Source organism: Choloepus didactylus, chromosome 4, assembly GCF_015220235.1.
Source record: "Choloepus didactylus isolate mChoDid1 chromosome 4, mChoDid1.pri, whole genome shotgun sequence".
In the NCBI taxonomy this organism is placed as follows: domain Eukaryota; kingdom Metazoa; phylum Chordata; class Mammalia; order Pilosa; family Megalonychidae; genus Choloepus; species Choloepus didactylus.
The window spans coordinates 45181819-45253907 of record NC_051310.1 but is presented as its reverse complement, the minus strand read 5'-3'; the positions used below and the strand labels follow the sequence as shown (position 1 = coordinate 45253907).

Here is a 72089-nt window from a genome sequence, read left to right as displayed (position 1 = left end):
TAGGCCAGCATACCACAGCCAGATCCTCAGGACATTCAAATGGAGGCAGATCCATCCGGCCAGCCTTCCCTGACATCAGTGTCATTAACTGGTCCAAAGTGATCAATATGGATTCTTGGGCTGATTTCTCAGAAATATAGATTCAAGTAGCCTGGGAATATGTGTTTTTAACAGCTCCCTAGACTACTGTAATTTGCAAATCTTTTTAGGAAATCACTGCATACAGACTCTCAAATCATTTCTACACTGTAGACGTAGCTCTTTTTATAAGCTGGAACAGAATTTGCATTGCACATACAATAAGGCATGTCTTATTACATATTCCTATACCATCTCCCTATTCCATTTAAATGGCATACTAAAGGTGAAAACAAACAAACAAACACCCTCTGTAACCATTAGGATTTCCCTGAGAAGTTAGTTGTCTTTTCTGACAGCATTACCTTGGTCTGTATATGCAGGTTCATAGAATTGTAGAACAGCCAACTCCTCTCTTGGTAAGCAGCCAGCCCACTGCTGTTCTCGTGAGGTCATTGAGTCCTACACCAGGGTCACACTGACAGAGGGGGACAGAGTGAGGTCTCAGTAAATTTTATAACCCATAATAACAGTCCAAGTGATGCAACTGAGATAAAAGGGCTAATCAAATTTCATGCTTCAAGGCATGAGCTGATTACTGCTGGGCCAAGAGGGGATTTATTCCCCATGGCTCTGACAGGCCCAGGGGCCAGGTACATCTGTGAGGCTTCACACACGATCAGCTACTTCAAAGGAGGAGGTATCCACAAGTCAGGAGGCCTGACACCCACTGGCTCAGCTGCCATGGGTTCTCAGATCAAGGGCAGAGGGATGCTGTAAAAGAAGCTACACAGGCAAAGGATTTGCTGAGAAACAAAAGGACAGGAACTGTGTGCAATGCACCTGGGGAGCCCTGGTGCCAGGTTCTGGTCCAACTTAGAGAGGAAGGAGAATCCTGAAGACCTCTGGTCCTTTCTATGTGGTTTTTAGAATTAGTTTCAACTTCTGTGAAATCTGATCAATCATAATACCTACTTCTTGAGGTGGTTGTGAAGATGAAGGCAGTCAAGATCAGATATGGGATAGGGCTACCAGAAACTATTCAGCTGACAACCTGGAAGACATCAGAGTACAAAAGCTCTTTGTAAGTAAGATTTTTGGCTCTAGCTCAGACACAAAGAGAAGACTACAAGCCCAAAGAGTTTTTAAGGGAACTTTAAGTCCAAAGAAACTAACAAAATACTGCAACCTGGGTAGCTTAAAACTACAAAAATTTAATCTCTCACTGTCCTGGAGGCTCTAAGTCTGAAACCAAGGTATTGCCAGGGCCATACTCCCTCTGAAGTCTCTAGGGGAAGATCCTTCCTTGCCTCTTCCAATTTCTGGTGGCCCTAGACATTCCTTGGCTTGTGGCAGGGTAACTCTAATCGCTGCTTCTGTCTTCACATGGTTGTCTTTTCTCTGTGTCTGTATGTTTACATCCCAGTGCCTAAATTTCCTTTTTCTTCTAAGGAATCATACTGGATTAAGGTCCACCTTAATCTAGTACAACCTTATTTTAATTAATTACTTCTGCAAAGACCCTATTTCCAAATAAGGTCAACATTCACAGGTACCAGGAGTAAGGACTTGAACATATCTTTTCAGGGGACACAATATAACCCACAACATCAAGTAATTGTTCATCCCTAGGGCAACTATTGGGCCAATGAACTTGCACCCACAGGAAGTGGGCTGCTAACACTGGAACACTATTTGACATCCAGAAAATTTGCTCTCCCAATGCCCAACTAGAGTATGGCAATGAAGGACAACAGACTAGCAAGATCCTTCAGGAGCAGAACTGGTCATTGAGAAGTAAGCCAACCATGGGACTAAAATTTATAACTTTGTCCTATCCAGAACCTCTCCAGCCCCGAGGAGACTCTCATTTGGAAATGGGACAGAAATAAACTATACTCCAAGTGTACCAAACAAGTAGCAAGTAGTCTAGTCCCTCTTTCTACTTCCTTATCAAATCCTACACATTCTTTGGATCTTAGATCAAATCAGTCCACTTCTAAAATGTCTTCCCTAACCACTCCAGGCCATAGAACACTTTCCTTCTTCTGAATTCCTTGTAACTCTTAAAAAAGAAAAAAGAAAACACCAAAAAACTAAGCATATGTATTAGATACCACAACCTAACCAAAGTGACACATGAAATTAACCATCACAGCACCTATATTCTTTTTTTTTTTTTTGCTTTTTAATAACAGCTTTATTGAGTTATAATTCATATACCATAAAATCCACCCTTTTTAAAATGAACAATTCAGTGGCTTTTGATACATTCACCGTTATGCAGTCTTCACCACTGTCTAATTTTAGAACATTTTCAACACCTCCAAAAGAAATCCCAGGTGCATTAGTTTTAACTCCTCATTCCCTCTTCCCCCCAGCCCCTGGAACTACTAATATGCTTCCTGTCTTTATAGATTTGTCTATTCCGGACCTTTGATATAAACAGGATCATAAAATATTGTGGCTTTTGGCTTCTTTCACTTAGTGTAATGTTTTCGAAGTTCATCCATGTACCAGAACCTCATTCCTTGTTATGGCCAATTAACACTGCATTGTATGGATATTCTACATTTTGTTTATCCATTCAGCAGTTGATGGGTATTTGGGTTGTTTCCACCTTTTGACTTTTATGAATAGTACTGCTGTGAACATTTGCACACAAATTTTTGTGTGGACATATTATTTCATTTTTATTGGGTATACATCTAGGAGTGGGTCATATGGTAACTCTATGTTTAGCTTTTTGAGGAACTACCAAAGTATTTTCCAAAAAATCCTCATCATTTTTTACATTCCCACCAACATTGGATGAAGGTTCTAAGTTTTCCAATCCTTACCAACATTTGTCATTGTCTTTTTTACTACAGCCATCCTAGTAGTTGTGATGCCTAGTGGTATCTCTTTGTGTTTTTGATTTGCATTTCCTTGAGAGCTAATGATACTGAACATGTTTTCATGTGCTTATTGTCCATTTGCATATCTTCTTGGGAGAAATGTCTATTCAAATCTTTTGCCCATTTTTAAATTGGCTTCTTGTTGTTTTGTAAGGGTTTTTATTTATTCTCGGATACAAGTCCCTTCTTGGATACATGGTTTGTAAATATTTTCTCCCATTCTTGGATTGTCTTTTCACTTTCTTGACGGTGCTCTTCGAAGCACCAAAGATTTAAACTTTGATGAAGTCTAATTTATCTATCGTTTTTTCTGTTGTCATTTGTGCTTTTGCTATTGTAGCTCAGGAACCATTGCCTAATCCAAAGTCATGAAGATTTATTCTTATGTTTTTTTCCCAGTATTTTTATAGCTTTAGCTCTCACAATCAGGTAAATGATTCATTTTGAATTAACTTTTGTATATGGGATGAGGCAGGGGTCCAACTTCATTGTTTTGCTTGTGGATATCCAGTTATCCCAGCACCATGTTGAAAAGACTATTCTTTTCCCATTGAGTCATCTTGGCACCCTTGTCAAAAATCTATTGATCTTAAGTGTAAGGGCTCTAATTCCTGGACTCTCAAGTTTATCCCATTGCTCTATATGCCTTTCCTTATGTTAATACCACACCCTCTTGATTACTGTAGGTTGGTACAAAGTTTTGAAATTAGGAAATGTGAGTCTTGCAACTTTGTTATCCTTTTTAAGATTGTTTTGCCTATCTGGGTCCTTCAAATTTCCTTATAAATTTTAGGGTCAGCTCGTCAATCCCTGCAAAAGGCAGCTGAGATTTTTTTTTTCTTTAACACTGGTTTGTTCTATTTAACATTTATTTATTTAACATTTATATGATACGTGCTTTTGACACTCCCAAATTAAAATGCAATGTAAATGTGCCATTATGAGGTTGTTGGATTTATTCAAAGTCAATTAATAAAACCACAATGAGACACCACCACACACCCACTAGAATGGCTAAAATAAAACATGAAAACAAAACCGGTCGTAACCAAGTGCTTGGGCACACGAGGAGCAACCGGAACCTTCATTCATTCCGGAGGGAATGCAAAATGGTACAACTGCTCTGGAAAAAAGCCCGTCCGTTTCTTATAAAGTTAAACATAAACCCACAGTAAAGCCCAGAAATCTCACCCAAGAGAAATGAAAATTTATGTTCATGCAAAACCTGTATATGAATGTCTATACTGGCTTTATTTGTAATCGCCAAAAACTGGAAAACCCCAAATGTCCTTCAACTGGTAAATGGACGAACAAACTGCTGTATTTTAAAGAAGTTAAAGAAGCCAGGCTCAAAAAGCTACATACAGTATGACTTAATTGATGTGACATTGTAAAAGGATAGAAAATAGAGCATGTTTCCCTGGAGACTGGTATGGTGGGAGGAATTGACCATAAAGGGACACGAGGGAAATTTTTTGGGTGGTGACTGTCCTATGTCTTGATGGTGGCCAAGTTCCATGTGTTACACATGTTTATTAAAACACATAAAACTACACCTTTTGGGTGAATTTACTGTATATAAATCTGACTAAAAAGAAACATGGAGCAACTATGGCAAAATGTCTTTATCTGAATAACTGTGGTGCCGCATGTGGTAAGAGACCATCTGCCTTTCCCTATGACCCACAAATAAGCCCTTGCTTAGGACAGGGTGAAAAGTGTGTGCTGACTCCCTTCTTGGGAGTGTCGTAAGGTAAACACATCCCCTAGCAGTTAGTGGCCTGTGGGGACATTCCTTCCCCCTTTTGCCCTCAGTGTATGTAAACACTCACTGGGGACAGCGAGGCTGAAGTATGTAAATTGTATGGCACTTGGCCTACCCTTGCTATATCTGTTCCCAGGGTGGTGGGAGTGGGGTCCTTCCACCACGGCACAAGAGGGGTGCACACAGACGATCTGCCTGCATTGACCGCAGATAGAGACCCCCTGACTATGGGGCACGGATGCCCACTGGTGAAGCTGACCTTGCTTTGTCTCATCTCTATGTGAGTTAACAGTGTTCCATCTGGTGCCTGGGGGAGTTGTGCTTTTGGGCAGCTGAGATTTTGATAGAGAGTGAGTTAAGTCCATTTGGGGAAGATTGTCATCATCTGGATTTGTTTTTTTTTTTTTTTTTTTATATTCACATACCACGCAGTCATACAAAACAAATTGTACTTTCGATTGTTTACAGTACCATTACATAGTTGTACATTCATCACCTAAATCAATCCCTGACACCTTCATTAGCACACACACAAAAATAACAAGAATAATAATTAGAGTGAAAAAGAGCAATTGAAGTAAAAAAGAACACTGGGTACCTTTGTCTGTTTGTTTCCTTTCCCTACTTTTCTACACATCCATCCATAAACTAGACAAAGTGGAGTTTGGTCCTTATGGCTTTCCCAATCCCATTGTCACCCCTCATAAGCTACATTTTTAGCACCTATATTCTGAATGGCAATAATCTCTAGCTTTGTTAGAATGAAAAAATATAAAGGTAATATATTTCAGAAGAAAGAGCTTAGATTTTGAGGATAAGACCTGGCTCCACCACTTTCTAGCTGATTGAAATGTGGAAATTTCTTTATCCTCTAAGACTTAGGTTTCCCATTTATTAAATGTGGATAATCATACTTTGTAGGATAATTTTGAAGATTAAAATAATGTATGTAAATCACCTGGCACACAGTAGGTATTTAATACATTGAAGCCATGAAAACTTGTAACATTTAATTTTTCAGTTTTTCATTTGCTCATGTTTTGTATATCTAACCAAAGTTTAAGCTTTTTGAGGAAAGATGGCTTGATACATTTTCATATTCCTCATAGGTTAATGCCCACAAAAAATGCTCATGAAATATCACTAACTAAAGACTAAAATAACACTTAGGGTGAGCCCATTTTCTTCTCTTTGGTGTTCCCAAATACTAGAGTAGAGAGAGTAAGCCTAAGTTTGGGTCCAAAGCACATGCAGAGTCCTTTTTCTGACAGTTCTGGAAGCAAACGATTGGCATCAGGGGAGTATAGATTCCATTTGAGGATATTAGACTCAGAGATCCAGGGATTGAGAATCCAGGTGTGAAGTCAGTGTGGAAAGAATAAAAATACGGCAAAAATATAAATATGGAACGGAAATCTTTATCTTCCCGCTTTCTGACGGAAATCGGAAGAGAGTGGATGAAAGACCTCCAAAAGGAGTGTGGGCAATAGGTTCATGTACCAGGTAAGGAGGATTTTATAACAAAATCAGGTTTTCTGACTTCAGCTCCAGGTTTTTATGGGGTGCCTATAGAATCAGCCATCAATTCTGGTTTGACTACCCTAAGTTAAGTAGGAACCTGGAACTACCTGATGGAAGTTTATTCCCAAAGCTTCCTCCAGGCAGATTCAAACACACATTCTCTCTTTAAAAATAAACAAGCAAAAAAAATAATAATAATAAATCCTTCAAGGCATTCGACCTGATTTATTCTTGGACCTCTCCAAGAGCAAGCATGTTGTTTTTCTGTGTTCCCATATTCCCTAAAAAGGCAGAGAAAAGTATTGAGCTTCTAAAAAATAAACATGGAGGGAAGGGGCTGCTGTTGCTAGGTAGCGTTTACAAACTCAGTCAACTTGATCATTCTGCATTTGTATCTCATAAAAAAAAAATGCAGTCACCTTCTGTTCATCCACCAGCCTCTAAGTGATCCTTGGGGCCATTTTCTTCTTGCTCTCATTGGTTTAATGACCTCTGTTGAAAGACTTTTGTGCACAGCGGGAAAAAAATGTTTGCTCAAAACATGAGCAAGTGAAAATCTGACCAAGCCCAGATCCCCCAAGTCTGGTGTGGTCTCCCTGACTCACCACTGGAACCTCTCACATTTCCCACATCAGCTTCCTCTTCTGCCACCAGGCATTGCACCACCATCAGCCTTGGAATAGCCTAATAACTCAAGATGATAATATTGAGACCATTATGCCCACATATTTCAGCCAAACTGCCTCACTGCTGTCTGCACTCCAGGTGATAAAAATTTCTCAGAGCTCATACAGTCTCCTTGAGTGCTGGTCATGATGGGTTTCCCACACAAGGCCACTTTCAAGACCAAAACCATTTTTCACTCAAGCACTCTGTCTTCTGTGGCCTCAAACTGTATAATAATAGTGGTGGTAATAGCTCCAGGGTGTTACCTGGGCATGGCCCATTGCTCAGATCTGATCTAGACTGGCACTCCTCAAAACATATACTCATTTGTACATGTACACTGAAACAGGTATATAAATCCCCTTTACTCATGACAGGGGAAAATCCACAGCCTAATGTGCAAGAATCGACTCATATTTATGAACTGGTCAAGATTGTGTAAAATTAAAACCCCCAAGTCAAGTCTAATAATCCTCAAGTTCCCATTTCTGCAGCCTGGTGGGGAGGACATTTTCTTGGAATGCACAAAATCTGGGCTCTTCTGAAACTATCAATTTTTGGTGGTCGTTGGCCTACAGGCTGCCTCCTGAGACACCTCATCTTCTATACCTCTTTTCAGTTCCAGCTCCCAACTTTCACCTCTTGGAAAACTACCATAAATTGATGGATGATATTGTCAAACAGACAGCAATGATTTAAAAGCAAGTGATAAAGATATCAAAATTCACAAATGTGCATGACATTTGCCAAGGAATCTGGGCATTTCTGCCCCATCGTAGCCAAGAGCTACAAGATGGTGCCATCTCAGTCTCTTGTTCCTCTTTAAGTGCTTGTAGATGTAATCTTAATTGTGAACCATTGGGAGGCCTCCACAAAGTAAGCTTTTAGGATCCTAATTTAATAAGCAACAGCATTTATTTTTGATTAGGGTTCCCCATTATCCTACAAGATCTCTGCCAGCAACTTTCATGGTAGTAACCAGCTATATCAGCACTGTCCCACACAAGTTCTTGAAATGATGGAAATGTTCTGTCCTTTAAGGTAGGCACTAGCCACAAACAAAGAAAACAATAAGTTGAACAGTGGTTCCATGATTCTTGGACTCCCTCAGATAAAGGCTATAAAAAGGAGCCCAAGTATGGTAAGGGCAGAAGATATGATGAAGAAATTCTTTCAAGAGTGTCTGCTGCTGCTGCTACTTTGGAATCTGCTTGCATTCTTCCAGAGCTATTAGGACAGAAGACGATATGGATTTCCTGTAGGATCAGGAGAGAGGGCTAGTTAAATCCCTTCCAAGAAGGATGCCTGGGAAAGCAAGGGAATTCCAGTATCATGAGCCTGAAGGTACAAAAGAAAGTGGTGTGCTGGTGTTTAAGAACAAACTCTCTAGAAGCAAACAAAGAACAAGCTCTGGTTTGTTATGTTTGCCTATTTCCTATGCACAAATGCTCCCACAAAGACCAGTTTCAAGCTACCAACCTGAAGTCCCTGAAGGTGGGGTAAGGAATGGATATGCACCATCAACTCTTGTGAGCCAGTATGAGCCAACTCCACCACACCACTGGATGGACTAGTAAGTCAGGGGCTATACTGGATGCAGCATACCTAGGAAATGGAAGACATCCCTACTGTGCAAGACTCGCATGTGAGAAGCCCCAATGACAGATGCAGAACCCAGGAGAGAAAATATGAGTTTTATTCACTTGTCCAACCCAGGGAGCTAAAGCCACCCATCCAAGTCAGAGATTTCCCTTCCTCTTGCCTCTCTTCCCTGTCCTTTTCCACCCCCATCCCCACCCCCCAGTCCTTGAAGAATCTAAAATAACTCTATGGAAGTCTGTGAGAAGGTGAGTAGGAGAAAAAGCAGAAGCCAACCACAACCCCTTCCTTAAAAGCAGGCAGCTGCAAACTACAGGCCTTACTCCGGGGAAGAGAGGGCATCTCTCCATGAAGACGGAGGTATTTATTAATATCATGGATTGGATTTGTTCTAGTTACTGAATTGAGATTGTGTGTTGGGATTTAAAGTGACCATAGACCATCTATTGCCAATTCTTTTCCAGGACAAGGAACAATTTTAGAGGGATGGTGAAAGCCAAAAACTAATAATGATAAGGTTGAACTTTTGTTACATCATGAATTTTACACATTCAACATAATTTTGACAAAAAATTTTCTCCTTGTTGAAAACATATTTAAAAATAGGTAGGTAAGACTTAAAATGTACAGACTTTTTATTTAGGATGGAAAAGTTTTGGTAACAAATGGTGGTGATGGTAGCACACAATATTGTGTAATTAACAGCACTGAATTATATATTTGAATGTGTTTAAAGGGGGAAATGTTAGGTTGTATGTATGTATGGTACTCGAATAAAAATTTCTTTAAAAAATCCATGGAACTGCATACCACAAACAGTGTACCTTAAGTTAAATCATGGACTAAAGTTAATAGAACAATTATAGAAACGTGCTGTCATCAATTGGTAGCACATGTCCTACACCAATGCAAGGTGTTAATAATAGGGTGGTATACGAGAACCCTGTATTTTATACATAATCATTGTGTAAACTCACAACAATTTAAAAAAATTTAAAATTTTAAAAAATGAGTTTCCATGAGGGACAGAATATCTCTAGGTATGGTAGAGACCAATTTTAAGTTTGAGGATATATATCTGAATTAGCTCAGTCAATTGAAAATTAATATGATGTTCATGAGAATAGCTATACCGAGCATAATAGGCACTCAGTGTTCCTTGAAATGATGGTGATGACATTCTTTCTGCTATGAAGAATTGCTTGACTGGGTTTTGTTTGTTGACATTTCAGAAGGGAAGCAAATTTTTATTGAATATCTGCTATGTGCCAAGCATCTTCAGAAGTATCATCATATATTATCTCAATTAATCCTCAAAATACTCAAAAAGATAGATATATCCTCATTTTACTAATAAAGAAACTGAAGCCCAAAAGTAAACAGAAGTATTGTTACTGATTTTGTAAATTTACTCAGAGAATCTCTAAAGTTTTAGAGCCAGGAGAGAACTAACAACTTATTTATATCTATGGGTTCATTTCACCATTGAGTAAAGTGAGAGGTTAAGTGACTTGACAATCCCATTGCTAGACAGCTGGAATAAAACAAACATGCCTAATTTAAAACATGTATGAAGTGTAAAAACTCAGTCTGGAAACTTTAAATTGTTAGACTGACTATTGATTCATTAATAAATAACCAGCACTGTTTGCAGTTGAGGCAAATAAATTCTTTAGGTACATTTTTTTAATGCAATTTTATTGAGATATATTCACACACCATATAATCCATCCAAAGTAGACAACAATGGCTCACGGTGTCATTTTAGTTGTGAATTCATCACTATAATCAATTTTAGAACATTTTCATTACTCCCCCCCAAAATTATAAAAAAAATAAAAATAGAAATAAAAAAGAACACCCAAAATGTCCCATACCCTTTATCTCCCCTATTATTTATATATTTTTTGTCTTTATTTAATTACTCATCTGCCCATATACTGGATAAAGGGAGTGTCAGTCACAAGGTTTTCACAATCACACATCATACAATCGTCACTGCAAATCAAGGCTACTGCATTATAGCTGTATAGTTTCAGGTATTTCCTTTTAGCTATTCTAATACACTAGAAACTAAAAATGAATATCTATGCAATGCATAAAAATAACCTCCAAAATGACCTCTTGACACCATTTGAAATCTCTTAGTCACTGAAACTTGATTTTGTTACATTTCTTTTCCCCCTCTTAGTCAAGAAGGCTTTCTCAATCCCACAATGTCAGAGCCAGGCTCATCCCTGGGAGTCATTTCCCAGGTTGCCAGGGAGAATTACACCCCTGGGAGTCATCTTCCACATAGCAGGGGAAGTAGTGAGTTAATTTGCAGAGTTGGCTTAGAGATCCAGGCCACATCTGAGCAATAAAAGAGGTTTTCTGGGGGTGACTTAGGCATAGTCTAAGTAAGCTTAGCTTTGCCCTTGGGCAAATAAGTTTCTTAAGGGCAAGACTTTAGATCGAGGGCATGGCTTATTAAAACGGGAGCCTCTATTGCTTAAGAGAATATCAGAAATTCCCCAGGTGGGGAAGTTTAATAGATCAACATTTTTCTCTGGTCACTCAAGGGCACTTTGCAAATACTTTTTTATTTTTTGCCCAAAATATTCTGGGATGTGTTGGTGTATCACATTAGCCTGTGCAGAATAACAAGAACTCATTGTCTATTCTAGGTTCCATGTAATTAGGATGTTTAAATAAACTGACCAGACAGGTTAAATTAGATAATGTGCTATAGAAAATATAAATTTTGTACCAAATAAATCTCTTTTCCTTTGGTCTCACACAGAACTTGGAGTTTTAAAATACATCAATATCATCCTTTACCCTGTATTCTAATTTACCTTATACTAATCAAGTCCATTTCACTTGTTTCTCTAACTGTAGTCTGATTTCTTTTTCAGCTTCTTTAACAGTTGCTGTATGGAGTAATACTAATTTACAGAACTGCTGAACTCTAACTCTGAGTCTCAGGTGTCACAGAGATACTCAAATTTTCAGAGAACTACCAGGTTATACACAAAGAGCACAGCATCTCAGAATTTAGAAATAACAGTTATGACTTACTAATAGATGTGACTGCTGCAAGAGCTTACAGTCTAGGAACTTTAGGTAGATTCTTAAATGTTTATCTCAAATCTCCTAAAATAAGAAAAATGTTTAGATAACACACTCCCTCATTAACATAGGCCAGTATAAGACACAGCATATGTACTTTACTTTGCTGTATCAAAAATTAGGGCAAGGTATAGTCACATAACTAACATTTTTTATATATATAAGTCATCATAATGCCTCTCATATTTGTAGATTCAGAAAAATCTAGAATCCCTCCTGTTTAATTAAATTAAAGACTTTTTCATTTGGAGTACAAATCATCAGTTTGTGTAGTTTCTCCAAACTACAGAAACATATAAATCATTCCAATACAGAAACACCATTACAATAAATAAATAAATAAAACTAGCAGATTAGTGGTTACAAATGGAATTTGTAAACTATCTAATAAAGCTGGAGGAAGAAAGGGAGTTTGACTAAAAAAGGGAGTGGTGGTGTATGTTTGGTAGATGTGGTGTCTATAAATAAAATAAAAATTAATAATAAACAAATAAAAACAGGTTTGAGTGTCCATTCATCTTCCCATATCTTTATCTTCACAGCATACACATTGTTCTTAACATTTTAAGCAATCCACAACACCAGGCATAACTGGAATTATGTTCTTTATTGAAAGGCAAGGTGTATTGGTTTCCTAGGGCTGCCATAACAAATTACCACAAACTTCGTGGTGTAAAACAATGGAAATTAATTCTCTCACAGTTCTGATGGTTAGAAATATAAAATCACAATGAAAATGAAAAGAGGAGAGGACCATGTTCTCTCTGATGGCTCTAGGGAAGCATCCCTCTTTGACTCTTCCTTGACTTTGGTGGTTGTGGTGGTCCTTGGTGTTCCGTGGCTCATAGCTGCATACTCTGTCTACACACGGTTGCTTCCCCATGTCTCCATCAGTGTGTCTCTTTTCTTCTTGTGAGGATGCCAGTCATTCTGGATTAAGGGACCCACCCTATTCCAGTGTGATCTCATCTTGACAATCTATTTCCAAATAAGGTCACAGTCAGAGATATTGGGGATTAGGACTCCAACATATGTTTTGGGGGAAAACAATTTAACCTATAACACTACATATGATATTCTGAGCAGGACAGCAGGAAACAGTCTCAGGATATAAAGTCCCTCCTCTAACTAATGTGTGCACTGGGCTGTATGGGTATGTGTGTTGGGGGGTGGTGCTGGTTTGGATGTATTATGTCCCCCAAAACACCATTATCATTGATGCAGTCTTGTGTGGGCAGGACATGTATTGGTGTTGACTGGGTTGGAGACTTTTGATTGGACGTTTCCATGGAGATGTGATCACTCAACTGTGGCTGAGACCTTTCATTGGATAATTTCCATGGAGGCGTGGCCCTGCCCATTCAGTGTGGGCCTCAATTAGTTTACTAGAGTACTATATAAGCTCACACAGAAGAAGCAAGCTTCCTACAGCCAAGAGGGACACTCTGAAGAATGCACAAGAGCCGAGAGAGGAGCTGCAGTTTACAGAGATGTTTTGGAGATGGCCTTTGAAAGCAGAATTTTGCTCTGGAGAAGCTAAGAGAGGACAAATGCCCCAAGAGCAACTGAGAGTAACATTTTGAAGAGGAGCTGTGGCCTAGAGAGAAGCATTCTGGGAGAAAGCCATTTTGAAACACAACCTGGGAGCAAGCAGACACCAGCCACATGCTTTCCCAGCTAAGAGAGGTTTTCCAGATGCCATTGGCCATCCTCCAGTAAAGGTACCCAATTGTCGATGCATTACCTTGGACATTTTATGGCCTTAAGACTGTAACTGTGTAACCAAATAAATCCCCTTTTATAAAAGCCAATCCATCTCTGGTGTTTTGCAATCTGGCAGCATTAGCAAACTAGAATGGGGGTTGGTATTTAAGTAAAACCAACAAGATGGGAATCAACGTGATCCCCTGGTGTTTAGGACATTCAGCCCTGTGAAATCTCCCATCATCCACATCTGATAGTTAAATTTTTCTTTGTAAAAAATTACTTTAGAAAAAGTTTTAGTAGAAAAGAAAATAGCTATTTCAAGGAGTATTCCAAAGCTGTCAAAATCAAATGAGTGGGGAGAGGGAGAAGATAGCAACATAGAGAGGAGTGGAAGGTAGTTAGTCCCCCCAGAGCAACTAATAAAAAAACCAGGAACAACAAGTAAAAGATCTGGAATAACTGCTGGGAGACGACCATTACTGCCCACATGTCATGCAAAAATCTGGAATGGGAGAAATGCCTGAGGTCACAGCATAAAATCTGTTAAGTAAAAACTGTGGACATGAGCCAAGAGTCCCCTCCCTCACAGCAGCCTGAACTGCAAAGCCTCATGGTGCCAGAGAGCAGTACTCTCTGAACAAGCAAATATACCTCAGCCCAGCTCCAACTGGGGTTTTAATATTAACTGCTCAGTACAAACTATGAATCCCCAACAGGCAGACAGAGGCTTTTGGTGATGACTGACCTTCGAGAGTCAGGGGACATATCTGTCTCGAGATGGGGATCCCAAAGTTTCAGGTGCTATCTCTGGCTGATGGGTGAATCTGGGGGCCATAGACTGACCCTGAAAGGGGGTTTTCTGTCCCTTTCTCTCTCTCTCAACCTGGGTGGCTCAGTGGAGAAAGCCTCAACCATTTTCAGCTTGTAGTGCTCTGCAGTAGAGAAAGCCTCAGCCATTTTAAACTTGCAGCAACAAGGGTGGAGATAGCAGAGTCAGAGAAACAAAGAATATATTTATATGTAAATGACCTCTATCTAGGGGGCATAGCTTCCCAAGAGGAAAGAGGTGGGGCCAAGCTTTACAACCCACCCTCCATTCAGAACCAGACCCCAGAGCCTGAGGGAAAACAGCCATGGGCCACACCTCCTTACACCAGTCTGGAGTGACAGGCTGACAGGCACCACCTGCTGGGCAGAAAAGCACAGGGTGTGTCAATCCTCTAAAACACACCATCAGGGAAACCAGATACTGAATATTTCTTTCTTCTGGAACCTGAGACTGTTCTCCCCTGGGAAAACCTGATTAGGGTGGCCAAGGAGGTCAGATGCCTAGACAACAAAAAACTACAACCTACACTAAGAAAAACGAAGTTATGGCCCAGTCAAAGGAACAAACTCACACTTCAACTGAGATACAGGAATTTAAACAACTAATGCTAAATCACTTCAAAAAAATTTTAGAGAAGATATGGCAAAAGAGATAAAGGCTATAAAGAAAACACTGGGTGTGCATAAGGCAGAAATTGAAAGTTTGAAAAAACATCTGGCAGAATCTATGGAAATGAAAGGCACAACACAAGAGATGAAAGACACAATGGAAACATACAACAGCAGATCTCAAGAGGCAGAAGAAAACACTGCAGAACTAGAGAACAAGACACCTGAAAGCCTACACGCAAAAGAACAGATAGAGAAAAGAATGGAAAAATCTGAGCAATGTTTCCAGGAAGTTAAGGACAAAATGAAATACAGGAATGTATGTATCAGTTGTCTCCCAGAAGGAGAAGAGAAGGGAAAGGGGAAGAAGCAATAATAGAGGAAATAATCAATGAAATTTCCCATCTCTTATGAAAGACATAAAATTACAGATCCAAGAAGCACAGCAGACTCCAAACAGAATAGATTTCAATAGGCCTACACCAAGACAATGAATAAACAAATTATCAAACATCAGAGACAAAGAGAGAATCCTGAAAGAAGCAAGAGAAAAGCAATCCATCACATACAAAGGAAGCTTAATAAGACTACGTGCAGATTTCTCAGCAGAAACCATGGAGGCAAGAAGGAAGTGGTGTGATATATTTAAGATACTGAAAGAAAAACCACGAACCAAGAACCCTGTATCTGGCAAAACTGTCTCAAATATGAGGGAGAGTTCAAAATATTCTCTGACAAACAGACAATGAGAGAATTTGTGAACAAGATACCTACTCTACAGGGAATACTAAAGGGAGCACTACAGACTGACAGGAAAAGACAGGAGTGAGAGGTTTGGAACACAATTTTGGGTGATGGTAGCACAGCAATGTAAGTACACTGAACAAAGATAACCATGAGTATGGTTGAAAGAGGAAGGTTAGGAGCATGTGGGACACCAGAAGAAAATAGGAAAGATAAAGACTGGGACTGTATAACTCAGTGAAGCCTCGAGTGTTCAACAATTGTGATAAAATGTACAAATATGTTTTTTCATGAGGGAGAACAAATGAATGTTAACCTTGCAAAGTGTTAAACATAGGAAGGTACTGGGGCAAAAATACAATCAATGTAAACTAGAGATTATAATTAACAGAATCATTGTATTATCCTTTCTTTAATGTAAAAAAGGCAATATACCAAGGTAAATGCAGATAAGAGGGAGGCATAGTGGAGGGGTGTGTGATTCTTGGCATGGGTGGTGTTGCCTGACTTTATTTTCCTTTGATCTAAGGTTATCTTTCCTTTTGCTGCCTCCTAGCGGTCATGTTGTGTTTTTTTTTTTTTTTCCTTTTTCTTTTTTCTTTTTCTTTTGCCTCTCTACCATCTTTGACTCTTCCTCCTGCTTTGTGGAAGAAATGTAGAAGTCCTTGTATAGATAGTGGTGAAGGTGGTGAACACATAAATATGTGACTACAGGGAACCATCAATTGTTTACTTAGGATGGAATGTATGACGTGTACAAAACCATCTTAAAAAAAAATGGGTTGAAGATGAAAACTTGAGGGCAATATACTGAGTGAAATAAGCCAGACACAGAAGGACAAATGTTGCAGGGTCTCACTGATAGGAACTAATTATAATATGTAAACTCATAGACATGAAATATAAGTTACAAAGATATAGAACGAAGCTAAAGAATAGGGAGCAGTTGCTTAGTATGAGCAGAATGTTCAACTTGGTTGAATTTAAATGTTTGGAAATGAACAGACGTGACAGTAGCATATTGTGAGACTAACTAACAGTGCTGAATAGTGTATGAAGGTGGTGGAAAGGGGAAGCTCAGAGTCATGTATGTCACCAGAAGGAAAGTTGGAGGTCAAAAGATGGGAATGTATAAGCGTGAACGTTGTGATGGGCAATGTCTGAGATTAACTGCACAAATATTAGAAATATCTTTCATGAACCAGAACAAATACATCACACTACAATTAGAAGTTAATAATAAAGGGACATACAGGAAAAAATATATACCTGTTGCAAACTATATACTACAGTTAGTAGTATTACAATGTTCTTTCATAAACAGTAACAAATATACTATACCAATACTACGAGTCAACAATGGAGGGGGTGGTGGTTAGGGATAGGGGAGGATTTGAGTTTCCTTTTTTTTTTTCTTCTTTATTTCTTTTATGGAGTAATGAAAATATTCTAAAAATTGAACAAAAATTAATTGTGGTGATGGATGCACAGCTGTATGATGTACCAGGAGCAATTGATTGTACACTTTGGATCTTTGGATAATTGTATGGTATGTGAACAATCATGATTAAAAAAAAATTAAATGAGTGTTTGCTCACTTTCAATCTTGAGGTAAGCACCCACTTCCCAACAATTCAGCAGGCAAGGTGGGTAGTTGCCTCAAATAGCAGTGGTAGAAGGTGGCATGGCATGAAGGTTGAACATCCTTGGCCCCAGGCAGACTGCCATGTTAACAAACCCAAAGGATTCGAAGACAACACCCAACAGATGAAACTGTCACATGTCAAGGACTTTAGAGTTAGACTAGACCTAAAGGAGCTTACTCTGTAAAGGCCTATTTCCTATTTAAGGCTTTTAAAACCGAATGCTATCTGTTGGCCCTACAATGACTGCTTCATCTTCATCAAAACCCACACATTCACTGGCAAAGTCTGAACACTCTAGTTTTTCCTGATGACCCAGAGAGAATTTCATGACCCTCCCATCAAAGACCGCAGCTCTTCATCTTGAAAGTCCCTTCCTAAAATTCCATGTCCTACAAGTAGCCTTTCCTCCTAGATCTCCTGTGGTAAAACAACTATAGGAAAGAAGAATCTAGACATCTCCCACTATAGCATGAGATAAACATGAGCACGTATGCATTCTTTTCCTCCAGACTGGGAGGCTTACTCTGTATATCCTTTGTTTTCCTCCCTAGGCACCTTTAGGTTATGGATGTTACCTGGTCTAAATCCCATGCAGAAGCCAAGCATTAAGTTGATGGCTCAGGAAGAACAAAGGCTTGTAAATATTTGGTGAGCATCCAGAGGTGCCAAGCTACAGAGGATGCCACAGCTTTGGAGGAAAAACAGCCATCTTCTCCCTTCCTGAGAGGCAGGGGCAATGCAAGGTGTCACACAGAATGCTGGTGTTTCCTCTGCAGTGTTCCCAGATCTGCCACCCTGAGCCCTCCATGGGCTACTGTTAGCTTCCTGACTTTAAGTAGAATCTCAAGTGATTCTTAATCTTTTCTGGGTCTTGGGACTATTTGAGAATTGTCAAAAGAGCATAGACACAGGACTCGGGCAAGATGGCGGCATAGAGAGAAGTGGAAGCTAAGTAGTCCCCCTGGAATAACTACAAAAAACCAGAAACAACTAGTAAATAATCCAGAATAACTGCGGGGGGACAAACGAGACCATCCACTCATCATACACCAACCTGAATTGGGAGGAATGCCCGAGAACACAGCATAAAATCTGTAAGTAAAACCTGTGGAACCAAGCCATGAGACCGCCTCCCCCATAGCCCGAGCTGCAAAGCCTCGTGGTGCCAGAGAGAAGCTCTCTCCCAGCAAGTGAATACAGCTCAGCTGAGCTCCAACTGGGGTTTTAAGTAGCAAGTGTGAACTGCTCACTACAGGTACGCATCCCCAAAAAACAGACAGAGGCTTTGGGTGACGACTGACCTGGGAGAGCCGGAGGGTCGCCTTGGACTAGGTCTGAAGGGAACTATCTGTTTGTTTTTTGGCTCAGTGGAGAAAGCCCCAGTCATTTTCAGTTTCCAGGGCTGTGACTCTGGGAAGGGTGGAGACAGCACAAGCAGAGAGAGAGACCATTGAAATTCTAATGACCTCCACCTGAGGGGTCTGTCTTCTCTAGGAGGAAAGGGGTGGGGCCCTTTCCATTCAGAACCAGACCCCAGAGCCTGGGGGAACACGGCCATACCGCCTCACACCAGTCAAGAATTATAGGCTAACAGGCGTCACTTGCTGGGCAGAAAAGCACAGTGACCCGAGGCATCAAAGGGTGGAGCAATTTTCTAAGACACACCCTCAGGGAAACCAGATACTGAATATTTCTTCCCTCTGGGACCTGAGCCTGTTCTGGTCTGGGAAAACCTGATTTGGATAACCAAGGAAACCATGCCTAGACAACAGAAAATTACAACCTACACTAAGAAAAACAAAGTTATGGCCCAGTCAAAGGAACAAACGTACACTTCAACTGAGATACAGGAATTTAAACAATGCCAAATCAATTCAAAAAGTTTAGAGAAGATATTGCAAAAGAGATAGAGGCTGTAAAGGAAACACTGGGCATGTATACGGCAGAAATCAAAAGTTCAAAAAAACAACTAGTAGAATCTATGGAAATGAAAGGCACAACACAAGAGATGAAAGACACAATGGAAACATACAACAGCAGATCTCAAGAGACAGAAGAAAACATTCAGGAACTGGAGAACAAAACACCTGAAAGCCTACATGCAAAGGAGCAGATGGAGAAAAGAATGAAAAAATATGAGCAACGTCTCCAGGAACTCAAGGATGAAACTAAGTACAATAATGTACGTATCATTGGTGTCCCAGAAGGAGAAGAGAAGGGAAAGGGGGCAGAAGCAATAACAGAGGAAATAATTAATGAAAATTTCCCATCTCTTATGAAAGACATAAAATTACAGATCCAAGAAGCACAGCGTATTCCAAACAGAAGAGATATGAATAGGCCTACGCCAAGACACTTAATAATCAGATTATCAAATGTCAAAGACAAAGAGAGAATCCTGAAAGCAGCAAGAGAAAAGCGATCCATTACATACAAAGGAAGCTTAATAAGACTATGTGCGGATCTCTCAGCAGAAACCATGGAGGCAAGAAGGAAGTGGTGTGATATGTTTAAGATACTGAAAGAGAAAAACCGCCAACCAAGAATCCTGTATCCAGCAAAGCTGTCCTTCAAATATGAGGGAGAGCTCAAAATATTTTCTGACAAACAGACAATGAGAGACTTTGTGAACAAGACACCTGCCCTACAGGAAATACTAAAGGGAGCACTACAGGGTGATAGAAGACAGGAGTGTGTGGTTTGGAACACAATTTTGGAAGATGGTAGCACAACAATGTAAGTACACTGAACAAAGGTAACTATGAATACGGTTGAGAGAGGAAGGTGGGGAGCATGTGAGACACCACAAGAAAGGAGGAAAGATAAAGACTGGGACTGTGTAACTTGGTGAAATCTAGAGTATTCAACAATTGTGATAAAATGTACAAATATGTTCTTTTATGAGGGAGAACAAGCAAATATCAACCTTGCAAGGTGTTAAAAATGGGGAGGCATTGGGGGAGGGATGCAATCAGCATAAACTAGAGACTGTAACTAATAGAATCATTGTATTATGCTTCCTTTAATGTAACAAAGGTGGTATACCAAGGTGAATGCAGATAAGAGGGGGGGATAGGGGAGGCGTGTTAGACACTTGACATTGGTGGTATTGTCTGATTCTTTATTCTACTTTGATTTAAGGTTATTTTTCCTTTTGCTGCTTCCTAGCTGTCATTTTTTTTTCCTCTTTCTTTTGCCTCTCTACCTTCTTTGACTCTCCCTCCTGCCTTGTGGAAGAAATGTAGATGCTCTTATATAGATAGTGGTGAAGGTGATGAACACATAAATATATGACCATGCAGAAAACCATCAATTATTTACTTGGGATGGAATGTATGGTGAGTGAACAAAACCATATTAAAAAAAATGGGTTGATGACAAAACCTCGAGGGCAATATACTGAGTGAAATAAGCCAGACACATTAGCACAATTATTGCAGGGTCTCACTGATAGGAACTAATTATAATATGTAAACTCATAGACATGAAATATAAGGTACCAAGATATAGGACGAGGCTTAAGAATGGCGAGTGGTTGCTTAGTATGAGCAGAATGTTCAATTAGGATGAACTTAAGTGTTTGAAAATGAACAGGGGTTTTGGTAGCAAGATATGAGAATAACTAACAGCGCCGAATGGTGTGTGAATGGGGTGGAAAGGGGAAGCTCAGAGTCATATGTCACCAGAAGGAAAGTTGGAAGTCAAAAGATGGGAATGTATAAAACTGAATCCTATGGTGGGCAATGTCCATGATCAACTGTACAAATACTAGAAATCACTTCCATGAACCAGAACAAATGTATGACAATACAATTAGAAGTTAATAATAGAGGGACATATAGAGAAGAACTATATACCTATTACAAAATATATACTACAGTTAGTAGTATTTCAACATTTTTTCATAAACAGTAACAAATGTACTATAGCAATACTAGGAATCAACAATTGAGGGGGGTTGGTTAGGGATAGGGGAGGATTAGAGTTTCCTTTTCTTTTTTTCTTTTTTCATCTTTCACTTTATTTCTTGTCTGGAGTAATGAAGTTTTAAAAATTGAACAAAAATTAAGTGTGATGGATGCACGGATGTATGAGGGTACCCAGGGGCAAGTGATTGTACATTTTGGATCTTTGGATAATTGTATGGTATCTGAACAATCTCAATAAAAATGAAAAAAAAAAAAAAAAAAAAAAAAGCACATAGACACAAACTCCAGCAATCCCCAAACCCTGCATACAAATTTTAAGAAGGTTCCCAGATAACACTCACCCCCAATTAGAGTCTGCGGACCCAGATTCTGTGGCTCTGAAGTTCAGAAGCTCTGTTTCAAAGCAGGTCCCACAGAGCTAATGCCCTTTGAGAGAGTCACTCCTGGAGCATTATTGCCATTTCCTTCCTTCCCACCTCTCAAGTCAGCCAGGTTTCAGCACTAGATTACGTGAGGGTTGAATTGGCACCACGGACCGCTCACTAGCTGTTTCCTGGGTATAGAGTAGACAGCCAAACTCCCTTAAACAAATCATGTCTTAGTTATTGATTTTCTCCACTTGAAGGTTTTGAGAGTCCCTGATTAAATCATAACCACTGTGTCAGCCATCTGCTGCTTCACTCTCTTGAACAAAATCTCAATTTCCTTAGGGAATTTCAACTCAAGTGTAGCAAGTTCTGGATCTATATGCCTCATTCTTTCACTCATTTAAGCACTAATATTTATTCAGCATCTATTAAAATGTCAGGCACTATTCTAGGCATCTGGGGGATATAGTAATGAACAACAAAAAACCCTCATAAATTTTATTCTCTTACAAATGGTAATTCTAACTATTGCTGCTTTAAAAACTATGATGATTATTGTAATAATTGCATAAGTTGAGTGCTTAATATATTATAGGCTATGTTCTAAATACTTTATATGCATTCTCTCATTATTTCTCAGAAAATTCAATGAGATAGGTATAATTAATATTCCCATTTTACAAATGTGAAAGCTGTGCAAAAAATTCAAATAACTTGCCCAAGCTAGAGAAGGACCGTGATGGTAAGGTTCATGAAAAGCTGCAGGTTTTGAGCGGTGACTGGAACAGGAGGAGACTCTGCGATAGGTCCAGGCTGCTGTGCAAGCTGATCTGTCACTTGGACCATATGATCCAGCTGCTCCAATGGTTCTGGGAAGTGTCAGTGGCAAATAGAGATGCTGTCCGGAGACTTTGTCGGGTTCTTATAGGAGAATCACGACGCAGGCACTTAGGATTTGGGAATAAAGCCTTGCCATCCTCTGCAGATAACTACTCTCCTTTTGAGAAACAGCTTTTGGCCTGTTGCTGAGCCTTAGTAGAGACTGAATGCTTAACCATGAGCCACCAAGTCACCATGAAACCTGAGTTACCTTTCATGAGCTGGGTGTTGTCTGACCCACCACACCATAAAGTTGGGTGTGCACAGCAGTACTCCATCATAAAATGAAAACGATATATACAAGATAGGGCTTGAGCAGGTCCTGAAGGCACAGGTAAGTTATATAAGGAAAGCCCCCACTCCTCCTGCATTACCTTCTCTTTCCCAGCCCAAAGCTATGGCCTCTTAGGGAGTTCCTTACAGTCAGTTGACAGGAAGAGAAAACTCAGGCCAGGTTTAGAGATGGTTCTGCATGATATGCAGGCACCACCTGAAAGTGGACAGCTGCTACACTGCAGCCCCTTTCTGGGAAGTCCCTGAAGAACAGTGGTGAAGGGAAATCCTCCCAGTGGGCAGAACTTCAAGCAGTGCACCTGGCTATTCATTTTGTTTGGAAGGAGAACTGGCTAGAGGTGCATTTGTATAGTGATTCATGGGGTGTTGCTAATGGTTTGACTGTATGGTTAGGGACTTGGAAAGAACATGATTGGAAAATTGGTGACAAAGACGTCTGGGGAAGAGGTATGTGGATAGACCTTTCTGTAGGCAAAAAACATGAGGATATTTGTGTCCCATGCGAATGCTCACCAGAGGGTAATTCAGCAGAGGAAGATCTTAATAATCAAGTGGATAAGATGACCTGTTCTGGGGATACCAGTATTCTCTTTCCCCAGTCACTTCTGTCATTGCCCATTGGGGATGGTGGTAGAGATGGAGGTTATGCATGGGCCTAGCAATATGGGCTTCCACTCACCAAGGCCAACCTGGCTATTGCCACTGCTGAGTGTCCAATCTGCCAGCAGCAGACACCACACTCAGTCCCAGATATGGCACCATTCCCCAGGGTAATCAGCCTGCTACCTGGCGGCAGGTTGGTTACATTGGACTTCTTCCATCATGGAAGAGGCAGCAATTTGTTCTAATTGGAATAGACACATACTCTAGATATGAGTTTGCCTTCTCTGCACACAATGCTTCTGCCAAAACTATCATCTATTGACTTATGGGATGCCTTATCCACCGTCATGGCATTCCATACAGCATTGCTTCTGCCCAAAGAACCCACTTAACAGAAAATGAAGTGCAGGAATGGGCACATGCTCATGGAATTCTCTGGTCTTACTCAGTTCCCATCATCCAGAGGCAATTGGGTTAATAGCACGGTGGAATGGCCTTTTGAAGACTCAATTATGGTACCAACTAGGTGGCAGCACCTTGCAGGCCTGGGTCAGTGTTCTCCAGGAGGCTATGTATGCTCTGAATCAGTGTCCACTCTATGGTGCTGTTTCTCCCATAGACAGGATTCATGGGTTTAGGAATCAAGGGTTGGGAACAGGAGTGGCCCACTCAGTATTACCCCTAGTGATCCACCAGAAAAATTTTTGCTTCCTGTCCCTGCAACCTTAAGCTCTGCTGGTCTACAGGTCTAAGTTCCAAAAGGAGGAGAGCTCTCACCAGGAGAAACAACAAAGATTCCACTGAACTGGAAGTTAAGACTGCCACCTGGCCATTTTGGGCTTCTCATACCTCTGAATCAATGAACTGTACTGACTAGGGTGATTGATCCTGACTAACAAGGGGAAATAGGACTGCAACTACACAATGGAGATAAAGAAGAGTTTGCCTGGAATAAGGAGATCCCCTAGGACATCTCTTAGTACTACAATGCCCTGTGAGTAAAGTCAATGGAAAACCGCAACAACCCAATCCAGGCAGGGGCTACCAATAGCCCAGAAACTTTAGGAATGAAGGTTTGAGTCACCCCACCAGGCAAAGAACCATGGCCAGCTGAGATGCTTGCTGAGGGAAAAGGGAACTAGGAATGGGTAGTGGAAGAAGGTAGGGATAAATATGAACTACAACCACATGACCAGTTACAGAAATGAGGACTGTAATGGTATGAATATTTCTTCCTTGTTTTGTTATGAGTATGTTTGTACATAAGGCAAATATCTTTGTTTTCTTCTCTATCTTATCCCCTTATCATATGATGTAAGTTGTACTGTTCGTGCTATATTATTTAAGTTATAGTATATTAAGTTTAAGAGTGAATATTACCCAAGGATTTGCACCCCATTCTGCAAAGGTTTAGTGCTTTTCCAGTTGTACACAGGACAGTTGAGTATTGTTAGGTGAAAAATATTTCTATTATTGTTTCTTATTTGAAATTAAGCATGGTCTAAGGTGATGTGTATAGCTGCCAAGTTGACAAGGGGTGGACTGTGGTGGTTCGGTTCATGTGTCAGCTTGACCACTTGAAGGTGCCCAGCTGTCTGGTCAAGCAAGCACTGGTCTATCTGTTGCTGCAAGGACATTTCATGGACTTAAATCATCAGTGCATTGATTGCATCTGTGGCTAATAACATCTGCATTTGGTCAAGGGGAGTGTCTTTCACAGTGAGAGAGATTTAATCTAATCAGTGGAAGGCTTTTAAGGGGGAGGTGATAGCTTCAGAGGACAGAAGAGAGAACTTCTGTCTCTACTTCCACCAGCCAGCCTCTCCTGGGGAATTGATCAAAGACCTTCATTGGCATTGCCAGCTTGCAGCCTGTCCTATGGAATTTGCACCCATGCATCCTCACAGTTGCCTGAGACACTTTTATAAAATCTCATACTATGACAGATATCTCCTGTTGGGTCTCCCTAAGAACACTGACTAATACAGGTGCAGAGTCTTGGAAGAGGCCCTGAAGCTTAAGCTACATTAGCTTCACAGCAAATCCCTCTCTGTCCCAAGTGGATACCAGCTTCAGAGAGGAGGTTGCTAAGAAATTCATACCTTAATAGTGTTAGGACTGCAGTAGAAGAGATAAGACTGAAAGCTCTATTTGGAGAAATTTGTGATCCACAGAACAAATATTTGAAGGCACTTTGATAAGAGGCTGCAAGAAAATAGTGGAGGAAGATTGAAGAAGGGTGACTCCTGGCAATCCAAACTACTGAAAAAGACACCCAATGCAAGTTAGAATAACATACCAAGTTTTGCCTATCAATTTTTCAATTTTTCAAAATTTAACTGGTAAGGCAGCCTCCTGCTAACACAAACACTATGATTTAGAAAGGCATCTGGCTAGGCAGACAAGGTGAAAGAAAAGTCCTTTCTGGGCTGGTTGAGCCCTTACAATTAGGTGGAGCTTGGGGAAAAGTGAAAAGGATTCTTTTCTCTGCATGTGGTATCCTACTTGCAGGCTGCAAGGTTGGGAAGGGAAATGCAGGCTGGATTTCAGCCCCAATTCATCTTCTCAGGTAGGCATACTTGTGCAGTGTTCAAACCACACAACTGGATATGGTGGTCTTGTATCTAAAAGTGTAGTGATTTTTTAACCTTTTTATTTTAATAGAGGAGTTGTGGGTTTACAGAAAAAACATGCATAAAATACAGGGATCCCACATATCACCCTACTATTAACACCTTCCATTAGTGTGGTACATTTGTTACAATTAATGAAAGCATGTTTTTATAATTGTACCACTAACTATAGCTCATGGTTTAATTTACAGTTCACTGTGTTGTACAGTTCCACAGACTTTTTAAATATTTTTATTCTAGTACCATATATACAACCTAAAATATTCCCTTTTAACTATATTCAATTATATAATTCATTGCTGTTAGTTACATCCACAATGTTGTGCTACCATCACCACCATCCATTACCAAAACTTTTCCATCTTCCCAAATAGGAAACTCTGTCTGTTTTAAGCTTTAACACCCTATTCCGTGCCCCCACTCTATCTCCTGGTAAAGTATATTCTAGATTCTGATTCTATAAGTTTACTTATTCTAATTATTTCATATCAGTGAGGTTGTACAATATTCCCCAGCATCATTTGTTGAACAGACTATTCTTTTCCAATTGATTAGTCTTTGCCACCTTGTCAAAAATCAGTTGGTCATAAATGTGAGGATTGATTTCTGAGTCCTCAATTCTATTCCATCAGTCTAAATGTCTGCTTTTGTGCCAGTACCATGCTGTTTTGATTACTGTGGCTTTGTAGTAAGTTTTAAGATCAAAAAGTGTGAGTCCTCCAACTTTGTTCTTCTTTTTGAAGATGGCTTTAACTATTCAGGGCCCTTTACCTTTCCACATAAATTTGATGATGGGCTTTTCCATTTTTTTGCAAAGAAGGTTGTTAGAATTTTGATTGGGATTATATTACATCTGTAAATTGTTTTGGATAGAACTGACTTCTTAATGATATTGGGTCTTCTAATCCATGAATATGGAATGTCCTTCCATTTATTTCAGCCTTCTTTGATTTCTTTTAGCAATGTTTTGTGGTTTTCTGTTTTCAAATCCTTTACATACCTGGTTAGATTTATTCCTACATATTTAATTATTTTAGTTGCTATTGTAAATGGAATTTATTTCTTAATCTCCTCTGATTGTTCATTACTAGTGTATAGAAACATAGCTGATTTTTGAGTATTGATCTTGTACCCTGTCACTTTACTGAATTCATTTATGAGCTCTAGGAGCTTTGTTGTGTATTTCTCAGGATTTTCTGTATATAGGATTAGGTCATCTGCAAATAGGGAAAGTTTAACTTCTTTCTGATTTGGATGCCTTTTGTTTCTTTTTCCTGCCTAATTGCTCTGCCTAGAACTTCCAGTACAAGGTTGAGTAACAGTGGTGTCAGTGGCCATCCTTGTCTTGTTCCGATCTTAGAAGGAAAGATTTCAGTCTTTCATCATTGAGCATGATGTTAGTTGCAGATTTTTGAATATGCCCTTTATCATGTTGAGGAAGTTTCCTTTTATTCCCAGTTTTCTCAGTGTTTTTATCAAGATGGGGTACTGGATTTTGCCAAATGCCCTTTCAGCATCAATTGAGATGATCATGTAGGTTTTTTCAGTTGTAGTGATTTTTTAAATATGGTTTTATTGAGGTATATTCACATACCCTACAATTATCCACAGTGCACAAGAAATTATTCACAGTACCATCACACAGCTGTGCAACCATCATCAGAATCAACCTTTGAACACCTTCCTTATTCCAAAAGAAATAAAAATAAAAGCAAAAAAGAGCACCTAAAACATTCTATCCTCCCCAACCCACCCTATTTTTCATTTAGTTTTTGTCCCCATTTTTCCACTCATCCATCCACACCCTGGACAAAGGGAGTGCGAGCCACCAGGCCTTCACAATCACACACTCACTCCAGGTAAGCTCCGTAGTTATACAATCGCCTTCAAGAATCAAGGCCACTGGGTCACAGCTCGACAGCTCCAGGCACCTTCCTCCAGCCACTCCAATACATCAAAAACAAAGAGGGACATCCATATAGCACATAAAATTGCCCTCCAGAGTGATCTCTCAACTCCACCCTAAATCTTCCAGCTACCGAAATTCTACCTTGTTTCATTTCGCTTCCCCCTTTTGGTCAAGAAGACCTTCTCAATCCCGTGATGCCGGCACCAGGCCCACCCCCAGGAGCCATGTCCCATGTTGCCAGGGAGACTCCCACCCCTGGGAGTCATGCCCCACACAGTGGGGAGGGCAGCAAGTCCACCCACCATGTAGGCTCAGAGAGAGAGAAAGGGCCACACCCGAGCAACAAAGAGGCTCTCTGGGGGAGACTCCCAGGCACAACCACAAGTAGGCCTAGACTCCCCTCTGCAGCAGCAAGCCCTACAAGGGCAAGCCCTAAGATCAAGGCTCATCCTATGAAACTGTTAGTCCTCAAAGCCCGTGAGAACACCAGTAATAACTCAGATGGAGACGTCCAACATTTCTGCATTTTTCCTCAGTTCCCCACAGGGGCCCTGCAAATATATTTTTATTCTGTGCTGAATTTACCTTGGGCTATATCGGGATTTCACACTAATCTGTTCAAACCTACCAGATCTCACTTCCTATTCAAAGTTCATGTAATTATGGTATTTGAATAAACTGACCATACAAGTCAAATTATTTAGTGTGCAGAAATTATAGATCCTGCACTAAATAAACATCTCTTCCCCTGGTCTCACATAGAAGTCAAAGTACCAAAAACACAGTCAGTATTGTCTTTTACCCTTTGGCCTGATTTGCCTTAGTCCTAACCAGAGCCCCTTCATTTGTATCTCTAATTGAAGTCTGAACTCCCTTTCAGCATTTTTTAACAGTTGCCGTATGGGATAATACTAACATTCATGGCTGCTGAGCTTGAGTTTCAGGTGTCACACAGACACCCAAAGTTCCAGAGACCGACCAGGTCATACATAAAGAGCTCAGCATCTCAGTATTTGGAGATAAAGGTGTAGTGATTTTAATAGTAAATCTAAAAGGATTTACAATGTGTAATTCTGTGGCCCAGAGAATAAACTTCTTGGAATCTATCCTAAGAAAATTATCATTGAAAAAGACAAAGATTTGTGTAGAACAAAGCTTGTAAAAGTAGTATTTGCATAAGGAAAAATTGAAAACAAACTCTATGTCCAATAACTTTTTAAAAAACTGTTTAATTAACTTGTGACCCAGCTTCGGAACAGAATATTGATTATCCATTGAATGAATTTTAAATGACAAGAGGACATGTTCACAGCATAATTCTAAACTTAAAAAGGAAGAAAGGAAACTATATAGATTTTTAAAATGTGTGTTTTTAAAACATATATGTGACTTGAAAAAGACTAAAAAGAAAAACATTGAAACATTAAAAGTAGTGTTTATGAGTACTGGGATTACAGGTGATTTTTATCGTCTTCTTCACATTTTTTCCATATTAAAGAGTTTTTACTTTGTAAATGTCATACTGTTACCCTCATTGCATACACACATTTTCAAATGATGTCCAGACCAGAAGGATAGGGACAATGTGGGAACAGGGAGTAGAGCTGTTTGACCTCATGGACAAGTTATTTGCACCTCATTGATTGCCACTTCTCAATGAGCCCAGTGCCCCTGGTTGTCTGGGTGTGCTTGGCTGCATTGATCTCTCTGACCTACAGCGATGGATGGTTATTGAAGGAATGTGATGTCTCTCCAGGAATGTCACTAGCTTTCCAGCCCTAAGGATATCTCTGTGGGTTTGGGCACTGTGACAAAAGCTGTTTACCCAGTAGCTGCCTTAGAAGGTTAAGATAATGTAAGCCAGGCTGGAGCCACTAATTGACTTTAGCTACTTACTTGCAGATTTATAGAGGATACCACCGATGAATAATTAAATTTACTGAGCTATTTCCACAAGATATTAACTTTAAGTAATCCTCACTAAATATAAATTGAAAGCTGGTTTCAGTTTGGTTTTGTTGTTTTTCATCTTAGAATCAGTAATTAAAGATTATTCAATGTGATAATGTGTTTCTTTTAGGAATGGATTTCATTTCTGAAACATGATGAACACTATGCAGCTTGGATGACAGTAATTTTTAAAACTCTCCTGTAAAGTTCCAACTATAAGAGACATGCTTTCTTACTTTTTCTATGGCTAATTCTTCTCCAGACCCCATCCCAGAACCATCTTTAAATCAAGATAGAGTTTCTTCCCAGGGTTAGAGATGCACTCAGAGTTAGATAGCCTTTGTTTAGTAACTTGGGGCCCTGGTACATCCATGGGTATGGGGACCATTTTTGTACATTGTGGATGGATATCGGAAAGGGCATTTAATCTTGGTTAAATGGTGGCATACAATGGTCAGAGAGAATAGCCCAGGATCCCAGGCCCACAAATCTTGTCTAAGGGATGAAGAGAGAGACCCTGCCTGGGCCATCCTGGCAGATGAGCACAGCCTGGCTGACCTCTTCTCTCCAAAACCACTCTTGCCTTGGACTTCCCCAGAAAGCATTTACTGACTGCTAGAAGCTGATGCACGTAACATCCCTGGTGAGCATGTAATCAGCACTCCTTCTGGCAAGCAGGTAGCAGCCACTGGAGCAGGAGGCAAATTCAGGTACAAATGACTGACATGCAGGCAATCTGCAGCTCCTGGCTTAGTGGGAACCAGAACTCTCTCCTTGGTACCCATGATTCTCCACTCTCGGCCAGAGAGGCATGAGCCCTCTCTCAGGGGATCAGAGGATCCTGCAACAGAAATAGCAGAGGGAACAGTCTCCTTATCTGTAAAATAGGGATGATACCACATTACTCATGGAGGACATTATGAAGTCAAGAGGTGGCCAGGTAGTTCTGACTCAAGGTCTCTCAAGAGGCTGCAATCAAGATGTCAGTTGGGGCAGCAGTCATCTGAGGTTTGACTGGGGCAGAAGGATACACTCCCAGGCTCACACACGGCTGTTGGTTAGCGACTTCAGTTCTTCGCCATACATGCTTCTCCATTGGGCTGCTCATGACGTGGCATTTGGCTTCCTCAAAACAAGCAAGTTATCTGAGAGAGTGAGAAAGCAATGCCTCACTGCCTTTTTGACATAGTCTCTGAGTCATTCACCTTCACGTCCACCTTATTCTATTCATTAGAATCAAGTCACTAAGTAGTCCAGCACACAGTGTGAGGCAATTATTAAAGTACGTACAAACCAGGAGCCCAGATTATGAGGAGCCATCTTGAAGGCTGACTGGCATGGACCCCAATCCCGAAGATTTCAATTTAACCAGTTTAGGACCCAGGCCTTTTTTTTTTTTTTTTTTTTTTAACTCTCCAGGTAACTCCAATGTGCTGCCAAAGTTAAAAACCAACTCTCTACAGTTTTCTGCTAAGTTACCTTCTCTTCAGCCCAACTTTGCCAACTTAAACCCTTCCCCCCGCCAAGTGTCATTGGCTCATCACCCCTGCTGCTAAATCCTCTCTGGCCCTGTTTTAGTTTCCTGGGCTGCTCAAGCAAATACCATGAAATGGGGCTGGTTAGACAATGGGGATTTATTCACTCACAGTTTTGAGGCCAAAAGAAAGCCCACATCATGGTGTCATCAAGACAATGCTTTCTTCCTAAACTCTGGTGTTCTGCAGCTGGCTGCCAGCGATCCTTGGTCCTTGGCTCCTCTGCCACATGGCAATGCACGTGGCAGCATCTCCTGGTCTCTCCCTTCTCTTCCAGGTTCCGTTGATGCTCAGCTTCTTGTTTCCTGCGGCTTTTTCTCTGTCGGAATTTCACTCTGCTTGTAAAGGACTCCTGTAAGAGGATTAAGACCCATCCTGATTAGGCTGGACCACACCTTAACTGAAGTAGCCTCATCAAAAGTTCCTACTTACAATGGGTTTACACCCACAGGAATGGATTAGAGTTAAGAACATGTTTTTCTGGGGTATGTACAGCTTCAAACCACCACAGGCCCTAAGCAGTCAGGCCAGAAGCAGGGGCAGCAGGCCCCAGGGAAGGAAGGTCCTTCAAAAGCGATTATCTCAGCAGCAGAGGGGTTGAAAAGAAGTGATCAGCACCCCAAATTCAGATGACATAAATAGTAGCAGCCTCTGGAGCTACCAGAGCCAGGTTGTCAGGGAAGGGACCGGGAAAGTCAGAAACTGGGAACACTGAAGGGGCTGAGCGGGAAGGGCCACCCGGCTAGAAAACAATTGCCCGCTCCCAACAGCAAGGAGAGCCCCAAGGCTGAAGCAGTGTGCTGGCCCAGCCCTGCTCTCCTACCCTTACGAGAGCCAATCCCAAAACACCTCCTTATCGTGGCACAGGTGATGCCAGCCCAAAGCGGCCCAGAGCGTGAATCCAGAGAAGGAGAACAGACAGTCCCAGCTTCCTGGCCGAGGTAGTGCCCCTAACTCAAGCTGCCCTACACCCCCGTTCTGTTAAACAAGCACCCCTGCTCATTATAATGTTGGCATTGCCATCCACAAGATGGAAGTCCCCTACAACGAAAATAAACACGAACTGATGATGATGTGCACATTGCTAAGGAATGAGGCATCCGACATCACAGATGACTTACTCATCCTTGTGTAATGAAACCAAAGTCATCATTGTGTATGTTTCCAGCCTGTTCCCTCTCACTGCTTACTAAAGAGGTATCTGAATTTATCGATCTCATCAAGTTCTGCTTGCTCTTGCCCTATGGTCCTTTGGCCTCTTATAGCACAGAATCTAAAGAAGGGGAAGGGAAAAAAGGATGGGGGATCAGAGCAAGGGCTGTGGGGCAAGGCTTAGCAGGAGTAGTTCTGAACAGAGTCAGGGGAGTATTTCTGTATGTGAGAGAAATGGAGGGAAGAGAAAAAGTTCATGAAAAGAAGAGTGTTTCTGAAGACTATTTCCCTTTAAAATGTCCAGGGGAACTTTAAAAAAAATAGTTTGGTTATTTTGAAATTTCTTTTCAGTTAATTGACTGTGTTTCTTTGATCATGACCTGGTTTTCAGACTGGAACACTGGGGCCCCTGCGTTAATGGAGTTACATCAGCATCCCCAGGGCCTAGCATAGCAGAACTTAGTAATTTCTAAAATAAAATTATTGTTAAATAAGTAGTATACCTCCATAAAATTCCAGAGACTTCTTGCAAAAGCTGAAATATAATCTTACTGAGAACCATAAGGATGACACATCGTCACTGCCTGTTATCAAGAGCTTTCCAATCTTGCCTATAGCCAGCATTCAGTACTTGCTCCCCTTCTGAATTCCTTATGTCCCTGAAACCCACCATGACCCCTCTTTCCAAGTTACGGAAGCTAGACACCTAAAGTCAGCTTTGACTCCCCCCTCCCTTCAGAGTACCTCTGGCCTCCTGCCACTCCAAAGTCCCAGTAAACCACCAAGTCCTATTGATTTTATCACCTAAACGTTCCTTGTATCTAGTCCCTTTCTTTGTCTCCACCTGCTCTGTCTTAGCTCTGGCCCTTATCATCTCTCACCTGCTAACTAGTTTCCCTGCCTCCAGTTGTATAAGCCTTCCATCAGGCACAGCTTCCACATCTAATCTTGTGACTTCCTTGTTTGACATTCTTCACTGGCTCCCTACTGCCTACAGGACAAAGTTCAAGGGCATAAAAGTTTCTCTATGATGTGGACCCTGTCTAACCACCAGTTCAGTCACTGTGCCTGACCTCTCCATAAGGCTACACTTCTGTGTCTTAGGCTTTTCTCTCCACTTGGATTGCCATCCCATTACCACCACCTGCATCCCTATCCCACCTGGAGAACACCCACTGTGTCTGTCTAGGGTCAGTTCAAGTATCACCGATCCTCAGTACAATTAATTCCCACTATTTTTCCCACTGTTCCCTATACCTAATTCCATCCCAATATTTATAACATTGCTACACTTATTATTTTAAAGGTCTGTCTCATCAAACAAGGTTAAAAGCTCCTTAAGGGCAGGAACTTATCTTAATAGTATTATAATAATCATAAGTTTTATGATTATGAATTCTGTTCATGACCATTTGTTGAACACCTAGTATGGGCAGAGCCAGCACTCTACCAAACACACCATCCTGCCTTTTTCTTTTTTGCCATTTTTAGTGCCTATGCATAGGAGACTCTGCCATATAGCAGGCACTCAATATACATTTTTGAACAAATGAATGGGTACCTATTTGTTGAGTCTGAGAATTATTCACAGACTCTAGCTGCTTCTCTTCTCTGACACATCAAAGGTCTGTAAGCTGGTATTCTAATTCTGACCTCCGAAAAGTGGGTTTTAGGGAAAAAGAAGCAAATGTAACTAAATTTTAATAATTATTGAATTTGGTTTGATGGGTAAATGGGGCTTCATTTTACTATTTCCTCTACTTTTGAATGTATTTGAAAGTTAGTTATCATTATAAAAACATAAAACTGTTTTTATGCAGCTTTGTTTTAGGACATTTCCTTGCTATGGACTTGCTGGTGACTACATAGTGGTTCCCTAACTCCTCTCCCAAACCCTCCCTTTCCCTAACAAGCAGTCAGAGCACTCTCGGGAGGTTACCTTGGAGAGTGCTAGATCAACTAACACATTATGTGTTTTATCTGGTGAACTCACTCTTCAACGTGGGCAATGAATTCGCTCTCGGCTTGATCTGATTTGCCTGGGTGATGTATGCAGCAGTGATTCAGGGCCTAATGGTCACCTGGAGAGGCGATCCTTCTTCTGAGGACAGCCCAGGGCATGTGAGATGTGGTTGGTGACAGGCACCGTGACAGCAAGATTTATCTGCCCGATAGGCATGCGGTTAGTGATGTTTTCTACTCCAGGACAGGCCCTGGACTCAGGAGCAAAGCTACACAAAGTCTGCAGCCCAAGAGCAAAGGGGATTTTCCTTAGACCTAAGAAAGCTCAACCTCAGAAAGCTCAACCTCAGCCAGACCTCTGAGTCAGGAAAGCCTCGGCTTGCAGCCAACAAACCGCCCTTACAGGACAGGAGCTTGTGATGAGAAGAGCAGATGTGCAATTAATTTGGAAAAGTAAAAAAATTTCAAAAAATTCCTGAGTGGACAAAATTGGGTTCAGGTTATTTTGTTAATGTATAGATGGGAGGTAGAAGGCCAAAATGGAAAAAAAATAAGTTTTAGAGTCAGTTGGATATAGTTCTGATGCCAACTAAGCCCCTCCCAATTTCTGAGCTTGGACACTATTTACCCAGACTGAATTTCCACTGTCTCTTGTATAAGATGGCACTAACCTTGCAAGACAGAATACATGGAAAGAACTAACACAGTGCCTGGAAAATAGTAAGCTCTCAACAAGTGATAGCCTGTTTTTTTCTTTTTTGACAAGATTCACAATGTTCCAAGAGGCATGCAAGAGAGGAAAAGTGTTAGTTTTATTTATAGATTAGATATAAAACACTGAGCTGAGCAGGGGGATCATAAATTACATGAAGATAGGCAAAGAGAACAGATAAATTAATGGGCAGCCAGCAGGAAAGGGGGGAAATACGGACAGTCAGATTTCCCTTATGTAGATTTCAGGTTTTCAGGAATCGTTTCTGGTTTTACAAGACATTAAATTATTTAAAGTCCAGTCAAAGTCCTATGAACATTCCAAATCTCATTGTGTTGATGTCGAAGCTTTTAGCACTGATATGTACAATCCCCACAGAGACTCACAGACTCCAAATCCTAATGATGGGGCAGTGTTTGGATGAATATCAACCTCAACATTCACTGCACATAAAAATAAAAAGCAGCAGAACAGACAGTAGTTTAAGGGTTGTGAAACCAAGCCATTTTCCTAAGTAGTACTTTTTCCCACTGCCCCATCTCTAAAAACATTATAGTTCATTAATTTTGTGGGATTTCAGGATCCCGAGTCTGTAATTCTCACTTAGTGCTGTCCAATATGCTCTGACAGGGAAGACAAACATAAACCATTTCCAGCCACACAGCAGTGCCAGCCCAGAGATTTTGGACTCAAGACCGAAAGATGCAGCTTCAAATCAGATGTTTAACATCTGCCTGATTTACGGCCTTCTTGCTTTATGAAGAGAACTGGCAAAAGCTGTTGGGAAGCATTTTGATGCCACTTGTGCTCATTTTCAGCAATAAATTGTGATGATGTTGCAAGAGCAAATGTATCAGGCAGTCAGAGTCTGCTATGGTGGAAGGCCAGCAGCATCCTGGGAAGATCACAATATATACAGGATGCAAAAAGCTACCTTCAAGTATCATCAGGGCATATTTTTAAATACTCAGAAAAAGGAATACGGACATTATGGTTCCCACAGCCACACTAATTATATAATCACACATGATTATATAACCATCAGGTTGTGTTTGGCATCGAGCAGGGCGACGGGTGTCACAATTAGACCCCAAAGTCAACCAGCCATCTGCAGTGTGGAATTGTCAACCCTAATGGTTTGCTTATACTTTGTGTTGGTACTATGGCATTTTATATGGTTTCTTCATTATCTCCTAACTCGTTAAATAGTGTCATAGTCTCTTACATCTGTCTCCTGCTCTCCTTCCCCTGCTTCTTTCCCTATTTCTGTACTAGGGTTTAGGAACCCTCACTGCCTTACACCCCAAAGCTTCACACACTTCTCTGGGCACCAATCACTCCTCCAGTCTCTCCTACACTTACCTGTCAAAGTAATCTTTCTAAAGCCCAGCTCTATTTATATCAACCATTGTTCAAAAATCATCAATGACTTTCAAACCTATTAAAACACAACCACAACAAATTTCATGGCTAATCTGCTATGTGGGCCTAGCCATCTGGGAGGCCTTCCCAACTCCCCTCCCCCAAGTGTAGTTATCTTTTTGCTTGTGCATCTTCCTCAATGAACTTAAGCTCTCTGACCACAGAGGTAGTATCAGGTACATAGTAGGTGCTCCTAAAATATTTGTTAAATGAATAAATGAATGAACTTGTTCAATACATGGTAATTAGCAATATAAACTAGTAAAAAATCTTACTGGAAAATAATTTGCAGGTATCAATGTTCATTAAAATATTCATGGTCTTTAACCTTAAAACAGTATTTCTGAGAATATATTCTAAGGCAATCATTCAACAGAGAAGTGTTTATGAGGTATTGCCTATATCAGTGAAATATCAGAATGGATTTAAAATAATAATAGGAGAATGGTTATGTAAATTAAGGTAAATCCACTCAAATGAATATTATGAAGCCAATAAAAATTATGAAGACCGGTTAATGATATGGAACATCCTTATGACCTATTTCTTTTAAAGTATTATTGAAAATTAATATTTTATCTTATTTTAGCCAGTTATCTAATAAGGATAGTAAAAAAAAAAAAAAGGGAAATGATAGTATCACAGGAAAATTTTCCTTTTACTTGGATTTCTGTTAATATCATAATACAAGTGAAAAGATTACCTTACTGCCCAGCAAACGAGCAATTCAATGGCTCCTTGTCCTAGGGTATAAAGCCCAGACCCAGCCCAGCATCCCAGACACTGAAAAGTCTCTTCTAAACCTTATAGTTCCAAGCTTCTTTCTTTTTTCTTTTGTTTTTGGTTATGAAATGCATTATATATAATATAATATATATATCATAGTATAGATATCAAAACTGCATAGCTCATTGGTTTCCCATGAAGTGAACCCCTGTGTGACCTCCCAAATCAAGAAAGAGATGAACTGAACCCCCTCCCAATCACTACCCCGCTCTCCTCCACTAAGGAAACCACTACCTTGACTTTCTAGTTTCAATTTGTTTTTGAATTAACTTAAATAAATGGAATCATACATTGCAAATTTTGGACTTCTTTCACTCAACACTATTTTGCGTAGATTTATCCATGCTGTTGTGTGTGGCTATAATCTGTTATTTTTCTTTATTTCTAACACTCCATCAGATGAATATACAGCATTTATTTATCCATTCTACTGTTGATGGGCAGCAGAGAGGGTTGTTTCCAGTTTGAGGCTATTATAAATAATGATGCTTTGAACACTTTTGGTGCTCATGTATTTGTATTTCTGTTGGTAAAATACCCAGCAGCGAAATTGCTGGGTGTATAAGTTACACATATTTTCAACATTATTAGATAATGTCTACTTATTTTCTAAAGTGTTTGTCCCAATTTAAATCCCCACCAGCAATGCCTGGGAATTCAGATTGAGCCATATCTGTGCCGGGAGTTGGTACTATCAGTCTTAGATTTTAACCTCTTTTAGTGGGTAGGCGGTGTTATCTTATTGTTGTTTACATTTGCATTTCCCATCATTACGTAAGCCTTTATACCTTTATTGCTTATTTGAATATCCCCTTTTACAAAGTTCACATTCAAATCTCTCACCCATTTTTCTATTAGGGTGTCTGTTATTTTCTTATGGAGTTATAGAAGTTATTTATTCTGGATACAAGTTCTTTACTTTATGTGTGGCATAGCTCTTAACCTACTCTGTTCCACTCTCTTAATGGCATCTTTTGATGAACACAACTTTTAATTCTAATGAAATCCAATTTATCACTTTTTCTTTATTACATTTCTTCTGTCCTGTTAAAAAAAAAAAGTCTTTTCCTATCCATAGGTCCTATGCTATCTTCTTCTAGAAGTTTTATTATTGGCCATAGATATTTGGATCTACAGTCTGCAACCTGGCATTGATTGTGATGTGTGGTGTGCGCTGGGTCATTTCATTTTTTTTTCCCCATATAGATATCCAATTGTCCCAGCACAATCTATGGAAAAGGAAACCTTTCCTCTCTGCTTTGTGGTACTACTCTGTCATCAATCAAGCATCCATATGTGTCTGGTCTGTTTGTGATCCCTCCATTTTATCTCATTGGCCTGTTTGTCTCTCCTTTCCAGCCTTATTTCTCACTTCTCCTCACCATAACTCGCAGTTCCCTAAACACAGACTTTCCTTTCATTCTCCATGCTTTTATTCACATCTTCCTCCTGACTTTGCCTGCCCTTTCTATCACCACTTTTCCAGGTTTTACCCATCCATTAGGATCTAGTTTATATGCATCCCACCAACTCCAGTCCTCAGTCCCCAGAACTAATTTCTATGCCCATTACATCTCCCATACCATATACTCCCAAAGCATGTTTCAGTATCTCTCATTTACCATTTAACACATTTGTACATTGAAGATATGTAAAAATAATGAATTATTAATACATCTAATCAAACTTACTAAACAGTAAGTTCCCTGAGGAGAGTATCTATTTCATTTTTGAATCACCCATTACTAATAAATTGATGTTTCCTACCAGCCCAGGAGGTGGGCTCAGAACAGATTCGAGTTGACAGGGAAGGTGAAGGAATGTGATGTTTCTTTCCTCAGAGTTGTAGAGTAAGAATCACATCCCAAGTCTGTCTTATTCTGCCCATAGAATGTTTCAAATGTGCACCAAAGACCAAAAGTACCTCAAATGCAAGATTCGGCCAAGCCCAGAGAATGCCTAGAATAGTATACAATTTATAGAAGGTGTTCAAATGTATGCAGATTGCTAACTTACTAAACTGCTAGAAAGATATTTTAAGAAACAAAGAAATCCTTAATTCCTCAAGACAGCCATTTGGAATTTTTAAGGGGATTAGGGAAGTGTCATTCATTTATTCGACAAATATTTATTAAGCATCTACTCTGCTCCAGGCACAATCTAGGTGTTGGGTATATAGCAATAAATAAAATGAACTTGTAGCCATCGTGCAGCTTACATCATAATGGGGAGACACAGGCAATAAACCAACCAAATAAAATAGTATTATATGATGTAATGTTGAACACTGATAAGTGCAGGGTAAGGAGTTAAGAGAGTGAAGGTGGAATGAGTTGGTGGGCTACTGTTTAGATTGGGGCATCAGAGAATTAGGTGACATTGGCAGAAAGGGTAAACTGAGAGAATGAGTGTGGTAGGCAGAATTTTGATCCCCATGATCTCCATCCCTGGTATCACTCCTGTGAATATGTTACTATGTCATGTTACATGGCAAAAGGGACTAATTGACATTACTAATCAGTTGACCTTAAAATGGGGACATTATCCTGGATTATCAGAGAGGGCCCAGTGTAATCATGAGCCCTTAAAAGCAGAGCACAGGAACAGAAGAGAAAGTCAGAGACATTCAAAGTGTGAGAAGATTTTGATGTACACCATTGCGTTTTGAAGTTGGAGGGAGGCTGTGAGAAGGAATATGGGCTGCTTCTAGAGGCTGAGAAGCAAGGAAATTGGGGGCCTCAGTCCTACAACCATAAGGAATTCAAGTCTTCCAACAACCTGAATGAGTTTGGAAGAAAATTCTTTCCCAGGCCCACCAGGTAAGAGCCCAGCCCAGCCAGCATCTTGCTTCAGCCTTATGAGATGCTGAGCAGAGAATTCAGTTACACAGACTGGACTTGTGACCTACAGAACTGTGAGGCAATAAGTGGGTGTTGTTTTAAGTTACTAAGATTATGGTAATGTGTGACTGCAGTAATAGAAAACTAATACAACAGGCCATCTGCTCTCTGGGGTGGGGGGTCTAGCACACAGGGAACAGGAACCATAAAGGCACATTCTACGGACAGTGAGTCAGCCAGTGGGACTGGAGCAGAGTGATCTAGAGGGAGAATGGTAGGAGATCAGCTCAAAGATAGAGTTAAGAAACAGGTCATGAAGGGCCTTGTAGCCTTTAGAATTTATAGGAAGTTATTGGAGAGTTTTGAGCAGGAGACCGATGTCATAAGATTTACATTTTTAAAAGGAACCTCTTGCTGTCATGTGGATAATTCACTATGGGAAAGCAAGTGAGCACGCAGGAACAGTTAGGAATCTACTGTAATAGTCCAGGAAAGAGAGTTATGGCTGGAACTAAGTGGTGAAGGTAGTGAGGAAAAGTTAAATACTGAATATATTTTATAGATACAATCAACAGGATTTGCTGATCGATTGGGTGCATGTGAGAGAAAGTGAGATGGGAGGATGCTGAGTGGGTAGCTGGATATACAAGTCTGGGGTTCACAAGTGACATTGGGCTAGAGAAACACATTTGGGAATTGACAACCTATGGATGATATTTAAAGCCATGGGACAGGAGACTTCCTGGGGAGTGAATGTAAGTAGAAAATAGGACTAATTCTGAGGCACACGGCATTTAGAGATCTGGAAGAGGTGGAGCTGGCTGATGAGGTACGAGGAAGACTGGGGGAGTGGTGTCCCAGAAGCCACGGGAAGAACAGGCTTCCAGAAGCAGGGAGTGAACACTTTCAGATATTGCTAGGAAGTTGAGTAAGAGGAAGACTGAAAATTAATCATCAGATTTGGAGCTTGGAGGTCCTGGGGACTTAACAAGAGCAGTTTTGTGGAGTGGTTGAAGATAAAAGCCTGTTTGGGGTGATCTCAAGAGGAAATGGAAGAAGAAGAGAGACTGTGAGTACAGACATTCTGAGTAGTTTTATTGCAAAGAGAAGCAGAGAAATGAGAAAATGAGACTGTAAGAGGAGAGAAATGCAGAGTCAAGATAGGGTAATCTTTTTTTTTTTTTTTTGTAAATTGGGAGCTATTAAAGAATGTTTGATGTTGATGGGAATCATCTAGTAGACAGTGGGGATTCCTGCAGGAGCAAAATCCCAGAACAGGCAAGAGAACATGGGAACCATGGTATGGGAGAGGGAGAAGAGGCAGAGAGTATAAGCACAGAGGTCAGGGGGCTGAACAACGTGTCGGCCGAGTGTGATGTGTCCTGTGGAAATAAAAACAACCACCAGTAACACATACACAGCACTGGGTAATTTACAGAGAGATCCACTTTTATTACCTCATTGGACTCTTAGGACAATCCAGTGCAATGGAAATTATTTTGCAAGCAAGAAAACTGCACCTCAAAGAGATTAAGTATTTTGCCCTAGGTCCCACATCCAGAAAGCTGCAGTCAGATGCCAGGTCTTTGACACCAATTTCAGAGAAAGAACCATTGGGAAGGCTTCAATGAATTGATTTTCTCAATCCATGGGATGATTCCTGCTTAGAACATCTGGAGATTACCTGGAGTAAGTCAGGCCTGAATGGTGGATAGAGCTGAGAAAAAGCAGGAAAAAAGTTATCCTGTTGCTTTGCGAAGAGAATATGTAAGAGACAATGTATATTAACTGGGCCAGAGGAACTTAGAAAAAATATAGATGAAAAAGCAAGAAAAGTCTAATAGGGACAAGATTTTATACCTGAACTTTATCTACTTGCTTACGATTTGTGCCCAAAGAACTCACCTGCTGTAACAAAGCCTCTTTGTGCTTTACCCAAGTGTCACCTGGGTCACAGTACAATGATTCTGAGTGTCCATTCATGCTGGACTTTGGCTACCTCCATATTTTTCTATGTGGGCGTACTGGGTTTGCATGCACAGAGGGACATATAGATGTCTAAGAGCAGTCTGTAAGCTCCACAGGGGTTCCACATCCGCTGCTCTGCTTGTTCCTTTCAAGCTCCTGTCCCCACCGCTGATAGCCGTGACCATGCTGTGTCCCCACCTTTAGCCACTGCTGCCCTTGCTCATTACAGGCTGCCCCATATGAGCCAAAGGCTGACTTCCCCCTGCCTGTCCTTTGGGCAGCCAGTTGGTGCGGGGTCAGGGAGAATGTCTTAACCCCAACCTGGGCCACACTTTCTTACCTAGACCCAAGCAGCTCTGTTTAGCCCAGAGCCTCAGCATTTCATGAACGTTTGTGCTCCACTGGCCCCATCTCAAGCCTATTCTACTACAGATATTCTTATCTATTTTTTGACCTTTGGGGAGTCATGCGCAGTTCAAAGGGGTGGATGAGAGAACCGGCACTAAGCTATTGCCACCACTTCTGCCTCTTTCTTTCTCATCACCTGCTCCCAACCCAAATCCCTCCTTTCTTCCCAACTACAAAAGTAAACCTCCCACTTAAATCAAGGTTGCCAACAACTGGGGAAGAAGTGTGGCAGTGCATCCAGCAGTTGTCGGTACCCCAGATCGGCCCCAAACTGCATCTTACATACTCTCCCTGGTGACCAAGGGCAGTTGGCCTCGGGAACCTGATCAGAGTGGGAGAAGTGAAAGGGAAGGTTGGTGGATGGTGGAGTTCTGGATCTGTTTACTTAGAGTTGATGAGCAAAGAAAAACAGATTTGAACTAGGGTCTCTACCTCTTTATGATTGAGCAAAGTGCTGATATTGTCTTCCTTTTAAGCTATTAAGTTCCTGTAGGCAAGGATTATATTTTTTTGAACCTAGCAAGTGCCTCATTACAGACAGCCCCACTGGTGTAAACACCCAACTAAACTGTAGGCAGTTTGAGGGCAAGGAATGTGTCCGAATCTCTTATTATTTCTACAGGGCCTGAAGAGCACTCAATTCATACTAAAGGCTCATAATAGGCTGAACTGCCTCCTTGTTCCACTGAGGAACACCTGGGATGTCAGGCGACATGGAAGTGTGGGAAACAGAAGAGTGGGGTTCCGGTTCTGGCTCTGCCTGTGACCCTGAGCAAGTCCCTCCATCTCGCTGAGCCCCATTTTCCACATTGTGTAAAAGGAGAACACCAGCACTCCTCACAGGGTAGGAAGGAGACAAAGGGAAGTTTTCTGTCTCTCCCTCTCTCCTCCCACAGGCCACAGAAGGCACATTTCAGAAGCAGCAGCCACCCTGGAATTGATGAGCCAGCACCTTGCAAACAGAGGGGACAGGTGCATCAATTCTGAGGCTGTTAGCACACACAGACAACTGAGAGAAAGCAGAAAGAGGAAGCCACTTCCATGCGCCTCAGGAGACAGACAGGAGAGCATTTATAATAGGAAACTCAGAAGCCCTAAGTCCAGGGTTGGTGGGTCCCTTCGGCAGAGGCTGAGAGTTAGAATGAAATGGGCAGCAAGTTAGTGGCAAAAAGAAGCATTAAGGGGACATCTGTAGTTTTTACTTTTCCTGAAACCAGATATGATAGCATCTGGGGTCTCCCTAAAGTTAATGAGACTGAGCTGACAGTTCATTGACTTGCTTCACAGAATTTATTTTATGGGTGTCTCTAATCCGCATGGCTCCTCTTGGCTCTGGGACCCAACCAAGGGGAACTCCAGAAATTCCACCAGCTTATTTATACTTACCACGTTGTCTCACACACAGTGTGCATTCAATAAACATAATTGTTATTCAATTCTGAGAGAAAACACTGTTTTAGAGACCATTTTAACCCACACAGGTGCAAACACACACCCACATACTGTTTTCTGTGTGAGGCTGAGTGCTCAAGATACAGGTATAAATATCCTGTGGGCACTGGGCTTCCTGATCATCTCCCTGTCATCCACATGAGATTTACAAGGGAAAGCTATCTCCAACTAAAAATGGAAGATTTCCCAACTGTCTAGGACATGAAAAGAAATATCTTGGACCAGTTCTCTTTTCTAAAACAACGCCCCAGGCAATACCCAGACCTTGGTGGCGATGGCTGCCAATCACACTTAGGGAAAGGGGCCATCACCTACACCCTACCTCACTGGGGACATAGAGCCCCGAAGATGAGTGAGGATAAATTTCCTTCCAGCTTAGTGAAATGGAGGCTTAATTAGGTCAAATGAGGTAGTCAGAGAGTATGAAAGTAATATTTATGCACCCCTGAGTTTACAGATAAGATTCATATCATTCCAACAGGAAAATAAATTATTACCTAAATGAACACGGTTGGTTGGTTTCCAAGATTAAATCTTTTCAAAACTTAGCGTCCATGAGAAAAATCAAAAGGGTGGAGGGGAGGGGCAGTCCTAGCCAGTGAAGATATTAGAAGTTGAGTTTCCAACACAGTTTCTAAAACACTCTGCACTTTCTCTTCAACTGCCCTTTCCTGCCCATTCTTGCCCTTTCCTGCCCTTTCCCAAACCACAGTAAAAGAGCCTGACTCGGTATATGGCTCTTAGCACTACTTTGCTTTGCTTCAGACCATCTTCTCATTGTCTCGGTTACCTCATCATCTCCCCAGGAAAGAAATCTCAAAAGAGCATGTCCACCTCTAAAGGCAGGGTGACTGTGTTGGTATATTTAGCCAGACTCTTCAGGCTTCAAGCAACAGAAACCCACTCAGGATAGTTCACATCACGGGAGTCTATCGTAAGGACATACATGGAAGCGAGGAAGTTCCCTAAACCCAAAAACAGCTGCACCTCCAGGCCTCATGGGAACACAGAAGCCTAGTTCAGACAACTCTCAGCTGCAGAAACCCATGAATCCTTACTCTGAACTCCATCATTAGCACTGACTCGGTTCCTCTCCATCTCTGCTTCTGCCTCTCCTGTCTCATGAACCATCTCAGCCTCTACTCTAAGAGACCTTTCTCTGCCTCATAGCCTGTATTGTTCATGGTTATTATGTATTCCTGGACTTTTCTACATCATGATGTCTATGTACTATCTTCTCTCAATGTGCTGTCCCATTTCTGTTCCTCCCACAAATGAATCAATCCCTAACCCCCACCCCCACCCCCAAAGCCAGTTCAAATTTCCAAGGAAGACCTATGACAACCCTGCCTGACAGATCTTTCATGCCATGCCACCTCACAGGGCTCTGGTGGCCGGCACAAAAATTTGCTATTCTATACATCAGACACTTTCTAATTAGTTTAAGCTACAGCAGGGAGGCTCCACTGCATAGAACTCAATGCTTTCTACTTAAGGTGCTGCCTGTGGTCATGCCCAACATTACAGGCAATTCATGGGGATCCCTTAGAATGAGGCTGTTGTCATGGCAGACTCTACAAGACTTAGCCCATGTGGGACTATTAGGAGGTCAGAGATAAGTTGTCAATTACCAGGCCGTATTTTGGACACCTCTTGATTTGTATTACATCAATAATTGTTCTTTAAAAGTCCTATTTTACAGAAGATAATTCATTCTCCATTTTAAGAAAGAAGATAATTATAGGTATTTGACCCAATCTCTACTTTAAATTAGAAGATATCACTGAGCAGCTAAGTGGGCTCAGATGCTTGACAGAGTCCCAGTTAGGATGCCTGCACTTGAGGCATTAGGTTTAGCAGGGTTATATGCATGCAGCAATTCTCCCCTAATATTGAATATCTCTGTCTTCAAAATGAGAGACTCATGTTTCTAGGACAGTTCAGAGGAAAGTCTGCCCAAGGAGGACTGCCCTTGGGGCTCACTGAGTTCCACTGTCTTGCAGGTCAGCAAGCCAAGCACTGATTCAGGTCTGAAACAGATACATGCCTTGCACAAGAAGCATCCCCAAAGCAAACATGCTCTTGCATCCAAATCTCAGGCAGCAACTTGGCAGAGAGGGCTGCCTTGGTCACTGGAGGCCTAGCCGATGCCTCTGTGGCCTCCCGAGGCCTGTGGCTGGGAGCTGTTGCCTCCAACCCATCTTCCAGCAAATGCCACTTGAGTTGAGCTCAAGGAGTCTGCCGCAATCAAATGGGCTGGCACAAGTGCACTTTGCTCAGTGGTACAGTTGGAAATTGGCCTTCTTTAGCTTTTAATGGGACATTTCTCCAGCAGTTTAATGATTACCAAGGATAATCAGGGCAGTTGGAACCCTGGCATATTTATACCCTTGTCTCTGTTTGGGCCTCAAGCACTGAAAACATAAGTCAGTGCCCTAGAGGACCCCTCCCTCTTAGAAAAACAATGTTTAGTATTTAAAAGTCACTGTATTTCTGATACTTATCAATTCCCCAGTAGCATTCTTGGCAAGTCACATGATTTAGCAATTCACATGATTATTTACCACTTAGTGATAGGCCAAAGATATGACAATAGCCTTTCTTCTACCACCTTGTTTTCTATTAGAAATAAATAGTAGCACTCAACGATTCACAATATCTATTAGCTTCCAGTGTAATTTTAAATAATATGTTTTAATATCTCCTTCTTCTACCAACTTTTGATAAAATTTTTGACTTCAACCTGCCACTGTCAGAGAGGATAATACTGTCCCTAACTTCATCCCCTACTTCTTCTCTTCTTTTCTTATCTGTACTTCTGTCATATATCTTCTTTTACACAGTTGATGACCATAACATTTAAATACTATCTCATAACCTTAATTAAGCCTTCCATGATTTGTTTATAGGTTGAGTCTAAACACTGATAAGCCAATAAATACCTTTTCATTGTAATTACCATCTAAATATTGTTCACCACAGATCCAAATGGTGTCATATAATTTTTTCCTTCTCTAGAGGCAAAATGTCACAAGCCCTAGGTATTTAAAGAATGTTGCTAGTGTCAAGGTCAAATACATTCTGTGTCCTCACACTCAACCAGTGCTCCAATCATATCACAATATTGTAGACTTTCTATATGACCCATGACTTTCTTACAGAACTATCTGGTTTTTCCTGAGATTTCTAATTGTCTTTTGTTTTTCTTGTTGAAAAAAGATTAGCAAGCTGTTAAAGAATCTTCAGAATTTTTTCTGCTTCTCAATGCATGAAATCCCTATTTCACTGAAAGAAAACTTTGAAGAGCTCTCCCTTCCTTCTCTGTATGCAAATTAATTGCTCTCCAGGTCTGATGTACAGTCACTGTACTGGGACTTTTCCTTCACCACACCATTGAATGAGAACCACTCTCTTTCTTTCTCCCTTGTTTTTATTAGAATCACTCCCTTATTTTGCGAAGTAAATATTCTGAGTCCTAAAAACCTTTATATCTAAAAATGTATTTTACCCTCCCACTTGATTAACAGTTTGATAGGATAAAGAAATCTAGGTCAAATTAACTCCGGGTCAATAAAAAGTTTCCCTTAGAACTTCCTGGCATTGTTCTATGAAATTCTAGCACCCAGTGTTGCTGAGGCCAGCTGATTTTTGTTACAATGTAGACTACTAGTTTTATTAGTTTGTTTCTCTCTGAAATCTTTTAGGGTCTTCTCTTTATTCTGACATTACTGAGTTTGATGAGATTATGTATGGATCACTTTCCCTTTCTTCAACTCTTGAAAATATTCCACACAATTAAAAACAAATTCTACCCCACATTATATAGTCCAAATTCTGGAACTCCTACAAGTCATATGTTGAACTCCTGCACTGATCATCTCTATCATGTTTTTTTCTCATGTTTTCTATCTATCTTTTTGCTCTATATCTCGGAAGATTGCTTTGACTTTATTAAAAAGCCTTTCTACTGATTTTTTTTAATTTTAACATATAATTTTTTTATCCAAGAGTTCACTCTTGTTCTTTGATTATTTACTATTTCTTTTTCATATCATCCCATTCTTGCTTTTGAATACAATATTTTCTCAATTCTCTGTGAGGATATAATTAGATCTTTTAAAGTTATCTTATGTTTCCTGAAATAGCTCTGTTTCATTCAGGGTAAGTTCTATTTATTTTGGCCCTTCTTTTACATACTGCTCTTCTTCTTCGTGTATTGTTCATGAATGAAGAACATGGCTGAGTATTCTATGTAGCTGGTTATGGTTTCCCTTTGCTGCTTTATAGGAACTGTATGATTATTTTCTCCCAAAGACCTCTGCACAGAATGGTTAGGCTGATTATAACCTTTGTGTATCTGGATAGGATATATTTACTGGTAGGCTTTGCTTTAGGGTGATCAGGGAAGAACAAACTGCCCAGATTTTAGGAGGAAAAATGCTTTCTCCTGGAGCAGCTAGAGCTAACTAGAAAGCTTAACACTCTGCATATTGTTTGTTCTCTTTCTTTATAGGTATGCTCCCCTTATGTTTTTGTTTTTGATATTTGTTTTCTGTTTGTTTGTTTCTTTGTCTTGGAGTAAATCCAAGCTACCCATTGTTCTATAAATCACTCTGTTGGGGCAGAGGAAAAAGACTGTAAAGGATCCAGAATTACTTCAATAGAGACAAGTTAGATGGGAATGTGTCTCAGTAAAGTGGACCAGAGTGGTGGTGGTGGATCTGGATAAAAGTGGATGGGTTTAAGAGCTAGTGGTTGGAATGGATTGAAAATGGGTAAGAAAGGCAAAAGGAGAAATGAGAATCAAAATGGACTTTCAGGTTTCTGTTTTGTACAACTGGATAGATAGTAGAGACTTTGTCTTAGATAGAGAACAATGAAAGAGGACCAAGTTTGAGAAAATGTCAAAAGTTTGACTTCGGATGTGTCACGTTCAAGTTCCTTTCAAGACATCAAGGTAGAGCTGTTAAGTAAGTAGTTGCCCATATGCGTTGGAGATATAGTGAGTCATCTGCACAGAGCTGGGAATGGAAGGTGGAGATGTGGTTGAGCTTACCTAGAAAGCAGGTATAGAAAAGAAAGAGAGGAGAGCCTACGATGGAGCCTTGAGGATCTCTTCTTCTCTCTGTTTATTTGTGTTCTTATCCTCATTTCATAGATCAGAAACAGAAGGCATAGTGGTCTGCCCAAGGACTGAAGCTGAATTCTGTCTAACTTCAAATCTCTGCCTTCCTTCCCCAATAAACTCCCAAAAAAAAGTGCAGGCTGCACTCTGTTTTTGGTCATTTTCCAATTTTATGTGAAAAGAGCCTGAAGGAATCAAAATGTATTAAGAAAGGAGTGACATAGAACAAGAGATTTTCATGTCATCCTTTCTCAAGACACACAGTTAACAAGGTTTTTTTCTTTTTTTATCAATTAGGAAAAACAAAAAGTCACAATTTCTTGTACCGATTTCCAAGTTTGCTGTAATAATAATCTCTAGAAGTTTATCTCCAGAAACATATCAAAAAGCATACTTTAAAAATGTAAACAAATCCTTTGGTGCTGGTGTAGAGTCAGAAAAATCTATTCCAGGTTTGGGCATAAACTACCATTGCCAGGGTTTGTTCAGTTGTTCCTCCCTGAACTTCAACACTTATCTCCCTTTAACATGTAAGAAATGAGAAGGGAATTGGAGCCAGCAGTGGCCAGTTTAAAAATCTCAGTCATCCTTCCTCCTCTAGTGTCTCATCTCAGGCCATTGCTGCATTAAGAGGAGTGAGGAATTTCATGTGTTACATAGAAAGTTCACATCTGATTCCATTAACCTTTTATGAGTTCAGTGAAACAAACTCTTAGCTGGTCTTTGGACGTCTTGTAAGCAGCCCATAATAGCTCCTGGCTTATGAGGGAAACAGGTTGGCTGCTGACAAATTCCTAGATGGTAGAGTGGCATGTGTGAGGCAATCCTTGCAGCCCAGTTAGCAGAAGCTTCAGACATTTGAGATGACAACCAAAGGGCAAGAGGGGCAATGATAGGAGGTTCTTAGGATAACTCAGAAGCTCACCTGGCTTTTTTAATGGTTTTTACTCTTTATAAGTATATCCACACATTTATTTAATTTTCCACTGTGCTATAAATACAGTAAGTATACTCCCACATCCATCCTTTGGTGTAACTCTGACTCTCAGGTCTAGGACATCTTCCCTAAACTTAGTTATCTTTGAAGAGAGCAATCCATTTTTCAGACAAGCAGATAAACATGGGAGCTTCTAGTGCTGGGCCCAAATCATGTTATTTGAGCTTGTTCCAGCTGTGGTCTTGAGCCCTTTGGCTGTGAGGCTGACCACTTCTAGGGTAGGCTTAGACCAAAAAAACTCTACTAGAAATAGCCTGTCTTATTCTTGTTGCAACCCCTCTACTCAAAGAGGTATGACCCAAGCACTATCACTAAACTTAGTCTGACCCAGGATGGAATCCTCATCAAAGCTCTTTGGTCCAATGGGTCAACCGTAGTGGAGGTAGTGCTGGTTAAGCTGTGCCCGGACACCAGGAAGGCATTTAACATAAGCAATCTCATAGAGTAAAATTTAGCTTGTAATCCCACTTTTCAGGCATTCCAGCAATGAGATCCCATGCCAGAACAAGCTTTGCTCATAAATAGTTGCAAGCATTTATATAAATACTAATTACATCCTTGCAATGATTATTCTGTATGCAAAAACTCTCGTTGAATTCTTTCAACATTTTTGTTGATGTACAGTAGTCACACAGAAAGTGCATAAATCTTAAATGTACAGCTCTATAGATTTTCATGAAGTGAACTCACCTGTGTAGTCATCACTGACATCAGTAAATAGAATGTTATCAACACCCGCAAAAGCCCCCTTTGCATACTCGTCATAATTCCCCCTTTCCCAAAAGGTAAACTATTATCCCAACTTCCATCACCACAGATTAGTTTTGCCTGTTTCTGAACATCATATAACTGGAATCATACATTGTATACTCTTTCATGTCGGCTTCTTTTGCTCGAGAGTATGTTTGTGAGATTCACTGTGCATAGCTGTAGTTCTTTCATTTTCATTGTCCCATGAAATGGATATACCATGTCCCATAGAAATGGATATACCATGATAGACTACACACACACACACACACACACACACACACACACACCATGATATATTTGTCCATTCTGCACTTGATGGACATTGGAGCTGATTCTAATTTTGGTTATTACAAATAACGCTGCTATGATCATTCTTACTGTGTATTTTGGTGCACATATTATGCATTTCTGTTGAGTAAATATCCAGGAGTGGAAATGGTAGGTCATAGGGTATGTATATCTTCAACTTTACTACATGCTACAAACTGTTTTCCAAAATAGATGACCAATTTGCATACCTACCAGCAGTATATGCGTATATGAAAGTTCTCATTGTTCCACATTCTTATAAATACTTGTTTTCTTCAATCTTTTATTTTAGCCAGTCTGGTAGGTAAGTAGTGGAATCTTATGATTTTTATTAGTATTGCCAATGAGGTGAAACACCTTTTCATAATATTGTTGAACATTTTGAGATCCTCTTTTGTAAATGCTATTCAAGTCTTTTGCCATTTTTCTCTTGGGTTGTCTGTCTTCTTCTTTTTGATTTGGAGGAATTCTGCCTCTGTCTGGATATGAGAACTTGCTTAGCTGAATGTACTGCAAATACCTTTTCCTATTCTGTGACGTAAGAACAGAAGTTCTTAATTCTAATGTACTCCAATTTATCAATATTTTCTTTCATGGTTAACATTTTTTTTACAGAAATATTTGGCTACTCTGAGGTTATGAAGATATTCTCTTATGTTATATTCTAGAGCCTTATTGCTTTACCTTACATACTTATATCTAAAATCCATCTGGAATTTTTGTGTATGGTATGAGTAAAAATTCATTTTTCCCATATGTAGATTCAATTTGACCAGTATCATTTATTGAAAAGACAATCTTTTCCCCACTATTTTCAGTAGCAAGTTGTTATAAACTAGGTAGACCCATGTGTTGGTCTTTTCACTATTTTGTTCATTAGTCCATTTGTTCAGAAGACTGTGCCAACCTATACTATTTTCATTATTGGTGGTATAAGAACTCTGACTTTGTTCTTCTTCTTTTTTGATATATTGGCTATAAAAATAGCCATTGGCTGAGTCCTTTGAATTTTTATATGAACTTTGTATATGAATTTTTATATAAACTTTAGAATCAATTTCCACAAAAAATAATACCTTCAGGGATTTTGATTGGGATTCCTTGGATTTATAGATCAATGACATCAAGCTGACATCATTACACTCCTGAGTCTTCCAAGCCATGAAATTAATCCAGTTATTTAGGTCATCTTTAATTTCTCTTAATAATATTATATGATGTTTTGTGTATAGGTCTTGCACATCTCTCATTGCATTTATTCCTAGCTATGTGGTGTTTTCTAATGCTTGTGGCAGTCATGGAGCTATACCACTTAGGTCTTCCTTTCTAAAAGAATTTGCTATTGAGCTTCAATAAGTTTAGTTAGCTGAAAACCTCCAGCTGTTAGTACTTTCAGGATACACTTGTCTTTTTGAGGTGAGGCCAGGCTATTCCTGGGCAGTCCCCAGACAATGACTGAACATGATAAGGGTAATGGTGTCTGGCCATTTTTGCCCAATATGGGATTCCTCTAACAGATCATTTTGCAATTGAGCTCCCCATTGAGTTGGTTGAGACTTTGCAAGATGAGCTTCAGAGTCTCTGCTCAATTCTGCTTCCTCCTCCTTTAATCTTTCAGGAATATTACCACCACAAATAAACCTCATGTACTCTTAAATCTATCTTAGTGTCTATTTTCCAGAGGACCCAAATGACATGATGTTATTGTTAAGGGTATTGTTTAATTAAACTTTATCAGTGTCTGCTGCTGGTATATAGAAATACAATTGATTTTTGTATAGTGACTTTGTATTAGCAACCTTGCTAAATTCTTCATTAATTCTAATGTTTTTGTAATTTCTATGCATGCAAGCTATAGAATCCTTAGATCTTTTATTTCTTTTTCCTGCTTTATTGCTCTAGCAAAGACCTCTAGTAGAATGCTATAAATCCCATTTTGCTTTAAATATTTCTTCTTTTTGAAGAAATTAAAATGAAAATAATCTTTTACATTTACCTGAATACTTACTATTTTTGATGTTCATTTATCTCTAAAGATCCAAGTTTCCAAATAATTTCACTTTCAATATAGAATTCTGTGTTAAAAGGATTTTTTAGGCACTTAATGATATCATTCCAGAAAATCACCATTAGGCAAACACCACAGTAAAAATCACCACAGATAAGATCCACAATACTAGTGAAGGTTTGAGGAGAAACAGGATATTTGCATAGTCTTAGCACATCTCCCCACAAGACACTTCTTAATCATGAAGGAAAAAAAGTAACTCTCCAGTGGAGAATCCTGGCAGAAATCACTTTAACCAAGTGATCAAAGTTAACATCACCAATAATGAGACATATCAATATCATGAACTCCCTGATATGAAGCACTGAAAAGAGTACAGCATCATTTCTGTGATATTCTTGACAAAAATGCATAACCTCATTCTAATCACTGGAAAACATCAGACAAACCCAAACAAAGTAACCCTGCAAAGTAACTGAACAATACTCTTCAAACATGTACAGTAATAAAAAACAAGGAAAGATTGAAGAACTTTCACAGATTGTTGGAGATGAAATACAACAGCTAAATACCACATGGGATCCTAATTAGATTTGGCAACAACAACAACAACAAAAAGGACATTAGTAGAAAAACTTCTAGTAAGGTCTGTAATTTAATTATTAGTATTGTAATAGTGTTAATTTCTTGACTTTGATAATTATACTATGCTTACATATGATGTTAACATTAGAGAAAGCTGAGTGAAGGGTATGAAGAAACTGCACTATTTTTGCAACTTTATATATATATATATATATATATATATATCTAAAATTTATGTATATCTAAAATTTTTTCCAAATAAAAAGTTATTTTTTTAAAGATGTTATTCTTCTATCTTTTAGGCTCAATCATTTCTGATGAAAAGTTGGTGATTATTCAAATAATTTTTTTCTGATGTATAATATCATTTTTATCTGGCTACTTTCAATATTTTCTCTTTATCTTTGTTTTTCAGTGATTTGCCTTTGATGCACATAGACTTAGCTTTTATCAGTAATTAATTCTGTATGGATTACACTGAGATTCTTGAATCTCTAAACTGATGTATTTCAATAAATGTTGGAGGTTTTAAGCCATTCTCTCTTTAAATCTTTTTTCTGCCTCAGCCTCTCATTCTCTTTTCTTTCTGGGATTCCTATTATATGGCTATTATATTTTCTGTTATTTTTCCCTTAGGTATCTAAGACCATGTTTATTTTTTCAAACTTTTTCTCTCACTTCATCATATTGGATAATTCTATTGATTTAACTTCACATTCACTGGCATTTTTCTCTGTCATTTCTTCTTTACTTAAGCCCATCCAGTGAATTTTTAATTTCATGTACTATAGCTCTTAATTCTAGAATTTCCATGGGTTATTTTCTATGGTATTTCTCTGCTGAAATTTTCTCCCTTTTAATTTATTGTAAGCATATTTTCCATCATTAAGCATAGTAAGAACAGTCACTTTAAAATCCTTATATGCTAATTCCAAGGTCAGGTCAGTGTTGGTCTAGGTTTATTGACATTTCTCTTAAGACTGGAGCACATTTGTTGGTTCTTCATATGTCAAGTCATTTTGGATTGTACTATGTACACTGTCAATGCTATGTGGTAGAGACATTGGATTCTTTTACATTGTTCCAAAGAATGTTGGTGTTTTTGTTTTAGCAGGCGGTTAATCTGATTGGACTCAAACTCAGTCTCTTGGGCAATAGCTCAAATCTCACTTCAGTTATTTTGACTTTTGCTTAGAGTCTCTCTCATAGATACATGGTTTATGGTCAGCAGAGCCTTGGGAAAAGTTTAGACAAAGTTTGGGGCTCTCTTTTTCTAACTCACTCCCTTATAGGATTTTACCCTCACTTTCCAGTCTCTGAATTCCACTTTCCCTGACCTCTGTCCACTGCTTCTTCAGGCCAAAAAGATGATAAGTTTTCTATGAGAGTTTTAGTCACCTCATACTGTAATAACTGGTGTGCCCCCAGGCTGAAAGCCATAAAAATGAGAATCTGTCCCCTACAAGTTCCTTCTTCCAGGTTTCAACTCCTCTCCAGGTTTTGCCTGCTTTTATTCTCTCCCCAGGGCTTCAAGTCACAGTTCTCCCTGTACCACCCCCCACAGTGTTTATAGTAGTTATTTGTGGGGGGGGGGGGGGTCCAGGAGGAGCCTCCTCAGCCTTGGCTGCTGTTTCTTCTCTCCTTCTTATAAGCTGCCTTTGCCTTTACTTTCTGTCTCTCTTCCCAGGCCACCTACGACTTGGCAAATGTCTCAATAGGAAAACAGCAGAGACTGTCAGCCTTACCTCAGTGAGTTTTCCTTCCTTCCCCCCAGGATTCTGCTTCTCCTGTCCTTGCTTCTTGAGTAGCTCTCCAATGTTTTCAAACAGGTAGTTTTGTTCTGTTTTGTTTTAATCCATAGATTCCAGGTCTTCACAGCAGGAGGTGTGGTCTGCTACGGAGGCAGGATAGAACAGGGCATCAAGACAGTGGTCCCTGGTCTTCTGATCAGCTTCAAAAGAGTTAATGCAGAGCTGCGAACTTCAGCTTCAGACCTCATGAGACAAAAATTTCCCCTAAATTTCCAAAACCTCCCCAAACCATAAAAGCTTGTAAACTCATGGGCCCAAATCAAATTCTTAGTTAATGACAGAAAGCATGGAGTCATAAAAGTTGTTAAACATCTGACCAAAGACTCAAATTTTAGATATATGATGGCAGGTCACAAGTTCCAATAGCTATCTCTCCTAGAACAAAGAAGACACCTGGTGTTTAAAGGTCCAGATAAGAAAATCACTGTAAAACTTCCCTAGATAACAAGCTAACCCACTGCAACGTGAGGCATGCTTCTCCCTGAGCACGTTCGTGTTATATCTTTAACATGTACTTTTTCTCTCTTTCTTTAATGAACTTTACTGCTTATTCCTACTGGCTCCTCTTGTCTCTGAATTCTTTCTGTGGCGAGAGTCCTGACCCTGGAATAGGACTCAGTGGGCATCACTGCCAGCAAGGTGCCAGTTACACTACATATGCCATTATTGGAAGAGGAACATTATACCCAAATTTTTAAAGCTAACCTACGTGATTCAATTAAGCACATAGCAACAAGAAGGGAATTTTGATACGGTATTCAAATAAGATAAAAATAAGTATAAAATTGGTTTTAAAGGTTCAAGTCAGTGAACTCCATGAATCATAGTGGGTAAGAACATAAGCTTTAGAGTAAACCAAAACTGAACTGACATCCTGCTCTGCTACCTACTAGCTACATCACTTTGAGCAAATTACTTAAGTTCACTTTACTTAACTGCAAAAGGAGGTAGTAGTGCCTACGTCCTTGAGTTACTATGAGACAACTAAATGAATTATTATTTGTGAAGCTTTTAATATAAATACCCCTCATGTAGTAAGAATTCAATAAATCATTTTGTTTCAAAATGATTAGGAAAATGCTTTCCTTTTATCTTCTTTTCCCTTTACTCACCTAGATAGCACATTGACTCATGCATGCCAGAGCCTAAACATGTTTCAGGATAAAAGAGAGGCAGATGCAAAGGCAGCAATGTATTATGCATATATTGGTTCCCCATTATTGCTATAACAAATTGCCATAAACTTGGTGGCTTAAAACAACACATTCTCTTACAGTTCTGCAGGTCAGAAGTCCAAAATGGGTCAGCAGGGCTGCATTCCTTCAGGAGCCTCTAGGGAGGAATCCATTTCCTTGCCTTTTCCAGATTCTAGAGGCTGACCACATTCCTTGCTCACAGCCCCACAACATTCTGACCTCTGCTTCTATCATCACATCTCCTTCTCTGACTCTTGACACTCCTGCCTCCTTGCAGACAATCCAGGATAATCTTGCCATCTCAATATCCTTAACTTCATGACATCTGCAAGGTCCCTTTTGCCATGTAAGGTAACATGTTCACAGGTTTCAGGGATTAGGATATGGATTTCTTTCCAGGGGTGGGGGTACATGGGGGTCATCACTCAGCTCTGACAAGTTAAATTTAGTGCCATCCTCCTCACAACTGAGCCGTAACTATCCAAATCCATTGGCATTTAGATGAATCTACTTAGATTTTATCTTCAACCTCATTAACATGGCTCAAACTCCTGGGAAATGACATTTTTAGATCTCTAGGTAGCTGCACTTCAGATTCAGAACTGCAAGACAGCAGGCAGTCAAGTCTTAGAATCATCATTTCAGATAACATTCTTACCAGTTGCCCAGGCTTCACCCTTGACTGAATGTTTTTCAAAAGAATTTTTATTGTTTTATAAAGGTTGAAGAGATGAAAACATAAGGATCATTTGGCCATTATCTCCCCACTTCTAAAAGTGCTGAAGAGCTGACTTTTTCAAATAATTAAAAAAAATGTAGACAGACAGCCTTGGGTTAGGAAAGCAGCTGCTCTAATAATCATGCCCTTAGCTGTGCCCCCTGGTCTCTCTCCACTTTCTAGGTTACCTTCCTCCCTTACACATATAGCACCCTCTGGGCTCCCTTTACCTCTTTGCCTACTTGAGGCACCACGATGACGGCTGCCTGCCTTCACTACTGCCATCTAAGGACTTCAGGTAAATACATTACGCAGGGTAGTGTATGCATTGTTAAAAAACAACCACCAAATTGGAGTAGATTAATGCAACAAATGCTTTTTCTCCTTCATATCACAGCGCAATGCAAGGTGGCATTCAGGGCCCCAGACTCCTTCTACATTGAGGCTCCGGGTTCCTCTGGCTCTGTGGAGAAAGAGAAAGAAGGCTACCCATGGGAGAATTCCCATTAGTCAGACTTCAGTCACTGCCATATCAAATGACATGAAAGTTGGGCAGAAAGAGTCTAGCTCTGAGCCCAGGAAGAAAAAACAAAAGTATTTTGGTGAACAACTAGCCAGTTTATACCATAATTAATATTAGGCTACATAATATATTATAAAGAGGGTATATCATATGATTTTGATAATATAAAAATTGTATGTAATCCATATATCTAGCTAGATTTTGAGATTGTTTCGGACAGGTTTATATCCCCCCATTTTCTAAAACCGTGTCTAACACTTAAAATAGTTGTCCAATAAATGTTTGATGACTGTATCAGCGTATTGAAGCTAAAAGGATCCTTGGAGATCATCTGATCCAAACTGTTCGCTTTAAATGTGAAGAAACAGAAATCTAGAGATGCTAATAAGCACTTTGCTCATGTTCACTGAGAGGGCTGGGACCCATCTATCTCACACACCGCATCAAATGAGACAATCTTTTAAAACCAACTTATCCCATTTTCCAGCCCAAATGAGACTCTCTTTTTAACCAACTTATCAGAACTTGCACATCTAAACAAGTATTATTTGATCCCAGGAAGTCTCCTTGGGAGGTTCTATACTAGTCAAACACTACTACCATTTAAAAAATTCATGGAGCCCCGCCCGCGTGGTAGCTGCCACCGCTGCCGCCCGAGAGGAACTGGGGGAGGACCGTGGCCCGCGAGGCGAGTCGCAGACAACGCGGCGGCGATGTCCGCGAGCCAGGCGAGTCCCGTGGCGGTAGCCGCGGGGCCTCGCGCGCGGCAGGGCGACCTGGGCTTCGGCTTCCCTCCGGTTCCTTGGAAGCGGGCCGGCGGCAAGTGCGGGAGCGGCAGCAGCCCAGGCGGAGGCTCTGGCTTGTCTCTCTGCTCCCCCTCAGCCTGAGCCGGGGGAGGCCAGGCGGCACGGGTGGCTGGAGGGGGGTCCGCTGCCCAAGAATGGGAATTTTCTTCACCAGGATATGGAGACTGTTCAGTCACCAGGAGCACAAAGTTATCATTGTTGGGCCGGATAATGCAGGGAAAACTACCATCCTTTACCAATTTTCTATGAATGAAGTTGTACATACATCCCCTACAATAGGAAGTAATGTAGAAGAGATAGTCACTAATAATACACGTTTCCTAATGTGGGATATTGGTGGCCAAGAATCTCTTGTTCTTCCTGGAACACTTACTGTACTAACACTGAGTCTGTAATACTTGTGGACAGTACAGACAGAGAAAGGATTTCTGTAATTAGAGAAGAGCTGTATAAAATGTTAGCGCATGAGGACCTAAGAAAAGCTGGATTGCTGATTTTTGCTAATAAACAAGATGTTAAAGAATGTATGACTGTAGCAGAAATCTCCCAGTTTTTGAAACTAACTTCTATTAAAGATCACCAGTGGCATATCCAGGCATGCTGTGCTCTTACAGGCGAGGGACTGTGCCAAGGACTTGAATGGATGATGTCACGACTTAAGATTAGATGATCTCTGCTGACCTCTTCACATAGACTTTGTGTAAACGAAGTGCTGGACTTTTCCTGAAAGCTGCAAAAATTAATGGTTTAGATATATTTATAATAAACTGATTTAAACTTTTCTATAAGAAGAAAAATTAAGACCACTTATTTGAAAACAGAGATGAAGTCTCACCTTCCAATTGGCTTTCTCATTAGTTCCTTCCAAAGTTAAATCTTAAAGCTGTGACTGACATTTTTCTCATAATGAAAATGACCCCTCTTAGGAAATTGTATAGTCTGTGGTAAGTATAAAAGAAGGAAGACATTTAAGAGCTTTATTGTCAGTATAAACCTCCGTAGTTGAATGTTGTTCTCTTCTTGTTCTAATAAGTCACAATACAAATCAGCACAGATATTCAGTTCCCAATATTTTAATGTGTAGTGTTACCTATGAAAAGTATTTTGCATTATGTTGTTTATGTATTGTGTATATACCTCAAGTTTGAGTTAATGGCTTTGATTTATGTTCTCAAAAAAAGTGAGTAACACGAAAATTAATTTATCCTTAGTTGTAACCATATGTGATGAGTACTGGCATTGGTGTTAAGTGCCATTTTGTACTTTTACCCTTAGGTTCTCTGTATTGTAATAACCAACCCCCAAATCATTGAATTGCTGTTTAATAAAAAAGAAAGGAAGAAAGAAAAAGGAAAAAAACTTGATGTTGAGTACATATTTTTTTGTTGATCAAATCACATGGAAACATATACTGAAGCTGAATGGAACTTATATCAAATTCTTGGCTTAAGTATTTCTAATGGGCAGAATTACACGGCGAATAATTATTGGATCATTCCGTGTATAGGTTCGTATGCCATCTATATTACTGAATAAATTGTTGATCCACTAATTAGTCAGTCATTACTTGTGATTAAAATTATCAAGTAATTTTTTTCAACATTAATTGAAAACTGTTTTGTGAAACATGTCTATCCAGAGAATAATAGAATATTTTTTGGTATTAACTTATATGTTGAGCATTTAAAGTAAATTTCAGATGAAAAGTAAAGCATATTTTCTAAGCAACAACAATAATTTCTTATTTCTAATTTTAGGAATTGGAATAGTTTGAGATATTTTATTTCTGTTAGTTGTCTTGTATCATCTTCGACCACATGAACACACTGTTTGACAATTAGAAGATGCAGATGTTTTTTGAATGCTTTTAATTATTTGGTATAAAAATTGATTGATCTGATGTATCATTTTCACTAAAAAGTAACTTGACCTGTCATAACTTTTATGTTTACTTAAGGTATTTTTTTTCATTATCTGAAAGTTGCAGGTATTTCTGTCATACTGTAAATTTATCATAAATGTGTTAAAATATATTCTGGGTACTCTTACTTGCATCTCATTTATGCCCTGAAAATCTGAAGGCTAATTCAAACTGACATGTTTTAGAATATTCAAGAAGAAAAATGACTACTTTTAATACCAGCTTTTGGATTTCCTGAAGGTTTTAAGTGAGAAATAAGAGTAAATTCTATAAGCATTGACAAAATTTTGGAAGTTCATTTCAATAAAATAAAACAGCATCTAAATCCAAGTCAGACATGAGAAATCAGTGTTCCACATTGGATGTTTTGTGTTTTAAATTCATATTATGATGTTTAATGTGCATGTATAACATTTTAATATTTGTCAACATGCTTTTACAAAAGTAAATCCTAAACTACTAAGCTTTATTTATTCATATGTTCTCAAAACTTTCTAATCACCATAAGAAATTACTTGTATATTAAAAATTCCCTTAAAAACCCAAATCTGTTTTGTAGATGCTACAGTTTTATCATAGACAAATATTCTGTAAAGTAGCCCAACAAATCCACACTTTTTGTCCTTTCTATCTTTCAATTTGAATAATCATGCATTTAGTCCTTTGGCAGCCACCTCATTTCAGTAAGAAAGCACATTCCCATATCATCAAGGTGTTGGCTGAAGTTTATTATTAATTGGATGTTTAAAGCATGCACTACATTGCTACTGTAGGTTTAGTGTTGAATTGTTGATATGGCATCCTGAGAATGCATGGAATCTTTTACTACATTTATAAAACTTAATTTTTTTCGTTATTTTCTACCTTCTGGGCTAAGCATTAGAAATAAGATGGTGCCTATGTTCGTGTACATAAAAAAAACTTAAAGCTGGGAGAAAAAAAAAGATTTAATCAAGTATGAAAATATCAAATCATTTTAACAGTATTACTTCCAAAGAAGTTGAAGAGTCTCATGAATAGTCATAGTGGCAATTTATACGTAGTATAAATGGAATTAAGCAAAGGATAATGCTTTTGGTTTTTAAATATGCCACTTCTGTGTGTAAACAGACATTTTATTTAGGGTCATTCTCAGTTTTGAAAAGAACAAAGCTTCATACCTCCGTACATGTGGCTGTATTTAACCTGTTTTTTGATACCAATTTTGAAAGTAGTATAGCTTCTCTTTATATCTTGGTAAAAGTATCTATTAGCATTTAAATATTTTTAATTTTGTCATAATAGCATTTATAAATTATATCTTACACATTGTATTGAGAACTCTGTGAAATTTTCAGTTCTCTTTCAGTTTCCCGGCACATCTTGGCCCTCACAATGGCCAGAGAATACAACAAGGCAGGTGAGTTGGGAGCAGGGAGTGGGTCGGGAAGTCTTCATCTTATTTGATATTTTGCCTTAAGAATAAAAAAAAAGTGCTTTAGCACTGTAGGCTGACATTTTTAGTACAGATATTTTGTGGTGATTTTAGAACTGTGACATGAAATAGACGAGTTTTTCTGGCCTTTAAGAAGTGCCTAGTAGGTAGTTAACAGTAGAGATCACAGAAGTGCAGAAAGCTCAAGGAAAGGCACGAAGTCCCTGAGATTTTCTTTTCCTTTTCATCTGAGTGTATAGTATTAAGATGCCTAGAAGTGGGACTTTTGTCCCCTCTCTCACATTTCTTGCTGTGACTACAGCAACCACATACAGTACAGACAACCTCAAAATCTGTTTATATTAGTGTAAATAGAAAAGCTAGACTACTTTCTAGTTTTCTCTGCAGGCTTGGTTAGGAATATATCTGTAGTTTGTTTAACTTTGTATATAGAGGAGTAAGCAGCACATTGTAAATTATCTGTGGAATTTGGGGTCATCTCTCAATTGCCCAGTTGTATCCTTACATCAGTCCCTTTTACAAAGCTGGATAGAGACAAGTTTTCTTCACATGACTTAACTTTGACCCCTCTTGCTGTCTAAATAAACCCAAACTTCTTTCCTTGCTTCAGGTATCCCTTGCTCTCCTGTATTTTCATTCACCATCAATGAAGACATGTCATATCAGTCCTGGGGGTATTCTTAACTTTGACTATACCCATTGTTTCCCAAACCACTAGTTTCTCCGTAGGTTCTCCAATTCTTCCTATCTTCCCAACACTGGCTTGATTCATTGATTTGGACTTTGTTCACTCACGAGCATTGTCACAAGTTTGCTTTTTGAGTAGTATATACATGACAGTAGTAGCGGAATCCTTTTGATGTTTTAAAGCTTCTTAATTTTAGCCTCATATGCTAAGAAGTAGATTCAGAAAAATAAGAGAACTACCCAGACTCTGCCAGCTCTTTGACCTACTATTTAGGCACAAAGAGGATTAAGTAATAGGTGTATTATCTTTCCATTACCAAGAATGGGCTGCATTTTGAAGAATACCAATACGAACAGTTTAAACTGGTAAAAAGATGCCAAACCAGATTTATATGTTGTGTTTAACCTAAAGAAATCTTTAAAAACCGCTGCCCACATGCCATTCTTTCCTGATGTTTACTTAAAGAACAAGGATAAACATTAGTTAGTTGCCTAGGGAAATTAGTAATAAGAAGCCTATTTTTACAAAATAGACCTGTTGCAATGGGCTTTATAAGACATCAAAATAGTCAGCTATCATGTATTGACTCTTTGTAGATGCAGGTGTAATATAGAAAATACTTCTTTAAAGCTCTACTTGTACAAAAATAAAACTATATCATGCTGCCTCAAAGAAGGTATGATAGATTGTTTTAAGACCATCATGTGGAATAAAGGAAAGGGAGTCAGGATTTAAAACATTGGATGCTAAAAGTTGATTTTCTACTAAACCTTGTAATTGTATGTGGAATTACAAAAAATGTAACAGGATGCAGTTGGGTTAGTTATGCAATCTTTTCAGTTGTCTGGCCTTATTTATTGTTCTAAAAACTAAACTTTAAATCTTTATGGTGTTGCCTGCTAGTTACACTGTTCTTCGGTAGAAAATTCCTGTAGTCTGTACTCAAGAAGTGCCTACAATTGATTTGTGATGATTTTTGAGTCCATCTAATAAATTATATGTGTTTTCTATTAAAAAAAAAAATTCATGGAGCTTCATCTAAGAAACTGCTTTCATAGGCTGTGCCACGTTCTTTAGAATCTTATTAATAGTGGGTGATAAATATTCACCTTTTAAGGATGGATTTGATTTTGAGAAACAAAAGGTGTTTGGAATCCACTTTGAGAGATAAGTTGAGTGCAGGAAACCAGCTGTGCAATACTGGTTTGGGTCCAAAAAAGGTAAGATTGTGGTGCATTACTTTGTAACAGGTTTTCTCATATGGTTTGTCAACCAGCTTGGGGAACAATTCCAGAAGAGATGTGTGGTTAAGCAATAGCATCATTGTTGGATGAACAAATGAAGTCACAAGGTGACTAGTTTGAAGAGAAATAATAGTCATCTTGAATGTATACATTCTAGTTTGTGTAACCCACATGTCAGAAATGCCTGTGGCCCAAAATGCCCAAGTTAATTTACAATGTTATGAAATTTAGAAGATTTTTAGGTGCACAATAATTCCTAATTCCTTATTCAGACACAAGCCACAAGATGGGAAAAGGAAGTGTTATTAAAAGAATGGGAAAAGATTTCTAGATCAAATGGTAGACAGTTAATAACCTGATCCACCCTTTTTCACCTTCTAGTGAAATACTTAGGAAAATATGAGAACAAAAAACTACAAAATGCTAGAAAGCTGGCTGTGCACCTGGACCAATCCTCCAGCGGGGGAGGTGAGAGGGTTCTAAAAGCAACCTCGGGGAGTGTGAGAGGATCCAGGAAGAAAACTTCCGTCCTCTCCATCAACAAGCCCCAGACTAGAATGGACCTTTCCTCCATAGACAATGATAAAAAATAAATAAATAAAGAGCAACAGGGCCCCTTGATGAGAGTTTGCAACACAAATAAAAAAAAATGCTCTGGCAATAGCTTCCCAGTTCTGCATTCAATTACCCTAAGTTAAACAGGGAAGAGGGAAGTCAGAGATCAGAACAGTTGCTTTTGTTTTGCATAGCTATATAAAAATTTAAATATCACTCTCTTTACTTTACACTCACACCTGGTCTATTTTGAGAAGCTCCACAGCATTTCCCTGACAATCTAATTTGAAGACTTTTCAATTGCATAATTACACTCTTTGGGTAAATTACCATCTTGAGTAAGGGCACACATGGGAAGAAAAGGACTGCTGAGCATTTGCTTCCTGAGAAAACAAGGATCTTTTCTGAAGTAAACATTCATTTTAGGAAATAGAAACATGTGCATATGTGGTCAAAAAATAATTATTCAAGAATTCAGCAGACCCCAGTCTAGAAAGCTTTTAGGGGTCCGCCTCTGTTCACACAATCACACTTAAGAAACATCACTGTGATTTCACAGTCGCTACTCCACTCTTTCCCTAGGCTGAACTCTCTTCTAACACTTCTTGGATGCACCATTTCCAAGGAAGGGGGGGTATGCAATTTACTGGAGGATGAATTGTGGTTAGATGAACTATCCAACCACAGCAACACCAGAGTTTAAGAAAAGTTTTCCTTCTTAAAACTTTTCCTTGGCCTTTCAGACCACACTTAACTGAAGACATACTGAAGCCTGACATATACTCCTGGAAGTGCCATTATTCATAGAAAACCAACGGCAGGGGGTTCCAGATTTCCTCAACTCACAAACACCTCCAGACTAAAAATTGTCCTCAGTTAACAGTCAAAAGCTGGTTCCATTAACTGCCAGTCTTGCAAACTCCACCTGGGATGAAGGACCCAGCTGTGCTTTTTCCTGCCTCTCACATCTTCCAAAGTAACAAAGCCTCTGCAATTGGAATTTAGCTGTCAATTTTGCTGATGAGGCAGCAGGAAAATCAGAAACCATTTTCCAGCCTATAGCTGTGTTGGACTCAACAAATGCTAATGAGAGCAAAAAGTTGTGGCTGCATAGCTAAGTCAGCAGCCAGGACCAAGGCTCCGGAAGCCAATATACTGAACAAGAAAGGGGTGTTTTAAAATAGTCCTCTTGCTGCCCAAAACTCCTGATTTTTAGGGGGCTTCTTGGATAATTGAAAGTTGTTTAAAACATGATCCCCTCCATTAAAAACAAGACGAAGCAAACAACTGAGATGTGCATAAAGCAGATTCCCTGGAGACAAATATAACCCAGAAAGAATAATAATGCAAAGCCAAGGTAGCTGAGTTTTTAGTCATGTGTAGCTTCCGGAAGCCAATCCCCTACGGGGTCTGAACCCAAAGTTCATTTATTCTTAATACGCTCACTTTCAGGGACACTGTCAGCCTCTGGCTAACGACAACACCAACAGCACCTGGGGTAGCTGGATTCCAGAGAAGAGTGGGGATCTAATCAAGATAAGAAATGTAAGTGTAGGCTCATGTCAGCATTTGTTAATGTCCAGACCCTGCATCTTAGATTTTTAAAGCTCATTTAGCATGGATTCTCTAGCCCCCTAAGAGAGAGCACTTCTTTGTGGTAATCAAGATGGAGCTGGAGACAGGTAGCAATACGCAGTTCCTCACAATTTCTGCTTCACTCCACCATCTGCAGATCTAGTGCCATAGCTATACAGAAAAGCTGGCCCTGGCCCACAGGGTGCAGAGAGAGCTGGCCCAGCATCCCTCGCCAGCCTGCTGTCTCCTTCGTGAGAGTCTTCAATCCAGACTGAACTCACATTTCACCACTCCCACCCCCTCCCCAAGGATTTAAGTATTTCCTCTCTGAAGATTCCAGTCCTACTGGACTCCATGTCCTAGAGAAGGACCTGGGACGGCAATTTGCTCCACTTGGTCAGCTTGTAAAGCCCCCATCCTAACACAAGCCTGGCTCAAATCACCTTCACAGGGCTCCCAGACTTAGTAATTCAAACGATCTTCCCTGTTCTCTTGGTCAACCCCAGCTGTAATAAAAGTAATGCATTTTCAAAATAGGGCCAATGTCAGCAGCACAGATGGTGTCAAAGGAGCCGAGTGGAGGTAACTGGCCCACCAAGGGATTGCATTTCTGCTCTCCATGGTCCTGGGTTGTGTTTCCCTAACAGAACATGAAGAGAGATTCCTGGCTGAGCATACATCAAAAGCAGAACAGACATTGTTGGTGAAAACAGCAGGGAAGTAATACTAAATCTGGGAGACTTTTCTGATTTCTTGTTCCCACCTGTCTTCATTCTAGTCCAAATGCAGTCTTATGACTCTAGGAGGTTCTGGGGTTTCAGTGCAGTCACTTGCTTTCCAATGAACCCAGGTTTCCATACTCTCCCAGAGCACCTCACCACAGGCACACACCAGTCACTGGGCTAGTAATTTGGGCTAATTGCCTTCCAATCACTGGCAGCCTGACTCATCCCACAGGTGTGCATCAAATTAAAGCATTCTATATCCTCAGGTATTTAAATTGGAGTCCATTCATAGCACAGAATGGTCAGAGTGAGCTCCCCATACCTGGCATGGACCCCGTGGATCCAGAAAGGGCACTTCTCTGTGCCCAGCAACAGATGGGCCAGGAGTCACTCTCCCTGCAGTCTGACCTGGCTGTTACTGATCAGAGGGATCTGTCAGGTCTCTGATGGCTCCCAAGGGCAGGGTGCCCACTTGCCACAGCCCCAAGACATTTTCCAGAATTCAATCTCCTTTCCTTAAAGTTGCCTCAGAAGAAGAAGAGGCATATTTCCTTCTGCCTCTGCTACAATGATCTTGCAAAATATAGCAATGTATAGCAACATATTTTTTACAGCATTTAAGAAATACTGACAACCTAAGGTTACATTTGTTGGATCATTTTAAAATTAAAATTTACATTAAGAATTTATTCCCCAATTCTTGGTATACATATTCTGCAGCATAATAGAATGCTATAAACTTAGTGGCATCATATAAGAACAATAATTTATGTTATTAGCTCTGAATAGAACCTATCATTAGGCTCTGGGGGTGGACTGGGCTCAGTAGGGCAGTTCTCACTCAAGGTCTCTCATGCAATGACAGGCAGTGGTGGGGCAGGAGCTGTCTCAAAAGCACTCACATGTCTGCTGCCTGGTTAGGGAAACCAGAACAGTTGGGATGCCTGGGATATCTCTCTTTGTCCCTATGTGCTCTCTCCATGTGGCCTCTCCAGCATGGTTGTCAGTATAGCCAGGCTTCTTACATGGTGACTCAGGGTTCCAAAAGCACATGACAAGGCAGAAACTTTTATTCCTATCCTTGGAAACCACATAGCATCACTTCCATGACATTTTATTCATTAGAAATGAGACACTAAGCCCAGCCCATAGTCAAAGACAGTGGAATTAGTCTCCACCTTTTGATGGGAAGAGTATCAACAAGCACTATGCCATACTTTACTTAGTTTCCAGATTTTTTAGCTGATTGCAACTCCTGAATCCAGGTGACAGTTATCTGGCTGCTTCCAGGTTGGGGCATGCTAGCTGTATGTGTAAATTGCAAAGATATTCAACCAGAGGTGCATCAATGCCAGCAAGGGATGTTTTGCTTTGTTTTGTTTTGTTTTCTTCAATTTCCACATGTGAACACTATATTGTAGGGAAAACAACAAATTAATATTCTGCAAGTTATATAAGGAGCTACAAAAGGAAATCTGACTTAACGGATTCCATAGTTGAGTTATCCCACTAATGTTTTAGTTCCTCTTCAAGATTTGTGTCCTGAGCAGCTAACTGGCTCACCACATAATCAAACTCTATTTGAAGATTGTAGCTCTAAGGAAAAGAAAAAGGAAAAAAAAAAAAAAAAACAAAAAAAAACAGGTTAGGAAATTGAGGAAGCTGTGTTCCGGTATTACATTCTGGGTTAGGTGGTGTTCATAAGGAGAGTTCTCCGGAGGAAGATGAGTATAGAATTCTCTGATGATAGGGAATGCTGAGACTTTTTGTCTATTCCACAGTTTCATAGTTTCAGGGACCTAAGCAGCAGGATTCCAGCAGCCACACTAGAGGAATACATGAAAATTCATGGAAATTGGACAAGGAAACAACTAATATGTACTGTAGCTATTAACTAGGAAGTGGATTTTTCCAATCTCCAAGATGATGGTGAATAGAAATGGAAATCCATACATACTGCTTGAATAGCTCTCTCTTCATTTCAAATAAACAGATGTAAGCATACAACATGAAGTCTAAAGCAAATGTTGCAAACAAGGGAAAGGGAATATGCTCCTGAAGTTTCAGAAAAAGTACATGCTTCTAAAAATGATCCTTCACTGAGAAAATTTTAGATTTTTTTCTTAGTCCTTAGCAGGAAATAAGATTATTATCACCTTTCTGTGATAGGGGGCTATAAAGAAAGAACAGATGGAAAAAAACAGATATAAAAGAGTAAGATGAGTAAGGATTACAAGGAAGCATAACAACATACTAGCAGAATTAAATTTTACACTGGTGTAAGAACAAATCAGAACATACACTCTATTTCTTCTATGGAAGAAAATATTGGGGAAGATTTCCCAGAACACAGAGAAAAATACAAAACAAAAAAAAATGAAAATGATAAGATAAAAAATATAGCCTGGAAGACAAAAGATGGTGGTCCTACATAAGAAATATTGGGATACTTGATGTAGATAAAGAAATAATCAAAATACTTTATCCAATTGAAGGAAACTTTCTGAATTGGATAGATTTGAGCATTTAGATTGCATTCCAGGTCAAATTATTAATAAGAGACCCATCTCTAGACACATACTAGCAACATTTATATAATAAATTTAAAACCTTCAAGCATCCAGATAGAAGGCACAAGTAAACTACAAAGGAATAAAAATCACATTGGCCTGAGATTCCATCTCTTCACCAGTGTTTTGGTTTGGTAAAGAAAAGTTGCCTAAAAGCAATACACCAGAAGTGAATTGGTTTTTACAATGGGGATTTATTAACTTAAAATTTATAGTTCTTAGGCCATGAGAATGCCCAACACACGGCATCAACAGGATGATCCCTGGACTCTGAACAGGCTGCTGGCATCCGGGACATCTCTGTCACATGACAAGGCACATGGTAACTCTGCTTGTCCTTCTCTGCCGGGTTTTGTTGCTTTCAGCTTCTGGCTTCAGTGGCTCCCTTTCTCAGTTTCTCTGGTGATCTTCTCTGTGAGCATCTCTTAATTTCATCTCTTGGCTTATGTACATATTTTATCCTCTTATAAAGGACTCCAGCAAGAGGATCAAGACCCACGCTGAATAAGGAGGTCACATCTCAATTGAAATAACTAATCAGAAGGTCTCACCCACAATAGGTCTGCACACACAGGAATAAATAAAGAGAAGATGGCCTTTTCTGGGGTGCATAACAGCTTCAAAGTACCGTAAACAGTAAATGCAGCAGCAACATGGAAGCAACAGTCTCTGGATACATCATGCTATTAAAGAGAAAGAAATTCCTTGACTAGGCCTAGTGCTTGCCCCCCTCAAAAAAAGTTGAAGTTGAATCCACCATGTCTGGCATCTCTGGTATCATCAGTCAGTGCCCACTGTATAAATCCTGTACACCATCATCTCTACATCCACCATCTGTACTCTGCCCCAGACCAGCCCTCTCCTCAAGATTCCAACTCTTTCACTGTGCTTCTAGGGCTGATGCACCATATCCAGTCAACTCCCCTATATCCTCAACCTCTTCATAGAGAAAAACTTTTTCCTTCTTGCCTTCACTGCTGCTTCTAGACCGTTACCCATCCACATCTAATACGCCAACCCAGACCCAAACACACACCTTAGGGTCTGTACATTCAAGTGCACTATCTTCCCAGACTCCTTATTCTTATCATAGCCCTAACTCCTAGTCATGCCTCTTCATTCATTGAAGGCTTTGCACCCAATTTACATTTCCTCCTGACCCTAAGCACTAGCATTATCCAGTATGGCCTCTCAGATCCTTGACCAGTTATCTCCTCCAACTCAGTCTTCTACTCTCATCCCCATCACTATCCTAATTCCAAAAGTACTAAACATCCTACTTTCTGCAGTGGTCTCCTATTGTCTCAGCTATTCAATAACTTCCACTGGCATTCTTCTTAGACATCATTGGGACACAAAATCCATGCACCCATTTCCTTTCTCTTTTTCTTTACGTTTCTCTGTTTTTTCTGTATCCAGTACAGATTCCATAGTCCATCACTTAATTAACACTCTTACCAATACTCTAACCTCTTGGTCCCTTCTTCATCACTCCCATCTGGCCAAGCCCCAACTCTGGATGAGCCAAACCATTTACTTTCTCCATGCCTGCATCCCAGTCGCCCAACCCTGCTGGGGGACACTTAATGGGGTGACTGGTTGCACTCATTCATGATCTCAGCTGGGCCTCACTTCCATCCAGAAATCCTATTCTCCACCACAACAACTTCAAACACATTATCTTTAAACTTCTGACCTCTAGCCCCACCCTCTTCATACACACACAAACTCCCTTATTCGCAACAGATTTTGTGCCCTAGTTAACACAGAAAATAGATGCCAACAAAAGGGAGCCATCTCATTTCCCTGCTGCCTAACATTCCACCTGGCCCCTACTCCTTCTCTCACTTTACAATTAAAAACAAGCCTTGGCTTCTACCTAAGTCTAAAACCACCCATGCTCTTCTTCCTTCACAGGAATTGTTTTGGTTTGCTAAAGCTGCCAGAATGCAATTACCAGAAATGGATTGGCTTTTACAATGGGGGTTTATTAGTTCACAAATATACAGTTCTAAAGCCATGAAAATGTCCCAGTTAAGGCATTAACAGGACAATACCTTCTCTGAAGAAAGGCTACTGGCATCCAGAGTTCCTCTGTTAGATAGCAAGGCAAATGGCTGGCATCTGCTGGTCCTTCTCTCCTTGGTTTCATTGCTTTCTGCTTCTGGTTCCAGTGGCCTCCTCTCTGAGCTTCTGTGGGTCCTCTCTTAGCACCTCTGGGGGCCTTCTCTCCAAGCTTTCTGGGTGTTTCTCTCCCTGAGCTCTTTTGCCCTTTTCTGCCTTTTATCCTCTCATAAAGGACTCTAGTAAAGGATTAAGACCCACCTTAAATTGGGTGTGTCACCCATCAGTTGAAACAAATCAAAAGGTCCCACTCACAAGGATCGATCAAAAGAACATGGCCTTTTCTCAGGTACATAACAGCTTCAAATCAGCACAGGAATCTTAGACTATCAATTGTCTTTTGAACATCCAACCTCTGCCTCTCAACTGGATAAACCTGATTACCCTTTAAACAAGCTCAGATATCTCCCAGTGTAATACCTTTCTTTCACCGCATCTTCCCATCTGG

The 72089-nt window shown here is 39.9% G+C and overlaps 1 pseudogene; it reads left to right on the top strand.

The window, feature by feature from the left end:
- Nucleotides 1-58938: 58938 nt before the first annotated feature.
- LOC119533192 lies at nucleotides 58939-59485 on the top strand (annotated as a pseudogene).
- Nucleotides 59486-72089: the final 12604 nt, after the last annotated feature.